Raw genomic sequence first — 72089 nt, forward strand, 5'->3', positions numbered from 1 at the left:
CCACAAAATTTGGGAATTAAGTGATGGAAATGAGTACACCAAACACAGCCTAATTTCTTTACTTTGAATCTCAATCCTTCGTTTATACTTTATACGCATGGTGCAGGGCCCAATTAAATAATGCAGTACAATAACAGAGCCATGAGCCCAAATACAGAGCCAACTTAAGCCCATAATCAAAGCCCACTGGACTCTCTTCACATCGGTAGAAATCAAATACAGGACTTTAACGAGGGCATTTCAGTAGCAACCTCATCTACAAAAATCTCCAACACTATAGCTTTATCGTCAACAAGCAGCGAAAAACACTTCCTCTCATTTCTCTCACTCTCTCAAAACTGTAAGAACAGAAAATTTCTTTGCTCGCGTACTCTTCGATTTTCTCAATCTTCTATGAACCAAAAGGACTAAAAGCTTAACTTCCATTACTCAATGATGGCGGTTAGAGCCGTTAACAGCTGCTCCATCTTTCGCTCCGCTTCGCCTCCTCCTTTCTCCGCGGCGGTTCGGTGCCGATTGTACCATTACAGGAACTTGCAGTTTCGCCGATGCTCCAAATTAGGGTTTCGGTTCCATGCATTCCGGTCCGAGAAGAAGCTTTTCGGCCATGGCGGTGTTCGGAGCTGTTCGGTTCACAGTCTCGTCGATAGCGTCATGGAAGAGCTCGAATTCATGCGCAAAAGGAAGAGAGTTTACGCTGCCTCCAAGTAGGTTTTTTATAACTAAATCCTCTTGCTTAATTGTAATTTCGTTGTATATGGAATTTTGATTACGAACTGTTTGGTTTCTGAGAAATTGTAGGAAATTAAGAGGAAAATGTTTGTAATAACTTTTATTTGCTTTATTTTCAGAGCATTTACTTGAAAATCATATAGAAGGAATTTTATCTTTGCTATTTATAATTATTTAGTTACTAGGTTACGCCCTGAAACATTCAACAATAGTGGTGATGAGTTGTCTTATGTGACTGGGGTGAAGCTCCGAGTAGCAAAATTAGAAAACAATTAGAAACTAATTTGGATTTCGATTGTGCTGCGTCTTTAATATAATACATATGATTATCCAGAATGGGATTAACAAGCAGTGGAGAGCTTCTTGAAGATAAGCTTGCGAACCGAGTGCTAGAGAAAGGGTTGCTGTTGGAGTTCAAGAAGGATTCTGATAGGGTCTTATTGGCAGTTGCTCAGAAACCAGACGGCAAAAAGAACTGGATGGTGTCCGATCAGGTTCTAGTAGAAACAACTAAATGCGGCATGTTGAATAGGTTGCTAGGTGTTGTAACTCATTGTTTATTCAATCAATCAAATGCATCACAATAAGTAAGCTTTTTATTAGTTTAACAATTTTTTTTTGGGTGTTTTCCCATTGGCAGAATGGTGTCACATCCTCCATTAAACCTCAACAAATTACATATATTGTTCCGGGCATTGAGAATTTTGATCATACTGGGATTTCAGATTTTATTCAGAAAGCACAGGATAACTTGGTTGGTTCTTGCTTGTGGAATAATTCTATCAAATTTGTCATTTTCTATTTGGTGGTTTTTGTAAAAGATAAAAGTCAGTATTTACTGATTTGATGCAGGATCCAGCACTTCTGGAGTTTGCTTGGGTTGAACTTCTTGAAAACAATAAGTCAGTGACAACCGAAGAATTAGCAGAGGTATTAAATTTTTATTTAGGGATCCAATTTCTAAACCATTGCTCTACAATGACCATTGATTATACTGCAGATGATTTTTGGTAGTGCAGAGCCCCTTGAAAGCTATTGTGCCCACCTTTTGCTATCAAAAGATGAAACGTATTTCAGTGTGCTGGAGACAAAAGGTTCACGTTCTATATATGGACCTCGACCTACTGTGCAGGTACACATTATATTTGGTTTTGACAGTGTTCTCTATCTGTGGACTTTCTTAATTGAATTATTTGGCTTAACTGTCAGAATAATTTTCATGGCCATAGTTTGGAAATTTTATTTAATATATTTGCTAATGCACAGGTATCTTTGAAAATCAGTGCAGTTTGTGTGTGACATTAACAACTACCCTTTATTTTGAATGATCTTTCTGTTAGATGTTTTGAGATTGTTTAGGACTTGTTGTATTTTGGTTTGGTAATTTTAATTGCTTTGAAGAATGGAATAGATCAAAGCAAGAAACTTCACTGGAGGATATCACAATTCTTAAGTGGTGGTTTTTCAATAGGTGTTAGGAGGGATGATTGACAAACCATCAGGCCAGTTTTGAAAAGCCACCAATCAAGGATCTTAATTGTGAGTGCGTAACAGCTCTGTATCTCGTGCATATTGATGGTGGTCATGCTCTACATAATTTTTGGTAATTGTTGTCGTGGTCAATGTCATCTTGCAAAAGTGAAATAAATTGGTTACAATGTTGTATGACTGGAGTTACATTCCAAACCACCCCCCCCCCCCCCCCCCCACACACCCTTTTTTCTGTGCCACTTCTCAAGGTTGCTCCCTGCTGAGCAGCTGGACACAATCTGCATCGCTGGCAGATTAGGAAGACTAATTTTCTGAATGTGATTATCTTAGCCTAAGAGGTGTTCAGCTTGGCCACCCTTATATAGAATTGCCTGTTGGTGGGCCAGGGAGTGGATGAGAATTGGTTCAACTAAAAGTCTAAAACAGAACAATTTGTACACGAGACATTTGTTAGGATTTTAGTTTGATTAGTGTCTCTCAGCCAATCTAAATATACTGAATCATATTAAATTTTAAGATCATGCTACATGTTCAAATTTAAATTAAGCATACTGGGTTTGATTTTGGCTACCTGAAACCAGCTCATCTAAATTGAAACCTAGCTGATCTTGATTAACTCAGATTTTTTGGGGTGGTTGGCAAATACATAATTGGACTTGCTAGGAAAAGTGGGCAACCTACTAAGTAGCAAGTATTATGATATTATAATCCTGATTACGGCTAATTTAATTTTAGGCTAATCTAACAATTAAGTCCAATTATGTAAGTGATTAACCAATTAACCTAAGCATGGATAAAAGCATATAAAACACAATTGAAAACCCACACACACAATCAAAACTCAGCCACTACACATGAATGTGTTATCAAAGAGGAAAACCCGAGAACCAGGCGGAAAAACCTCTTTGCAGCCTCACCACTGAAAATAATCTACTAGAATAGATAGCTGCAGTACAATTTACTAACAAAACCCTCCCAGTAATGTAGCAAAGATGTACTCAAGCCCTCACTGCCCTCCAAGTTCTTGCTAGCAATTGACTCCGCAAGTCATTTCTCCACTCTAGCTCTGGACCAATGCTTCCCAAAGCTTCAAACAACATAAATTCTCTGAAGGATACTTTATGTGTGAAGGATGCAATCTCCTCTCATGGATTTGGCAGTTTTGAGAGGAAGAAGATAAAGAGAAAACTATGGATTTAGCTCTAGGAGGTATGGGTTTTCTCTAGATCTTCAGGTGGGAATTAGGTTTACAAATTCGTGGGAATTGGGGCCTATATAAATAGGCAAAGGGGCTGGTACAGCAGGGAATTTTGTAACTGAATTCCCTACTGTGCTGAAGAGTTTGTAGAACAAATAGGAGGTGAGCTGGGTACGAACTCACTGATCAGCTGCTTTCAAATTCGATTTCTGTGCCATCATCACTTCATACCATTGCAGTTCGTAGGGATGAAAAACACTTAAGCCAACTTTCTCTTTTGCACTTGTACCATTTCAAACCACAAAATTACATAGAAACAATGAAATTTGAAACCCAAAAATACAAACAAATTTGTCATGGCATTAGCCAGCCTACATTACAACACTTAACACTTGCCAACTTTCAAGTTGAAAATATTTCTCCCTTATCCTGTTTAACTGATGTTCTTCTCTCTGTCTTCTGCTTTTCATTGTGGTCTTTACTATTATACATTGTACTGAAACCAAGTCTATATTTAATTAGTGATGCTTCACTCTCTGTAATATCTTTTGTTTTATAAATTCTGTAATGATATTTTGACATGTATCTGAAATTGTGGCACTTTAATTAGTTAGCAGAGTAATACATTATACAATGCTTGGTTGCCTTCTTTTAATTCAATAGTTCTAATAACATGGAACCCCTTTTGTTTGAAAAACTAGGTACAAGAACTTTTACGCTGGAAGCTTGCAAAGGAGGCGGCTGAGCAAGAACTTCAGGAGTTTGTACAATTACTGAAATCTGCTAAGAACATGCCTTCAAAATCTAAACCCCCCAAATCATCTTGGTTGGCTGAAGAGAAAACTAGACACAAAATTGAATCTCTTGAATCTTATGCCATTGATGCCTGCAAAAATGATGACCAAAAGAAGACAGCTGGGATGGTAACTTTTCTAAGTTCGCTGAGTTTGTTTTGGTTTGACATGTAAATTTAGTTTTCTATTGATCTAGAAGGTTTTAGTTGGAAGCAATGATCTTATGATGGTGTTTCTTAAGTGTTGATTTTTTTTATCCTTTTTTTACTTAAAAAATATAAATATAAAATGTTTGTGACCCATGTATATCCAATTTCTTGTTTTTTTTTTTTTTTTTTTTTTTTTCATTTCAGATCCTTAAGGCAATGGGACTGGTGAAAACAGCATCATCAGCTGTAAATCTCCTCATAGATATCGGTTATTTTCCCGTACATGTCAATCTTGAGCTCTTAAAGTTAAATATTCCTACTGATCATTCAGATGAGATATTAACGGCCGCTGAAAGTCTTTTGTCTGAGTCATCTGATCCAGATGAGGTAGGCCTGCGTACTGGGCTGGAAATAAATTTAAAATATTTATGCAGGGGATAGATCATTAAATATTAGAGAAAATTTCATTTTAAACCTTATAATTTAGGGGTTTTTTTTTTTTTTTTTTTTTTTTCTGTAGCTCTTTTTCCTTGTATTCCCCTGTGTACTTGATCTGAGCTTTTTCAATAAATTTAATATTTACTCATCCAAAAAAAATAATAAATTAGGAAGGGTTTCAGATGAAAACCTATAGTTTCACACGTTACAGATTAAACCCTATAGTTTAGGGAGTTTCAAATTAGACCTTATAGTTTCATAAATTACAACTTAAACCCTAAACTTTTCAATTTGTTTCAATTTGAAACCTCTTGTCTCTCTCTATCACCGACTGCAGGGCTCAGGATTTGAATTGAAACAGATTTAAAAGTTCAAGGTTTAATTTGAAACCCCCATTAAACTTTAGGGTTTAAAATCATTTTTGGAATGTCTGCCTGTAGTACAATCATTCTAGGAAAACCATGAGAAAAAACTTTCAGAATCCATTTTCAACTCCCCAAATTGTTATGACTGTAGTTAATCAATCCTTCTATGTAGTGAAGAAACTTTTCTACTTGCTTTTTCCAAACTAAACCTTATGGGAAAAAGCTCAAGGATTGGGCGAAACATGAATTCTTTTATTAGACTTTCAGGGTCTCTTGTTGCTAAGCTTATTTGATGTTCCCTGTCTTTAGATTTACAGAAAAGATCTCACTCATTTGAAGGTTTATGCCATTGATGTTGATGAGGCTGACGAGGTAATTCACATTTTGACTGCTTTCTGTGAAGTAGCGTCAAAATACAGCGTCTAAATGCTAACCAAACAGTTTTATGTAGCTTGATGATGCCCTGAGTGCAACAAGGTTGCAAGATGGCCGGATTAAAGTTTGGATACATGTTGCAGATGCAGCTAGATTTGTACAACCTGGGAGCATGGTAGACAGGTAGGTTTTGAGATATTATTAGAGATATTAGTTATTATTGTGCTATACTTGTATTTGATAATGGCTTTGTAGGGAGGCAATGAGAAGAGGAACTTCTATATTCTTGCCAACTGCCACTTATCCTATGTTTCCGGAGAACCTTGCCATGGAAGGAATGAGTTTGAAACAAGGAGAGATCTGCAATGCTGTTACGGCATCTGTTGTGCTGCGTTCTGATGGCAGGTAAACTGCTAGTTTATTGGATTGTTTTCTTTAGAAATTATTGTAATCAGATGATATATTAGTATGTTAATTGAACTTTTGAAGATATGGACTCACTTGTGTGTATCTGTAGGCCATAAAATCCCATGCAGAAATATGCTATGCTGAGTTTTTAAGGGGGATGTGTTCTGGAACTTGAACAAGCCATCTGTTTGACATAGTATCTGAAATGAGTTTTTTAGTTTTTGATAAGTGATGATACCTATTCATAGAATACTTCTGCTCACGATGATGAGCATACTGTAACCTTAAAGATTTATAAAAGAATTATGCACAAAAATTAAGTGATTCTGTGAAATCTAGAAGGGAGTAGCTATTTGTAAAACCTCACACACAGGACCAACCAAACAGAGTTTGAATCAGCAATGATTCCAACTCAGGCTTTGATCTTTTTGTTTCTTGCAAAATCATCTCTTGATCATATTATCACATATAATAATCTTCCCCCAGGTTTCTGTCCAAACAAATAATGAGACCCTTTTAGGGGCCTTAATACTCCAAGCACTCTTCCAATAGAAAGTAGTTGGTGTACATTGGATAGCCTCATAATAGGAGCGAACATTAAGACTCCACTTCCTTTCAATCTCCATCTCAATTTATCACACCTCTTTTCCTATGGATATTGGAGTATATAAGATCTAGGGAAGAGACTTAACTGACTCTAATTCCCAATCATGAAAATCTCTATGAGACCTCATATTCCAGATTTTCCCTTCCCCGTCTAATTGGCTATCCATGACAGAATGGACTGAAGTATTCTTACCAATTGAGCAAGCGTAAAGGTCAGGGTACAACTATTTTAAAGAATGACGCCCACCCCATGTATTATGCCCAAACCTTATTCATGTGCGTCCCCCACCTCAATATCCACATATTGACCCTGCCCTAGTACTCCTTCAGAGGCAACACCCATGAGTTAAGAAGAGTTAATTATGTTTGTGATGTTATTTATTCCATAGTTACTGGCAATTGTTTAAAATTAAGGCAATTTAGGAATTCAGAAGATCACCTCGTCGCTACATTTCTTTGATGAAACTTGTGTTTAAATTGCTCTTTGGAACACTAAAGTTAAGTGCTATTGGGATGTCTGAATATGATGTTAAGAGTTTTTAGGTTGTTAGCCTGATATGTGGTGCAGTTAAACAAATTTAGAGTATGTTTGGCCAACACAATTATTCAATTTTCTTATTATCATTACCATTAATGTATCTTACTGATGCAGGAGGCACAAAAAGATTGACATGTCCTGCGTCACTTACACTTCTTGAAACTGTACATATACATGGGATTTACATGCTTCTTTATTTATTTATTTTTCTTTTTTCATTGTTGTTTTATGTGACGTCTATTTGACGCCCTAGATGCTTTTGTAGCATTGCAGAATTCTCAGTGGACAACTCAGTCATCAAACCCACCTATATGTTGACATACGAGAGTGCATCTGAACTACTTCATTTGAACCTGGAAGAGGAGATTGAACTGAAAATTCTATCTGAGGCGGCGACTTTACGGTTACAATGGCGGCAACAACAGGTTATACTAAGAATAATCAACTCTAAAGAATCTAGAGTTCTTTGATTTATCAAAAAAAGAATCTAGAGTTCTTTGAAGTCCTAATAAATCTGTTGGTGGTTCCAAATATCCATGTCCATAGACACTTATCAAAAAAATATTCATGTCCATAGACCTTGAGGAGGCATGTTATGGTTGGTATGAATTAAATTCATGTAGAATCTAAAGATGTTCATGAATGATCAAAAGAAAAGGGTAAATTACATTTTAAACACTATATGCTAAGGGTGGTTTCAAATTAAACCCTATAGTTCCAAAAGTTTTAAATTAAACCCTGAAGTTTAAAACTATTATAAACTAGTCGATTACTAGTGCGATGCACATAAAAGTTTAACATAATATGATTTTGTTTATTTATTATTTATTATATAAATATGAAATTCAATAATTATGATAGTCATTAATCGATATTTTTTTATGATTGTGTTTTTACGTAGAATTATATTTTCTAGCATTGGACATTTATTATAATTGTGTTTGTATATGAAGCTAGATATGCTATTATTTAAAGAAAATATGATGTGCTAAGATTCTAATGGAGGGTTTAAATATAGAATAGGATTTAAATTTTATTAAAAATATATATTAGATTAATGACTTGTAAATTTGTAAGGCTCAAAAGCTTATGCTATAGGGAATTTTAGATTGTTATTCTTTAGTAGTTTTGATACACTTCCTGTGTATTGGAGCCCTCTCCACTTTTGAGTAAGGATTTAATTTTTTTTAAAGACATTTTATGCATTTTCAGGGTGCAGTTGACACAGCCACGTTAGAAGCACGCATCAAGGTGGCTAACCCAGAGGATCCAGAGCCTGTTATTAATCTTTACGTTGAAAACCAAGCGGACCCTGCAATGCGACTGGTCACTGAGATGATGCTACTCTGTGGGGAAGTTATAGCCACATATGGTTCCCGCAACAACATTCCTTTACCCTACAGAGGACAGCCCCAGTCAAATATTGATGTGTCTTTATTTCAACATCTTCCAGAAGGACCCATTAGGAGTTCTGCTATTGTTAGATTAATGCGGGCTGCTGAAATTGATTTCAGGAAGCCTATACGCCATGGGATTTTGGGACTCCCTGGTTATGTTCAGTTTACATCTCCTATTCGTAGATATATGGATCTTCTAGCTCATTATCAGGTTCATTTCTTTCATTCCTGTTGTTACATATGAATTCCCTATATATGTACACTGACATTCCTGTTTGTTTTTAACATTTTTATGTGTATGTAGGTCAAAGCATATCTTAGAGGTGAATCTCCTCCTTTCTCAGCTGGCCAACTAGAAGGAATGGCATCAATTTTAAACATGCATTCTAGATTAGCAAAGAGGCTGTTCAGTAGCAGTCTTCGGTATTGGATCTTAGAATACCTAAGGAGTCAACCAAAAGAAAGAAAATATCGTGCATTGATCCTTAAGTTTATTAAAGATCGGACTGCAGCCTTATTGTTAGTTGAGGTATGCTGTAATTAGCTATTTGTAATTTTATAATGCAGCAATCTGTCTCATAAATTATGTCAAGTAGTGCAAACTGTCCAGGACTTGTTGGAGATAGGGGTGTGCATGGGATAGGTTGAGGAGTTTTTTTGATCCAACCCACCATGGTGGGTTAAAAAATCCAACCCAACCCAACTTATTACAGGGGTCCAACCCAACCCACGTGGATCGGGTTGGGTTGGGTTTGGATCCATGGGTTGGACAGTTTTTTTTTTTTTAATTACTATCATTATTATTAAATTGAAAATTAGAACAACACCACTACAGATAAGAACAAATTTATAACCAAATAATCATGAGCATAACACCAAACAAACACAAACTATATGAGGAAGAGGGGCAAAAAAGTAAATAAAAAATTGTATAATATATATTTTAAATATATATATTTTTAAATTTAAATATATATTAAATATAGGTAGGTCGGAATGGGTTAGGCGGATTTGTAAATCTTATGACTTGAACCCAACCCGACTCATTGTTAAAAAAATTTCATAGCCCAACCCAACCTGGCGGGTTGGCGGTTCGTTGCACACCCCTAGTTGGAGAGATTGAACTGTAAGAGTATCGGCCATGGTAACACTTTGGCCATTGATGGAATAAAGATGTGCTAAGTTGATCTGAAGGTGGCATATATAAAAAATATAAATGCCCTCCTATGGGCATGCTAGAGAAATAGGACTGAGGTTTACAAGTTGAAGCTGAGAAAGATATTTGGTGATGATATGAAGTGTGAACAATAGAAATCTGCGATGGTAGCTTCCGAACAAATTTTGTCACTCAATGATGAGAGATGTTAATTTTAACACTTTTTAGGATTTTTTTTTTTTTACTTGCTCCTTACTGGTTTCATAAAATTTTTGTTTCCTTCACATGTCAACATGCAACCTTCAATTAGATGGTCTCCAATTGGTTTTTCCCTAGCCCTACCAGCTGATTGTGCTCATCTTTGATGCTCTATATGGATACACACAATTTCTGTAGAGAGGAACAATTATCTTTACTAGTATGTTTAGTTTGAGGCAATCGTTTAGGATTCTCAGAAATCATCACTGGATTCTTAAGTGTTTTCATGTTTGGGGAATCCTGTGGGTACTCTTTTAGGTTTCTTGGGAATCCTGAGAGGATTCTTGAGCATTCTCATGTTCATGTTTGGTTGCAAATATCTCAGGGGAATCTTGATGTTCCAATTGCCATCATAACTTTATTTTCCTCTCCTTCTCAATTTCACTCCTGCTGTTCCACATTTCCTCTCTATGAGCCATCCATATTGAACAAGTATATTCCAATTTTTTTCTCAATGTAATGGCATCTCAAGCCACTAGTATCAAATGCTTATATAATGCATTTTATCAATGTACCAGTTGCCCCTGCCCATGGTTTGAGCTTTAAATGTAATGGTAGAAATTGGGAAGATAAGGTAAAAATTTCATTTGTATTAAGCCAAAAAGAAGCAGAATATGCAACAAGAAGATAGGCCATCATACTATATGTAGCGTTCATGAGGTTTATGGCTTTTGTCTCTGGCGGATCTATCATAGTTTGTTGTTTATCCCTTCCCACCTCAACCTATTTTTTTTTTTTTTAAATAATATTTTTAATAATTTATTCTTTGATTTGAAATTCTAAAACCCTTGTGGTTTCCATAACTGCAGATTGTTGATTGCTTTCCTTGTGACTATATTGATTGAAGTGCTTAATCGATGTTTAAATTTTTCAGGTGGGATTTCAAGCTTCTGCATGGGTATCTGTTGGAGCACAGATTGGAGATGAAGTAGAAGTTCGGGTGGATGAAGCTCATCCACGTGATGATTTTATTTCTCTTAAGGAGGTTATTTGAGGGCTAGAAAGAGATTCTTTTGACTGGATCTTATCATCATAAAAGTATTTTCTCTGATATTGCTGTGGTTTGTATTGGTTACATTCACACCAATACTAAAGTTGGCCTTTCTTGTGATTTTGGGAGAATGAGAATTAACTTGCTTCAGAGTCTTTGTTTTGACAGAATGATTATCAAGGCATCATAGCTTCTGCAATCTTTGAAAGTGATCAGAATCTCGTACCGCAAAACAGATACAAACATCACTTTTCAAGATGAATGTTTATGAAAATCACCACCTGTAGAAGTGACTGCCCATGTTGCATCGCATGACAAACATACTCTGCTTCAAATTATTTTCTGCAGGAATAGCTTCAAAGCGTGCTCCAATTCAAATTGACTAATGGCATATTGAGCTCTGGAGATTTTGGTCAATACGTGCGTAAGATTGGTTGGTCATTCATTTTTCAGGGCCAGCATTTCTGTGTGTTCATTTTGTTCTTCAAAGTTGTTCCTATGAGGAGGCATGACAAACTAAAGTCATGTATACCGTTATAGCTGATCTATTTTTGTGTAAGTAATTTTGTAACATGTGGTATAGTTTCCAGTCACACTCTTCCCTTTTAACCAAAAGCAGTGAAAGCAAAGATCTTTTCAGTCACGAATTGCATACAAATTACATTGTAGATGAACAGATTTGTACTAGTTAGCCAACTGAATAATTTTACTAGGGGAAGTTAACAATGTTGTATCATGTAAAATTGTCAGTCACTTCGATCGAAGTTTTGCTGGGCCTTCAGTCGAAGTTGTGGAATATGGTGAAAACTGTTCAGAGAAATCCATACGATATAAGCGAATATAATAATAGAAGTGGGAACCAAAGGAAACCATGATATCTAGTCATGTTTCTTGTGGCCTTAATGATTAATGCATTGTAATGCGCTATTTCTTCAAATTCTAGTAGCCTCAATCGGATCGACTCATTCGTCTTCAGTTGCAACGCAATCTACTTTTTTCCTTGGCATTGGAGATCTTAATTTTTATTCCCGTCAAGTTGTAGCTATCCCAATGGTGAAGATCTCAGTAGCAAGTTTTGAGAATTCAAGCTGACGGCGTGCATGGCGATAGGCCGCATTCATATTCAAACAACAGAACCATAACAAAAATAATTGTGACTGGCCATATTCATGGTCCTTGGTCCATAATTATTAATCCAATAAAGCTAAAATAACCAATAAGAAAAAGAACCAGTAGTTAGTTTCCAAGGTGGAACCCTTATCTGGCTGTCAGTATGGATAACACTTAAGCTGCTTTGGTACTGGGAATTGGCCGTGGTCCATGGAAGTTAAGATACACAGAAGATTAAAAAAAAAAGGTGCCAATTCAAGGAGAGTAGGGGCACTTATTATGATGCATGACGAGCTTTATTGTTTTTATGTGTCATACTATACGAGGTAAAGCCATGTGATACGTGGAATTTAGTTCTGTACCAAACGGTGTCTTGCAGATTTACAGGAACACCAAACTTTTTTGAACATGGGCTTTACATTTCATGTATAACGTAGCACATCACCATTCGTCACCATAATGCAACTAAGTCTGAGCAGCTGATAGCGTTTGATATTTTATATTGTTGGTGGCTTCATTTCCATATGGCAACAGACAAAGCTGTTGATACAGTTGAACTCAGCTGCATAGGCTCTCGGAATTCTGTGCTGCAGATTGTATAAGAGAATTTACATTGGGAAATTGCGGGCCCACATTTAGTATCTCCGGAATATTCACAAGACTAATTAGATCTTATCACGAGGATTTAGCGGTTGCATCAAAAGGTGTAATAGATGTTGTCTTGGGTTTGGTTTTGTGTTCATCATGCATAATGCATGCGAGTGTGCTTGCAATATAAACTCAGCAATTAGTGTAGTAACACGGGGTGGCCACCAAGTTCAGTAATTCTGTCCCCATTTTGTCAGGCTAACTGCTTCAGGCTCCTATTAGGAATCATGAAAGGTAGGTAGTTTGGTAATTGTGTTTGTTGGTCCTCAAATAAGAGTGGCTAGCTACCTTCTGAGAGTGCAGAGAGGAACCTCCTAAAGATTGCATTATGGGATGGGGGGCGGCTGGAATTTGTTTGGGGTCGTCTTTCGTTATCGTGACATGTGTTGTATTTTGATAAGTTAGTAAATAGGCACAGGTTCGTTTGGAGATAATTGATACTTATACCGATGGGTTATTCGTTGACCGCTATTACTGCGTTTTCTTCTCTTAAGCAAAAATATAATATAACCGAGTGATGAAAATAATAAATTAATAAGAAAAAGAGTTTTCTCGTATTAAAGTAATTTAGGCTAGAAATAGAGGTGAAGAAATTTGTTAGGCTATTGTTCAAGAATAAACAAATTTATCTAGCAAATGAATATATTCATTGACGCCAAGTGCTATTGGTAGCAGCTACACGTGGGTCATGGGTCCCTTATCAGATTAGTGATGTAAAAAATGAAGACGATTCAAGAAAGATTATATACAGAAAATTGCTTTTAATGAGAAATTAAGTGAATAAAGAAGATGGCAGGAGTTGTTGAGAGAGTGGGAGAAATGGCACTTGGAGAGTGCTACTGAGCCAGAGACAATCGCCTTAGTACCTGTTGAATTAGAGGAAATGGGTGTTTGGACTTCTCCAAGTGAAGCAGGTGTAAACTATTTTTGTGCAAACCACCCCCACTCCCTCCCCCCCCCCCAACTCCCCTTTTTCCAGGTGTTGGGCAGTAAAATGTGCAAGTGGCTATGGGTTTTTGAGAAATTCAACGAATTTGGTTTTCCACCAAACAAGGTAGTCTGGTTGATCTGGTTTAGTTTGTTTTTGTTGTGCAACAGTGGGAGCTCTATCACTAATTATTATGATTTGGGGCTAGCTGAAGCGCATTCACATGAACAAGAAAATAAAACATCTACACAAGACAATAATGTTTAATGTGATTCAACCAACTCTATACCTATATCCACGCAAACTAAAATATCCACTATTAACGATATGAATTACAACAACATTAATCAACACTTATCACACAAACAACACTCACAAACCCAAAGCCCCAATACACCCAATAACTCTCTCACACTCACAAAACAAACAACTCTCAACACACAACCATGGGGTAATCTTTCAACCCAAATAATCTACCAACTACTCTTCAGAGAAACTAATCATGTTGTTCTAGGAATTTTTCATCTCTCCCCACATGGTAGGAACCTTGGGTAAAAGCCACCAAATTACTACTCTTTGAAGAAACTCACTCATGTTCTTCTAACAGTCTCTCACCTCTCCTCACCTAGGAGGAACTTTGGGCAAAAGCCCTTCAAACCTTTTGCAATAATGCATATTTATAAAGTTTTAATTTTATTTCTTGATGGAGAAGGAACACTCATTATTTCTTCAATAAGTAATATTTTTCTTTCTATGACAAGGAAAATCCTTGTCTTCCACAACAAGAAAATACTTTAATACCTTTCCTTCTATGTCAAGAAAACTCAAACCAAAACTTATTAGGAATTTGAGGCAATATTCAACAGTTTCTTTAAGAGAAACAACAACTTCCGGATTTGAGAGATCACAAAAATAAGGAACAATTGAGATCTTTTGGTGAAACTAGGAATGGCCAAAAACATGGTTTATTCAATGTGTTATTCATGGGCTCTTGGGTTCTATAGGTTCCTTAAACCCATTTGGAAGATTTTCAAATAGCAATTAATGATTTTTCCATAAGAATGTGAATTCATGTAATATAATAAGAGTATTAAGTGGGAGAATAAGAAAATGTACTTGGTTATAAAGTAGTCTTTGCATGTCCTCATTAGTCATCACGTTTGTTCATATTTCAAAAACAAAGAATTCCGTAAATAAGTAGTACTTTATTAAGTTTATTTTAACTTCATTAAACTGCTAGTGGTGACTGAAATTTCAAGGGAAAAATCTTCACTCTCCTTTTTAGACAAGTTGCTTTTCGTTTCTCACTATTTCCGCTTAGATGCCCATAAAATATTGGAAAGAAAGGAATAAAAAATCAAATTATTTTATTTTATATAGATATGAAACTAATCTTACACCAAAGAATGAGGGAATCCTTCAAGACTATGAAACTGATCGCAAGAAAAATCTTCCAAGACCTCGAGGCAAACCCGAAGGAAATAAAAAAGTGAGTGAAGTAGATACAGGACAAGGAGGCAAAATATGAAAATCCATAAAAATACGAGTCAATGTAAAAGAGATCAGACTTAGAGAATTGAGAAGACAACCTGACCGAAGTCATTAGCCATTATGTTTATGGAAGATGGCTGAGTAGAAGAATCCCCCTTTATAGGACTAGGGGAAAGACGAGTTTGCTTAAGCAATAGTCAAGTTATCTCTCTGCATAAGAATCCATAGATCAATTTGATTATCAAGTAGCTTGGGATAGCGATCCAAAAGTTTGCTCATCTTGTTGTAATCATCCAAATCGCAATATGCTCAAAATTCGACTAGGGAAGTTGATATTCCAATAATCAATAGGGACAAATAATTCATGGATATTATCATCATATCATGTCGAGTCAAGAGATTAACCTGGAAGTACGTAAAATTTCAAAACAACTGAAAGCATCGAAAAGGCAGGAATACAAAGCAACGCAATAAAGTGTGTTCTCAAGTTTATTGGATTTTTAGGTTTCTTTGGATACAATTTATTTTACTAAAAACTGAAAATACGGTAACAAAATAATTTTTAAATGTGTGAATAGTACTGTAGGATCCATGAACAATGCATTTTGTCTCCTGCAAAGTGAATCCATGTGCATGAACAGTGCAAGTTACTGTTCATACACGCTAAAAAAAAACGCAAACGATGATCCAAACACACACTTAGTACTTGTTTGGCAAATATTATTTTTGTCAATTTATTTTACTATTCAGCTTATTTTTGCTATTATTTATAGACCCTACTGTACTTTTTGGTAATATTAATGAGTCCCACTATACTATTTCAGCTAACTTTTACATTTATCTACAGTATATTCAACAAAAAAATTTTAATTTTATTAAAATAAACGGATTCCAAACAAACTCTTAATATCTAATCATGACCCTTAATATCCAATCATGACCGACTAGTCTAATTAGGGAATGAAGGACAACTGATATGACAAGAATTAAATAAATTAGATTTATAGGGAAATATAAGATTTAATAACATCCCACCCAAATTCAAATTCTACTCAATAAGGAATATGATAATTGGTAGTCAAATTAGAGTAAAACTAATGAGGCACTTAATTGGGAGCTCATCACAAAAAGGTGGGTAGACGATGTTAACCGAGAAATCTCTCCATGATATTAGAATGAGTCCAATTCTTTGCTAACCTATGCATCGAAGACTTCTTTTTAGGGCACACCTCGACAGGGTTTTTTTTTGGTTCTCTTCTTTCTTTTTGTAGGTGTTTGGTGTTCGAATTGGTTGTGCAAAATTAAACATAATCATCATCCATGCACTAAATCACAGTCCATTGTAACAAATTTAATGAGTGAGCAAACTTCCATTTCTCATATAATAATGTTCAGTCTCTGTTTTAATAATGAGGTTAATATTAAAATCAATTTGAAAATATGAGGATCAAATTCACTAGTAAAAATACAGGAATAGAATTGAAACTTTAAACTTCAAACCGTCCCAAATTTTGGCGGATCAAAAGTGTGAAGCTCTGATTCTCTAAAAAAAAAAAAAAGTGTAAAGCTTTTTTTTTCCCTTCCCTTTTTGGTCAGTAGAATCATTTTGAGTAATTTAATTGGCTGTATGCTTTCCTCATTAACTTTCTTTATTCGTTTTTTTTAATGCATGGCATCTAATTCTATTTCTTCTATGATGCATTTACCACAAATTCAATACACTTGTGCTGCCTAATTTTTCAATACACTTGTGCTGCCTAATTTTGCAATTCAATATGATGAAAATGAACCTCAAGAATAATATATTCCGAAAATTGTTATAAACGTGTCCAATTTGGTTGGAGGTTGCGTCGTTTTTATATCTCTATAACTGGTCCCAAAAAGACCAAAAATTTGTACAAAAAGGAGTGATGCAGAGAAGTGAGAGAGATCACATGGATGTAGAAATCTAAATTGTATTTTGGATGATGGGTCATGTGGAAAACAAAGTCTCATTTCAGTGTCACTTGTCCCTATTGATAAGGTTTATCCCCACATGCAATTATATGATCTTTCTTATCAGCCCCATGCACTCTTGCTCCAAAATATTCATAACATCTCTCGCTCTCTCTATGTATGTATATCTCATGCGGCATGATTTCTTCAAGCTTTACGAACAATTTTTAACCATGTCTGTAATGATTTACAGGCTCTTTAACTTAGCGACATATATGCTTGGACAAAAGTTTGGTAATCAACGGGTTTTGGAAGTTGGAAGTGCTTTCATTAAGCTTGTGCGTGACTTAAAGTTTTACAATATTGAAGAGCAAGATTATTACTTTGGACAAGTTGAATGGAGACAGTGACGGGATATGCTGTGGAAAGCAGGCCAAAATCATTTAGATGCCTAACATGGGAATTTGATTTGTAATGATTTCAAATTGAAAAAATCATTTCGAAATTGAAATTTGTAGGCACCAAGATCTTATTTTGAAGCATGTATATACTACGATTAGTGTTGGGAAATCATTTTCTGAATACTCAAAAATTGCAAAGCTTTACTGTACGTTTATTAAGCTGTACGCTGACGAATGTGACTCGTCATTCATCACCACCATACTGATTAAAAGCAAAATACCCCCAACCACCTCCTAGTGTCCTATAAAGAATTGAACAGGAGGAAAAGTGTATTTCATTATGTAGTTCAAATGCTTTTGGAAAATGCAAGCAAGAGAATAAGTGATACATAAGAAAGGTTACTTCCTAAACTAAACTTTCTTTTCCTTTCTATCTTAAAATAAATATTAAAAAAATAAAAAATGGCGCTACCTAACAAATTCATCCTCCAAAATAAAATGGTGCCAAGTATTTGTTTGAGAGAGTTTGTTTTTATTTTTATTAACTTATTAGACTTAAAAAAATAAATGATCAAAAGTACAATTTTATCTAAGTTGAATAAAAAAAATTTAATTTCATTATTATACCATTCATCCAAACCAAGGTTAAATAAACTATGAGGAAATTTAATGAATATTTCGAAAATATTGATTCATAAAATATTTTTAGAGGAGAAAAAAAAAAATCATTAACCGACACGTAAACTATCTGTAAAGTTCAAGTGCCCAATATAGGAGGGAATATAGGACACATACTTAATTATAGAGAAGTAAATCACATGCACATTGACGTTATCACAAAGTCAAATGACTCAAATCGAACCCTTCTCTACCCTTCTTATCATCAAGATCAGAATGCATGTGAGTATATTCTATTCCATGATCGTAATTGTTTAGTACATTTTGTTTAAGCAAAAAAAAAAAAAATGTCACCGACAAGTCCAACAACGGATAGCTAAATGAGAACACAATTTGGTACGTACGGAACAGTTGGGTACTTAAAAGGTACAGTCCCTTGGAAAAAAGTTAAACACAAGCATACCAAATTCATAAATCCTTTTAATCTAACATGAATTGTATAATGTTCTGTTTGGCAACTCACAGCCGTATAGAAAAAGAAACTATCATGTGAGAAACTTCATTTTTAAACTCTGAATAAGAAGGATATTAATTAACCACATATTCAAACAAAGAGAGAGAACCTGGTCCATCTAATAAGATACGCTACTTTTTGTTGTGTTATGAAATAATCTACTACATTATCTTGTAATTTGTGTGTAGAATCTTCTTTATCCCTATTTTTAATACATCTTGACATTTTATAATTTAAAATAGAAATATTATGTCCATAACATTTTTACAATAATTTTATAATAAATTTTAAATTACAAGTTGGGCCAAAAAGGGTAATTTCAGTAGTAGATTTAAGTTAGAATCAATAACAACTTAACACTTAAAATTTGTTGTGGAAATATTCTGAACGTAGCTCTTTTTATTTTAAAATTAGATTATCCAATTTCAAGCCCAATTTGTCAAGCAAAATTGTTTTAATCCCAATTGAAAGAGATAGTTGGAGTAGTAAAAGCTATTATCTTACAGGTGCAGCATAGTCACCAACTTTTAAGAACATTGCAGCTCATGATTAGGGGCTATCTTTTTTTTTTTTTTTGGATGGGAGATTAGGGGCTATCTTAGTGCGGTGCATCATCCAAGAGTCGTTTAAGTCCACACCTTACATTATTGTTAACAAAAGATAATCATAGAATCCCATGTGAAATTTGGATCCAAATAGGCGCTTTTATTTAACACTATACACCACCATACACATAACACATGCAAAGTCAAACCCTTCAAGATGAAATCACTATCCAAGATGACACACACACACACACAAAATTTTAGAAAACCCATATATGTTGTTTTGGATTTATTAGCTTTTATCTTCCTCGAGTTCATTGCCGTGACCAAATTAATTTTTGTTTTCTTTCTTCCTTCGTTTATTTTTAGCCATCATGCATGTGCAATGCAACAGTGAGTAAAAATGAAAAGTATATAAAAATAATAATTATATATATATGAGAGAGAGAATTCTGTTCTAGAAAGTTTCTCATTTTGTTTTTTAATTCATATAATTTGTTAATTTCACTATCATGCTTTGTCACATCTTCCTATTTTTAAAATGCTCCATTATTATGAAGTATGAACTCATAAAAAAGAATAAAATTAAAGAGAAATTCCAACTTCAAAAAGTTAAATAAAATGTAGCCCATCAAGGGATTAGGGATACAATAAACTTTGATGAATCAGAAATTTCATACACTTTCCTTGACCCATATACAAATTTTACTCTGAGTGTGTAATTAGGTACGTAAATGAATAAAAAGAGGAATCACATGCCTATCGGTCTATCACCAACGTGGACATTTTTTTCTGGTGGCAATCTTGGTGGCATGTTCACATGTCTTGGCATGCATGGTTGGTGTTGTGTGGTTGAAGTACACTCCATTGCTTTTGCTGATGTGGCCGATTTGCTAGATCTGGTTGGAAGGTGTGTGGACACCCTTTTTAACTTTTTAGGCCTTACGTGTCACAGACACCTTACCTTACCTAACTATATCAACCTTCATTACCAAGGATTGACTCTTTAACACAAGATCTACACCATTGGAAAGACCCTTTTTTTTTTTTTTTTTTTAGTTAAAAGTTTTTTTTTTAATTTGATAATTGGAAAATCGGATGTGAACTTTACATTTTTATTTTATTTAAAATATTAGGAAGTTCTATAAAAAATATATATTAGAGCATTCACATCTGACTATTCCATCTTATTCTATTTTACCATTTTAAAAAACTATTTTATTAATTATACAATATCATTTTACAATACACTCAACATCTAAACTTTTTTTTACCATACTACACATTAAAATAATATATCTAAATAATAAAATAATAAATACCGAAGAGAGAGAGAGAGAGAGAGAGAGAATGAGATAGTGGAGAAAGGAGACAGATTTTTGTAGGTAGAATAAAATAATAATTTTTGGATTTAGAATGTTGCTATAATACCATTGCAAATTTGAGATGGTGCTGTAGCAGAATTGCAAATTTTTTTAGCTTTAGCAGACCAGTTGTTGACCTTTTTTTGTTCTGAAATGGTAAATCTTGGCAAGATATGGCATATACCATGCCAGTTGCAAATGTTCTTAAGAAGTATTAGTTAAGTTACAAAACTCTTGACAACAAGAAATTGACTAAGTGATTTTTAAGATCTCATAATATATATTATGAGATTATGGATTTAAAATATTTTGTCAGGCCACTCCAATGAATTTCTTTTTGTAATAATCTAGTGTGTATGAGATGGTGGGATTGCACATGCCCAAGCCCAAGAAAATGGCCAGAGACTTGAAAATGTCTGTATATTCTTGTTTACAAATTTTTTTAAAATAAAAGTTTGATTAATGATCATTGTCAAAGAGAATATTAGCAAAGAGTGTTGAAAGTGAAAGCAAAACTTGCGCTCCCTATGTGTCTACGTGACACTTGGTCAAATCTTGCATCAAACACATTTTGCCGATTAAAATTTAAAATGAAAAGGGAATACAAAAACTTTTAATTGATTGGTTTTTGTTTCTTTTATTTTATTGGAAGAGAATTAGCTTACTGGATGAAACTAGAGCCATTATAGTTGCATGTTGAGACGGCCTCTAATTGAGAATTTTAAAAGAGAGAATAGACAGCATTAAAAACCGTTCTTGGTAATTAAGAGATTTTTTTTTTTATCGCTGGTAATTAAGAATTTAGATATGGATAAGAAAATGGCAAAATAATATCTCCGTAAGTAAAGAAAGATACCAAATGCACTTCGTGCAACATATGATACTTTTTTTTCGTTTGGGAATAATTTCTAATTCCTTTGACTCTGTAATATCATATTTTTAATGAATACATTTTAAATTATAAATACTGACTTAAGGGCCAAATTAGATCATATAAAAAATATATTTCAGCAGAACTAGAAAGTCTTAGGAAATTAAAATAGGGAAAGACATGTGGAGGCATTCGGTGCTGGGTTTTACCATATAGAAATGAACAAAAGATCAACCAAAACAATAATTCTTCAAGTGCGAGTTGGGCCGTTTTGGATGGACAAATCACAGATGAGAATGTGAACTAAAGGTCTAAAACTAGCAAAAAAATGAGTATGAACTTTGAATCAAGAGGCACTCTCAAGTCTTAAGTTCTCACTGGGCCACTGACTCGAACTCGAAGCAATGGGATTTAGCGAAAGGCACAAGGTATTAGAGGTCATTGATGTGACACCACCTGTAAACACTGCGGTGGACATTACATCCCCAACCTAAAATATAATAAGGGGGAGTGAGTATTATATTATTATATGTTGTGTTTTTTTTATCTTGGGCGAACAGCATCATAGAATTCGGTAAGACTCCAGTTTAGGGGAAAAAAAATTTAAAAACACACACACAAACTATTTACCGATCATATCGGCAATGCTAACGGTTCTCTCACTTAATAATATCTACATGTGATCATTTAATGAGTCAAATCCTACTCACCAACTCAATTATAAATTTAAAAACCCAAAAATAAATAAATAAATCACTTTTACCTTCACTGTCGATGGCTACACCACCACCACCATCTACAACTCATTGGAGTCTATTTGTCGACAAGTTGATGTCCATACTGAAGCCATTGACTTCCACTCGTACCACAACCAACTCACCTATAGTTCCGTAACCGTTATCAGCTATCGCATCTCCTTTCTCCACTCACCCATTTCCCCTAAACTGGTGGCTTGGTGATTATTCTAATCAAGAACATAAAAGTTGGAATCTTGAAGCACTTCACAAATGAGATCAGGGTCACCCATCATCACACTTGGGATTGCTCAATGTGTTTGCGGAGCAAATCCAACACCAAATTCACTTGGTTCTTGATGCTTGAAGAGGTTAGCAACGTTGGAAATTGAATCAATATCCGAAAAATAGTGCTCCGTCCATAACAATTTCACAATAAATCCTAAGTAGCAGATTGTTATTGGTAGGTAAAAAAGTGGTGTTGGTAGTGCATTCATGTTATAACCAATAACAACCTAATACTTATAATTTGTTTTGAAAATGTTGTGAACGTAGCATTATTCATATTTGAAAATTCGTTGTTTTCTTCATCGTCTAAGTCTCGAATTCGGATAGTCAATTGATGGGGTAAATAGAGATTATAATATCAATTTTCGAAACTGTCTCCATCCTTGACTTGGCGACAAATCGACTCTTAATGAGTTGCAGATGGTGGTGGTGGTGGAGCCATTGGCAACAAGGGTGAAGGTGAATTTTTTGTTTTCAATTTATGACTAGATTAGTGATTAGGATTCGACTCAATATAGTGTCACACATTGCACAATATTATTGAGTGGGAGGACTACTGAGCATTGCTGATGTGGTCCTTTTCGTGGAGTGAATAATTTCTCTTTAAGCCTTTGCAAAAATACAATTAAATTTGTATATGAAATTAATCAATTATAATTACACATATTATAAAAATATAAATATCTCTTGATTTTTTTAATATTGCAAGTTGAACTCTGTTTAAGGTTAAAGCTATTTAATTACTCTATATTTTTAAAGACTTCCTACAAGTGCAAATCATATGAGGTCATGAGACTCAAACATGTGGATAAATATTTTTGAAAAGAATAAAGGATGCCATATTGAAGAACAACCACCAAATCAATAACACCAATGCTGGTGTTTCAATTCCAGCGAGTTAAGGAGAAAAAATGAAATATCACATCAAAACGTGTTGATAAAACAAATATCATATTTTGGGGTGATGCGTAGAGGGCACTTGTATATTTACCTTTTAAGGCAAATTTTTGTGCTTTCAATTAATGATTTTATTATCACAATTTTCATGCTTCCGAAAATTTCATATAATTTGATGCATTAGCATTTTCAATAGTAGAGTTAAGATTAGAATGATAAGCTTCACATCTCAAAATAATTTATGGATGGAGATAAATGACATATCCCTTTTTTTTTTTTTTAATAAAAAGACATAACATTTTTCTTTTCTTTATTTTTGTTTTTCCCTTGTGTCACAAACACGTACACATATTTAGGGTTAGGTTGAAGTTATACTTGCACATGATATAATGCTAAGTAATATTACATCAATTAATATTTTTTATTAAATGTCAATTTTGAAAAATTCACTGATGGATTACATTTCTTTCTTATACTCTATGTGCTTTAAATTTTTTTCAAATGATATAAGATTAATAACTACCTCATCTATAAATTGTAGAAATTTCAAGTAAAATTATGCATAATATATGACTTTATAGATCAAACGGTAAATGACAATCGATTAGCATGAAATTTAGTATGCGTATTAAAAATATAGAAAACATGTAATCCAACCATTAAAATTTTAAAATATTAATTCGATAAAAAGTTATTAGTTAGTATATAAATTGCTTAAGATTATACCAAAAGTAACTTGATCCTACTCCATATATTTGTGAGCGGATAAGTGGATTCAATAGAAAGTCACAAATAGATTCCCATCTCCCTTGAGTTATCAACTATTGCTTGATCAACGATAAACAACTTAAGGTGAGAAAAAGGGGGAAATGACTAATAACTATACCCCGAATAAACCAGGAAGGTTCATTTTAGGGTAATTTGATGGCAAAGTTAGTAGATTTTTAATGAAAAGTTGGCAGATGAGATTTTCTCCCCTCCTTCAAATCTTTAGGCCATGCTGCCCTACATATACCTCTAGGAACCTTCAAGATGGACGGAATAAGCGACAACCATACCCCCTTAAGAATCATGAGCACAGTTGGGGGACGTTCTCAAATAGCATCTTATGAGATTTAACAGTAATTAGGGTGAAATAAATGCAATGATAAATGGGTGACTAACATTGTTGTATGAAAACCTAGTGATATGAAAGCTTACCAAATTTGCATTGAACTATTGACTGATCTGAGATGCCACTAATGCTCCCATTAGTCCAGCATTTGGGGTATTCTCTTTACATCTCACTCGTTCATATCGTTCAGGTCAACATTGATCACCCCCCCCTCCCCCACCCCCAATATAACTTGTATGAAGAATGCTCAAATCAATAGTTGCAATAGTCTTTTTAGGTGAACACTTTTCACCTTCAGGTCTTAGCAGGTTCCTTAAGAATCTTCTCTCTCTCCCATACTAGGGGCAGGGCCGGCTCAATGAATTTAGGGACCCTAGGCGAAATCTTTAAATGAGGCCTTTTATTATATTTTTAATTATAAATTCATATATTTTTTTCAATTAAAATTTATTTTTCTTGCTTTTTGAGAGGCAAAATTACTAATTAAATTTTTGCATTCAAGTTTCGCTAACATTTCCTTTTTAATTGGTAATATGGTTAATCCACTTAATCTTTCTTGTGACATAATTGATCTTAAATATGATTTTATTAATTTTAATTTTGAAAAACTTATTTATGCAGAAGCAACTGTAACAGGTATAGTTAGTAATATTCTAAAAGCAATACATGCATTTGGAAAAGATTCTAGCCTCTTTATATAATTTAGTACATTAATTAGAGAGTTTTCATTTATTTGCAAAACTTCTTTTAAAACTTGTAGTTCTGAAAATAAATCTAAGCCATCAATATCGGAATAAGTTTCATGTGTGAGAAAATATTCAAGATTAAGACAATTTTTTTTTCAAACTATACAATTTTTTGATGGGATATTATATAATATTATATAATATATTATTACTATTTGGGGGCTTCTTTATCAATGGGGGCCTTAGGCCACTGCCTAAGTGGCCTATAACTTCAACCGGCCCTGACTAGGGGCAAGGTAACAATATTGTTCATGCTTTAACAAAGAGAGCTAAGTGTTTTTTTCTTTTACAAGTTTGGATGGAGAATGTTTCACCAAACATTTTACATTATGTTGTTAAAGATTTTTCGTTGATTCTCAAAAAAAAAAAAAAAAAGAATGAGATCAATTAAAAATTGCCGATTTAACTATTATGAAAATTGTTGTGTACGTAACATTGCTCATGTTATATAATGTGGAATTGGTAAGGCCTCGTGCAAGTCAGATAAAGCAGTTGGAATTGGAGGAGAAGGAGGGGGGGGGGGGGGTGGGGAATTGTGGTGGTGGGTGTGGTAATTGGCATTGCCCAATAATTGTCAAAATAGTAAAAAGACAAAGCACACAATGGACCCCGAAAACGCTGTTTTTGTAACCGTAGGCGCCGAACAGTCACAGAGGTGAGAGAGCGGAAAAGAGGAAGAGAGTGCGCGAGGCTCGAGATGGGTCCCAATATACGGTTAAAATCCATAGCCCATGAGCCTCTCTATATACGGACAATCAACAATGGTCCCACTGTTTGGTGTTTACGCGTTTATTTCCCATTTTGTTTTATTGTCCTCTCTTTTTTTAGCTGAGCCCCTATTTCTTCTTCGTTCAATTGGCTACCTTTTACTTTTTCATTGTGTTTAATAGGCAATAGGCCAATAGCAGTGGCTTTGGTACCTGGATTCCCATTTTAATCTTAAATTTTTTTTTTTTTTTTCCTTTTAAAAGTTGTATTGAAGACAAATTTTATTAATATTTTTGGAAGAAGAAGATAAAACAATAAAAGGAAAAGATGCGGTCTCGATCAAATTACAGCCATTTGTAATGAGATTGCTTGTGATTGAAGCAAAGTGGCTTCAAGTTGGGTTTCTCATGAGTCGGAACAATTAAGCTAATTTGAGAAATGTGAATAGGACTCTTCACTGGAAATATGCATCTGTTCTTTTGTAGTTGATCGAATGAACTATGGACCTACTTAGTCTGTGAGTTACAATTTGAATTTATCCCATATCCAACAAGTTGAGAGCAAGTTCATGTGGTTGAGATTTGGAGAGAAAATACTATAATATAAGCAATAAATTTTGATAAAATTATTGAACTAGAGAGATAATGCACAATTGACCTCAATTACGTGGCTTATATTGGCTTTACTTTACACTTTCAAATTTTGAAATCGCCATTATAGTTAATCGATTTTAATAAAAAAAATGTAACGTTTTTTTTTTTTTTTTTTTTTTGCATAGGTAAAAGTGAGTATGATGTTATTTAATTTGCGGCAAATAGCAATCTTTTTCTTCAAAAGTATCCCATCAGTTAAATTAATTGCAACCAAGCTATTAAAAAAATATGGAAAAAATTGCAGCCAATAGTGCCTAAAGTTACGTCAAAGAATAATTTCTTATGAAAAATAAGTTGAGGTCTTCTTAATTAAAGTTAGTCCACTTAACATATGGGTGCAGTCCATCGAATCTGAATTCAAGTTGCCCTGCTCTTACCATCAAAAAAAAAAAAAAAAGTTGCCCTGCTCTGACCAGCCAAAATTAGCATGAAGCGCCATGTGTGATCCACATTAATTCTAATTCATGTTCATCAACTTAAAGAGTGATCCAAACATTTCTTGAAGTAGAAATGCTGTTTTGGCACCCATATTTGTCTTTTCTTATAATTAAAAAAATAATAATAATTTGTTGAAGAAAAAGAAAAATAAGACTGTTCCAATATAAAAATGATAAAATATTAGAGAGAGTATCGTGATTTTTTTTTTTCTTTTTCTTATGTAAAAATAAAAATTATGATTTAATCACAACTGTTTTCCCAAAAAAAAAAATCTCAACTTTCTAGTTTCTTCCTGTAAGGGCACAAACGGACTTACAACCCTAGAACAACTAGACAGTGGCCCAATGAACCCTCCACAATGAATTTTTTAGAGAATTGGTAGGATATTGACTACTTAATGAGCTAAAGTTAATCACCATGAGAAGAAATGTTAAGTAAAAGACTAGGAACAATTAATTATGAAGAAAAAGGGATCCTTGGTCCAACCTGAGAAAGATCTTTTATATATATGGTTTTGTTTTTTTTCTCTTTCACAAATCTCTCTCTTTTCTCTCTTTTTCTCTATCTCCCTCCATAAGGATCTTTATTTTCCTTTTATATTTACACACAGATTATCTTCATCCTACACTTGGAGGGTTGAGAGATTGCATCCTTAGGACTTATGTCCTATCCAGAACATACAGGTAAGTTTCTGCCTTGCAATCTGAGCTGTGCCACCACTGTTTATGGTCATTTCCTCATTAATGCGGTCAGAAGAGTAGTTGTTTTGTATTTAATGTGGAGGGGATAACTTCCACTCCCTTCTCCTTTCATCTCCTCGTAACCCATGCCAAATTTACCTTATTTCCTCTATGATATTTTAACTTTATGTGCCTTCTATGGTTACTGCTCGTCCCCCAGATCAACGGGTGCTCGTCCCCAAGATCCAAGGATCATCCTTGGAAATCATCTTAACAGTCCACTTAGATGAGATTAGGGATCTTCATCCACATACTACCTCTATGGTATTTAAAAAATAAAAATCCGAAAAAAGTTATGGTCCTTATAGCAGTACATTATAAAGGAAAGTTATTAGGTACTAAATAATAACTCACATTAGAAGATATTTACCCTTGATTGACTAAGTTTAATACTAAATAATAACAGTATACTTAGGATTATATATAATTATGAAAAAGTTTTAACGATCATGAATAGTTGATTACTTTACTATAATTTAGCCTGACAATTTATCTAGAGGACAATTTTGCTTTAAAACAACAAAAACTTTTTAACTACAGAAAATAGATATGATAGAGAGAGAAAGGCAAGCAAAGAGCATTAAATATGCAGTAATTATTCGACCCATAATTAAAAAATAAAATAAATAAAATTCAGATCCCTCTGACTCCGCTACTACTGAATTGATTCCCCAAACCCTCAGCCACTCCATCCATAAATACCCCCCATTCTCATTCCTCTTTCCATTCGCCTCAACCATACACAACACATTAACCTCTCTCTCTCTCTCTCTCTCTCTCTCAAAAGCATACAAATGGCTTCAGTGACCATGCTCTGCATTTCTTTTGCTTCGCTTCTCTCACTTTTTGCTCTGGCTAACGCTAGAATCCCAGGGATTTACAGCGGTGGAACATGGGAGAGTGCCCACGCTACATTCTATGGTGGCAGTGACGCCTCTGGAACTATGGGTACTCTGTCCAAAAATACACTCTGCATTTTACTTTTTACTTGCTACTACTTTTCATTTCTTCATTTTCTGCACAAATCCCACTTGCTCAAACATGCAAAACAAACCCCATTAATCCATTTTTACCACCAACATTTTCATTACTCTGTTTAGCAACTTTACAGTTACATGTGTATTTTCTCACCTACGTTAGAATGAAACAAAAACAGTAACGGTTTTTTATTTTTGTTATTAGGTGGTGCTTGTGGGTACGGAAATCTGTACAGCCAAGGCTACGGAGTGAACACGGCGGCACTGAGCACAGCACTCTTCAACAATGGGCTGAGCTGCGGTGCGTGCTTTGAGATCAAGTGCAACGAGGACCCAAGGTGGTGCAACCCTGGCAGCCCTTCCATCATAGTCACAGCCACCAACTTTTGCCCTCCCAACTTTGCTCTCCCAAGTGACAATGGCGGCTGGTGCAACCCTCCTAGGCCCCACTTCGACCTCGCCATGCCCATGTTCCTCAAGATCGCCGAGTACCGTGCCGGAATCGTCCCCGTCTCTTACCGCCGGTGAGTCAACCTCTCTCTATTTCTCTGCCTTTTTTACGTTTTGCTTTCAGGCCAAGTATACTGTTCTTTTGTCAAACGGTTCTTTATTATTTGAGCAGTTCTAGTGCACAAAAAATCTGCAACTCGCTGATGTGGCGAGTTGTGATTGGTGAATGGGTGACGATGGGCCGTTTCTACCGCATAAATTGTGCATTTTGTTGTGTACCCAGACTTTTTCTTATTTGAGTGGACTGATATGCCCCTTTTGTTTTCCTTAAATCCAATATTAATGTTCATTTTAGGTTTTTTTGCTTTGTTTTTTATAATTATAATTAATTGCAGGTTCATTTTTGGTAAATTGGTTTAGTTTAGTTTTTGTTTTGCCTTTTTGGGTATGGTTTTTTTATTTTTTATTATAATGGTAGGTTTATTTTTGGTAAATTTGGAATTTACGAGGCGGTGTTGGATTTCTCGTTCTCCTCGAAATCAAACACAGCTGAAAACGTTGAATAAATGTTTCTTTTAGTATTTTATTTTTTCCTGTTGGTTTTCTCGGGAAACAAACGAGAGCCTCTTACAGAATCTCGGCACTAGTGACACTGTTCGTTGAGAATCCATTCAGTTTTACGTCGTTTTACCTTTTTCCAACGGAAATCGAGTTTTAAAATTCCTCGAACATTTTGTGCACTTTCGGTGGCTTGACATGGCCTGTCCATACATAATGACGAAATTACCCACACTTTTTCATAAATCTTATCATGTCAAAAAGAGCAAATTACAAATATCCAAAGATAGGAGGGTATTTTCGGTAATTTGCAGAAGCCAGAATCAGGACCAATCCGTAATCTCACACTACCGTGGCGTAATGTCAGAAAGGTGATCTGATCGATGTGTCAAAACCCACTAGTGGCTATGGTTGGTAATTTTCACTTTAGTTCAAGGGTAATAGAGTAATAATAATAATATTTAATGGAATTTATTTTCCCGGCAAATCATGATAGGGCCGTGCTTTTAATTAAAGAGTCAGAAAATCCCTCGACATATTTCACGTTGTCCCATGCTTATGTGACCCATGCTTATGTGACTCGTGAATACGAAAAGTTCACTGCTTTTCCTTTTGGGACTGCGTACCAGTCCCTTCCTAGCTTTTTTTTTTTTTTTTTACTATTACCTGAAATCCCCAGTCAAACCTTGGGTTTTTAACCTTCCCAAAAGCGACCCTTCAATCATCCACACTAATCACAACTAGTAGTATTTTAATGGGTCCCTTTTATAGAATAAAACTGTTTGACTCTATTGGGAATTCTAGTTTAACAAATTTTGGCCCCAGAGACTAGAGTGTTGACCCATTTAATTATGAGAAATGTTAACAAATTATAAGCTTAAGATCTGTTGTATATGCACCCGCTCATATATCATATATTGAGTGATGTAGTATTATAATTTTAATGTATGAGTGTTTGTTTGTTTGTTATTTGGGATTACAGGGTCCCATGCAGGAAGCTAGGGGGAATCAGATTCACAATCAACGGTTTCCGATACTTCAACCTGGTATTGGTGACGAACGTGGCAGGAGCAGGGGACATAGTGCGGGTGAGCATAAAAGGAGCAAACACAGAATGGATGAGCATGAGCCGTAACTGGGGCCAGAACTGGCAATCCAACGCGGTTTTGGTGGGCCAGCCCCTTTCATTCAGGGTCACGGGAAGTGATAGGCGTACCTCTACCTCTCACAACGTGGCGCCAGCTAATTGGCAGTTCGGTCAGACTTTCACGGGAAAGAATTTCCGTGTCTAATTAATTAACTTTCATGGAATTCAAGTTTCCCGCCCTTCAATTTTTTTCCTTCTATTTTCCCGGGAAAATTTTTGAAGTGAATGGTGGGAGAGAGACTGAGCAAATTAATAGTAGGGACTTGTTTGTATTGGGCTTTTTGATAGGATATTAACGGAAAAAAGGGGGTGAAAACATGGTCAAATAGGTATGAAAGCCACTGTTATTCCTCACCATATAAAAAAAGTGAGTTAGTGGTGACTTTCTCTTTTTTATTTTACTTTATGTTTCTTTACTTTTTTTTTAATTGACTTAAAAGGTGGTGGTGTCTATGTTAGTGGAGCTGGTCCAGCATTTGGTAAAAGTTGTAAGGTCTGAAGTGGCTGCAATTGCAAAACATGTAGCCCGCAGCTCTAATTATATATGGTATAATATATATTCTTGTTATCATATATATAATCATATAATTGTGGTAATTTATGTGTTTTTTTATTGCTTGTTGCATTAACTATTTGATAACTTGGTTGTTTGAAAATTATGCCTAGCAAAATGTTTTGCAGAGAAATGAAAGTTAGAGTAGGCAAATATAAACCAACATGAATGTAATGCGGTAGTTGTGATAGCGGAGTAGTGGTTGTAGTCATATATTATATACAGCTACGTTGTAATTGTACATGTAAATAATGTTGATGTATTAAATTTAGTTTGTACCACAAAGAAAGTGAAATTATGAACTTTGCAATAACCATAATGTCGTGATTCATTATTTAATACGGGAATTCATGGTTATAAAAGCAAAGGTAAGGTAAGGTGCGGGTTCCAAGAGAAACGCGTAATATTTCATTTTCAACAACTTTTTTTTTAATCCCATTCAAGATGGCATTACCCAATTTGATGGAACAGGCGCAGCTACGAATTTTGTCTGCAAGCATAGATGTTCATTTCAAAACCTAGTTGAATAGCCCATGCTGGGTCAGGTTTGTACCAAAATTATTAAGATTTAATCGAATTGGTTTTTATTTTTTTTTTTAACTTTTCGTCCTTCTCTATGGGGTGATTTGATTTTGATAATCATAAATTCAATTGTACAAAAATCGTAAGATTTCTTTTGGTTTTGTTACATTGCTCCAAGTTTATCCTTCTCCGCATCTAATGGAGTTTAATGACATGTCAAACAGAATGCTGACATATGTATCACATTAAATGATTCAATTAACACCACTGTACACTCTTAGTGAGATGGTCGCTTTACAAGTATAAGCGATTGTAGGATTCACAGGGCAATGCCGAGGTTCAAGTTTTCTCGAAGGAGCTTTCACATATATAAACACTTAAGATTAAGTTAGCGTAGAATTTTTATTTTGTATTAAAAAAGAACAATGATCCAATTAACATAAAAATTAAGAGTATATTTGGTAAATTATAAATAATCCAAATATGCAAGCTTTTAATATGCATATAACAATTATAAAAAATAAAAATTTATTAGAAAATAAACCTTTCTATCAAATATTAAAATATTCTTAAGTTTTATTTTAAAAATATTTCTTAAATATTAATCTTTACGATTTATTACAACTAACAACTATAGGTTTAGTTATTTCATTATAACACATTTTATTCAATATAATAAATATTATCATTCATGTCGTAATCTTTATTCAATGTATCAAATTGAACCTGCCCTTATTTAAAATGACCACCTCTTAATAAATATTTTTAGGAACACCTCTCATCAATCACTTAGATGGCATTTCTTTTTCCTTTTTTTTTTTTTTCTCCTCCACTTTCATTTTCCTTAGCCACCAAGCTACACTTTTAACCACGTCTTCTTGTTTGTCTGTCTTAATATTTTCTTCTTCATTCGTGAATTTGATTTTGAATTCATGATTTTAGGGATTTTGAAATCCCAATTCAATTTACATGGACTTTTTTAAGTCTAGTTGGCTATTCATGTGGCAACCTAATGGTATAAGAATAATTTTTTTATTTCGACCATTAGCCACATCTGTATTTTCAATTTATTACTTAATGAAATAGACTATTATGACAGAACACTAAAGTGACATTTGAAATATTAGAAACAATTGACACATAGTATAAATGTTAGGGTCCAAAATAGTAATTTAGTCAAACCATATTGTAAGCCTATTTTCACACACAAATTTTTTTATAATTTTGAGTTGTTAAAACTTCAAATACGAATCATATTTATTATTATAATATTTTTTTTTTTTGTCACACTTTGTACAAAACTAACCATGCTCTATGCAAGGGAAAAAAATAGTAGTGATTTATCGTAAGTTTGAAACCGCTTTCAACTATTTAAGTCAAATAGATTTGTGGGGGTCAAAAAGAATCAATAATTAATTTATGGAAGGAAAAAGGTAAGAAATTACACAATGGGAGACCTAAACAATAGATTGTAAGATAATAAGCAAAAAAAAAAGGCTTTTATTGATATAAGAACAACTATCCTGAGGTTATGAATGATGGGATTAAAAGCTAAAAACTCTTAGTCCTATTTTGCCGGTACAACTCTCTCTTTTATTCTTCTTTAAATCTTTTCTCTCAAATTTTCCTGAATCCCCTTTCCTATTGTACCTCCCCTCTTTTTAAAGACCAGTTTCCCCTCTTTCTTTGTTTCCAACTGTCTTGTTCCTAGCTGAATTTGGGAGATACTTGTCTCATCACCCCTCAGTTCTGCTATTCTTTCATCATGAGATAGGACTTTGGGGAGGAGGGGAAAGGGGGGGGGGGGGGGGTTCACTATTCAAGCCGGTCAATTAGCATTTAATGTGGAAGAGGTTAGATGAAAATGTCTCATTAATGCAGAGGTGACTGCCCCAGTGGTTCTTATCTCTTTATGGTGTCTTCCGAGGTAAGCTTGATGGAAGGTGGCATCTTGGTCTAGAGGGGAATTGGTCGCCAATGGTTCCTTGCGTACTTGATATGGGAAAGGTTTTGCTTATTACCTCGGTAGTGGACTTTTGTAATGGTGGTTGGTCCGAACTTCCACAAGATCCATCTTGGGGAGTTATCTTTCATTCCACATGCCTCTTTACTCATATCCACACCCTTGGGCCGGACCGATCTTTTAAGAAATGATTTGTTGGGCTCTTGGCTCTCAGACAGAACTCATGTTCATCCCCCCGCTTATTACCTTGGTAGTGGACTTTGGTAATAGTGGTTGGTCCAAACCTCCACGAGATCTGCCTCGAGAAGTTATCTTTCATTTCCGCTCTTGGACCAGGCTCATCTTTTAAGAAATGATTTGTTGAGCCCTTGGCTCTAAGTCCGAGCTCATGTTCATCCTTCTACAAAATATAAATAGTAATAGAGTTTTTGCCAACTAATTTATGATCAATTTAGGAAAAATCTATGTTTTAACCAATTAAGTAAAACCAGTACCCAATCTCTTTTTTAACGAATTAGGTTTTGGACTGACACATTTTCTATGGGTCAGAATCACTCAATCCTTTTATCAAAATTTTTTCTTTGAATTCATACGGATTGACAGGTTTAAACAATTAAAGTTCAATTTTGATAGGACCAATCAACTATTCTTTCATTTGTTTTGAGCGTACTTTCTTTCTCCTTTTTAGATAAGAGCGTACTTTCTATTCTTCGTTCATATAGGGAGGTGATATATATATATATATATATATTTTTTTTTTTTTGCCGAAAGGGAAGTGATAAATTGATTAAGATGTATGTTTTTTAATAATTGACAAGAAACGCAGCAAAGGAGAGAAGAAAAAGGAAAAACATATACAGTGAGCATGTTTTATTTTATTTATTTATTTACTTTTTTTTAGAATACCACCGCATTTCTTAGGCAACGATGTTAGGACCACAATAAAATACATAATTTTTGCCGTAACTCACCACTTATAAATTATAAGTGATGGATGTGTAGATCCATATAGATTCATCACTCACAATTCACCACATGATGTATTGTGGCAAAAATTGTGTAATTTGTTGTGATCCTAACAATTTTCTTTCTAAGTTGGTACATTCTCTAGCACAAAATACTTATGGCCTTCAAGTCTTGAGAGGCAAGGATTTAAGCTGTGGGCAAAGTAACTGGTAATAATATTTCAAATCATTATAAAAAATTAAAATTAAAATAATCAAGAATTGGTGTATGATGTCTAGTACTTAAATTAATTGAATTTATATATTTTTAAAATAATATGGGGTTTTATTTTTTTTTTTCCTTACTACTAGAGCAAAATTAGTGATAATATTTTTTTTTAAAATAAATAGTCTTTGGGAAAAAAAAAAAAAAAAAGTATGATTTTCCAATCATAAAAGAAAGATGATGGGCAAAGATAGTAATAGCAGACATCAGGTACTGGTTGTACCGACCTCTCACTTGTCGGTGGGGATGTTCACCGCTGGCACTGAGTTGTCTTCCTCTCTCTTTTTTTTTGCTCTTCTTGTACTTGTTGTTGCCTGTTCATACTTTGTTTGGCTTGGTGCCACTTTGCACAGCATCACTACTGCCCTTATTTTTCTGGTACTTGACATTTCCCAATCAACAAGTTTCCGGAGTTTGGGAAGCTACCCCCACAAAAAGTTAAAAGGATTTTAAAGAAAATCTTATCCCTTCACACGTATTTGTTTTTACTGTTTTTTGGGTAGTAGAAAAACTTAACAAGATTAGGGTTTATCTTTGAGAATTAAATAAACTTGGTATCTTGAAAAATGTGCCTATCATATTCACCACATGGTTTTTTATGGTTAATTGGCTTAAATGCCTTCAACTTCACTCTCCAATGGCATTCAAGACTACTATTTTTTATCATTGTGGTGTTAGTTTTGCCGCTATAAATGAATTCCTAGGCATCCCGTTTTTGAAAAATGTATGCTTTTAGTGGATAGAAACCTTCTCTCTCTCTCTCTCTACACATCTAAACTTTATTCTCATAAGTCACATTTTAGATAAATAAATATATTTTAATATTAATTTGATTTTAGATAACCAAAAGTTTTGTAATTTAACTAGTTGGTACATTAAAGTATTTCTAATAGAAACATCCAAAATTCAAATCTCTATCATCCCCAACTATTTATGTATAGACAAAAAAAGAGTTAAAATTGTCTTTGCTTGTGAAAGTTGAAGTTATTAAGTTATTTTACTATTAAGTGGAGTTGCAAACTTGCAATAGTGTGTTTGATAGATCAAGTTCTATTGTTTTTTGCTTTAAATTTTATTTTATCCTAGTCATATTTAATTTTTATATTGTAGATATTGTTTCTTTTATTCATAAGTATTTCTAATTATAAATGTTTAATAGAAATATATGAATTTAAATATAAAAACTTTAAAAAAGAAAAAATAGCTAAATCTCAAGAAGAATCTCTTGATAAATTTGATACTAGCAACATATATATATATATATATATATATATTTAAAACAAAAACTTTAGGTGAAAATATTGATGCTTTATATTTATTTTGAAAGCTAAATATTATTTTGAAAGAAGTTTTACCCAAAAAAAAAAAAAAAAAAAACCCTCCAATTGACGAACTAATTATATAAACGGTTTTTCTCAACAAAAAAAAAAAAAAAAAAAAATATATATATATATATATATATATATATATATATATATATATATATAAAAGCGGTTTAGATTCTTTTCTAGTTTCTAAAAAAAAGAAGAAGAAAGATTCTTTTCTAAATGTTTTCATTGCATATGGAAGTAAACTAACACAACCTATTACAAACTTACTATTACTTTTATGTAAAGAAAATTTTCAAAATAAAATTGATAAAATTCCACCTAAGATCAATTATATCATCAAAAATATTAAGTGGATTAGCTACATTGTCAATAAAAAATGATATGTTTGCAAAACCTGATTAAAAAACTTAATTATTAATTCTGTATCTCAAAAAAATGGGAAAATTGGATTTTAAATTGTTAAAGATTATAATATAGAAAGTTGTATATAAATTCATTAATTGATATTTAAATAAATAATAAAACCACCCTTAAATTTATTGTCATTTTAGGCCTCAAATTGTATAAAGCCAACCTTGTCACCAATCAAGGAAAATGAGAGAGAGTTGCTCCAAATAGTTGTTAGGTTATGCAAAAAGGAAAGTGATTAATGTATCAATTAAGGAAGAATAACTCGATTTAAATAAATGGAATGAGTGAAAGGAGGTAGAGAAAAACCTAAAAAGCCACTATTAGAAATCATTAAAATGGCATGTCATTAGGGAGATAACAAAGAGTATAATCTTGGATATGATAAAGAGTAATGCTAGAATCACAACTTGCTCATGTGGCAAGTCGTGAGTGGCAAAGTTGTGGACTCACATGGATCCACTACTTTTATTCCACCACTCATGACTTATCACGTGAGCAAATTATGATAAAAGTTGTGGTTCTAGCATTTTTCTATGATAAAATGAAAAATAAAAATATATATGATCAATTACCCAAAAAAAAAAAATAATAATGGAGGTTGAAAAAAATGACATTAATTAAAAAGATAACAAAAGAGATGATTTTTGAATATGATATAATGACTAAAAATACATACATGGTCTATTTGGATTAATACGTGGAGAATTCATATTTTCATAATCCACCCTAAAGATTGGAGACAACAACTTTGTTATTGTCAATATAAGTTTGAAGTCAGAAGCCAAATATCCAAATCAATGACCATGCTTGGAAACATACTTCCCTCAATGTCTACACATTATAAAGGAACATTGATGCATGTCACGCTTATATGCACATTTGCTTTCCAATGCAACCAAAATTTATTTGTCTTGTCAAGCTGGCCACTGAAAGTTCTGTCTATTTCATAGTCTGGCACCCCAAAACAAACCGAGCTGCCACATCCAAAAGTAGTGTGCTATTCCGTTCATGAATTGGATCCAATAACAACAGGAATGCATCTTTGGGTTTATGGCCTTCACAAGGACATGGTGCTTGTCTTATGAGGAAATCTTAGGCCGGTGTTAGCTAGGTTCTATCTTCTAGCCCAAAAGAAGAAAAACTTATCTGGTCTGTAAGAAAAAAGAGTGGAATCTATACCTTATCTTAAAAGAAAAAACAATTAACTTTCGGAACGAAACAACAGAATTGGGGGACCTACTTCACCCTTGCTTTTATAAACCTAGTAGGATTGATGTAAGAAATTCACAAACTTTGTTATAATTTTTTTTCGTGGCAGATTGTGACAGGTTGTTTGTCACTTTTATATAGACACATCATTTTTTATTTTATTTTTCCATAATTTGTCAGGTGGAGAGTGATGGCAAAAATTGTGCATTTGTTAGAGGAGGATTAACTTGTAAAGAAATTTTTTTATAATTGAGATGATCTTTTTATGTTTCCACTTACAAGTAGTGTAAACGGATTTCATGAAGAGAGAATAAATAGTTAGAATCTTCTCCCTTTTCCTTTCCTTTAGACCAAAACTCACTTATAAAATTAAATAAAAAAAATTAATAGAATTTTTCACAAATGGGTTTTGAGCTTTATAGAGGTTGACAACGGAACCTGATAAATAACAGATCATTCATATCATCCTTGGAATGGGAATCTTTCTAAAGGATGCTATTAATTTGCAGGCACATTTATGTAATACACACCTTTAAAGTGGGGTAGTAATTGCAACAATGTCCCACTCCCAGTGGGGTTTTGCCTCTTGATTTTATCCCTGAAGAATAATAGTTGTAATAGTTGTTGAGTCTTACATTTAGTTGTAATAGTTGGTAAGTCTTACATTTGAGTAGTTGTTGTGAAATTACAACTTCAAGGAAAGCAAAAAAAATAGTAAGTCATAATTTCACAACAATATCAGGGAAAACAAAAAAATAGTAGTTAAAATATTGAACGTAAAACAGAGATGAAGGCGCCGTCTGTGGGAATCGAACCCACGACCACGTGGTTAAAAGCCACGCGCTCTACCGGCTGAGCTAAGACGGCGTATTTGTTTCTCTATTTCGAAATATATATGGTAAAGCTATGTTTCTCATCTTTTCCCAGCTTCATTTCAACTACTGGTAGTCGACTAGGCTTCTGTGAAGAAGCTTGTAGCCACTTTTTCTTTCCTTTGTAAAACAGAAAAACTTCTACATAATTATTTAAAAGGATGTGACTTGTGAGAGAAGGTCTCCCTCAATAAATTTAAAGTCTAAGTTGATAATTTTATATAATTTTTTAAATTAGTAGTATTGCATCTCAATATAAAATTTAAATACTTTTCATTACTTGAGATGTAAAATTATTACTTAATTTTTGTATTTAAATTTTATTAAACATGTCATTTTTTATTAATAATATGACTAATTCAATTAATCTAAAGTATGATGTTATCAATTAATTTAAAATAAATTATTTGTGTTTACACAATTATTGGGATGAGGATTTTATATACACATAGGTTTTAAATTGCACCTAGTGTAACTTTAAATAATATTACCCTACTCAATATTTTTCAATTGAATGCAAATTTTAACAAATTCACCGTTGGATTACATTATCTTCATACACTCTCCATGCTTGCAAAATTTCAAAGATGATTAAATATTAATAGTCATGTCATCAATCAATTGTTTAAATTCAAGTTTTTGTAATTTAAAATATTGAATAAAATATGATTTTATAAATCGAATAATAAATAACAACTAATTGACATAAATATTGGTATGCATGCGTGTTAAGAAAATATAATCCAACAGTGGAATTTTTAAAATATGAATTCAATAACAAGTTATTAGGTGGTGTAATATTACTTAAAGTTACAAAAGGTGTAACTTGAACCTAACCTTTATAAAGTTTTCCGACGAAGATTTACTTGAAATCCATCCAATCTGCTCGAGATCTCCACTAGATCTGGTAAGATATCACCGGATTTGGTGAGATCTCTGCCAGTTCTGATGGAGATCTTGCCGGATCTGGCAAGATCTCAACAAATCTAGTGAGGACTTGCCGTATTTGACTAAGATTTAGTCCGGATTCAGGCAGTTTCTACCGTTGCTCAACCTTGCTTTACGGATATCGATTTGGATCGACCCGACCGCCATCCAATTAGTTATCCGAATGAACTGACTACCTCACCGATCGGAGGCGGGTTTGAAAATCCACAACCCGAGTCTGTCGGGTCAATTGCTGGTTGAGCACAAACCTAACCTAGACCAACTTGTGGATGCCCCTAATTCACTCACAAGATATTCTTTTATAATATAATAATGGGTTTGGGCTTTTTATATTTTTTTATTTTTTTATTGAGGGCTAAGTCTTAAGTGGCCTACCCCTTAAGCCATCTAATGTGAGAAGTAAATAAAAATCCCTTTGATAAAGGGTTGGTGGTGAAGAAAATAGAGAGATAGAAAAAGATAAGAGATGAAGTCAATGCAATACTTTTTTTGCCTTCTCACCATTATAAAAAGTAAGAGAGTAAAGAAAGAAGAGTTTATTGGTCAATGTGGCAAGTGACCTAGTAGTCGAGGCGTTGGGCTAGCAAGACTTCACTTTGCGGGGTGTCTTGGGTTCAAGTTAACCCTCCCCCATTAGTAGGCCCATCTCTCTCTCTGCTGCCATGTGCATGTAGGGGTCACCCTATCCCCTTACACATCTTTTCTCTACTCAAAAAAAAAAAAGTTTATTGAAATCTGTTTTAAAAGTTTTAAACCAATCAATGATCAAACCTTATGCACCTAATCAACATTTGAAGTAGATTATTGTGGGCATCAATTACCACTTAAAAAAAAAAAAAAGACTCAAGAACTGTGTAGGGGATTGTGACGATTGACAAGCACAATTTATTTATTAAAAATATAAGGGGGAAGACTCCATAATGGGAAACTCAAACAACTGATTTATCAAACAAGACTTATATTCATATTGAAGCATGCTCATTACAATGGAAAAATCACTTTTTCCCGTGGTATTGAACTGTAATAGACAAGAATTTCTTTCTACTTTCTCTCTTCTTCTTTTTTTCTCTTTCTCTCTCTCTCTCTCTCTCCTTTTTCTTTCTATCCCTTTCCATTTGCCAGTCCCCCTCTTTTTATAGACATATTCTCTGCCCTTATCCTTCCAGTTGTCCTATTTCTAGCCAGATTCTAAGGGATATTTTTCCTCCTCTTTTTTGGGTTCCCTCCTTTCTTATCCTAAAACAGGACCATTTAGGGTGTATTCATTATTCAGGTTGTCTCATATGTATTTAATGTAGCAAAGGTTAGGTAGATAACCCCTCATTAATGCAGAGGTAAAAATCTCTGCTATCCTTATCTGTCTGGAGGGTTTCCCGAGGTTATATCTAGGCACACCATGGATTACTTATGTTCATTACCTCGGATAAGACTTTGTGAGATGTAGTGTATGGTCAATTTTGTGAGAACAATCCGCAAGGATTCCCTTTGCTTCCTAAATAGATGGTCTGATCCCATTCTACTCCACGGGATCTCCTAAGCATTTGGGCCTTACTTTAAGTAGATGGGTTTGGCCCATTCCACTCCACGGGATCCTCCAAACATTTGGGCCTTAGGCTTGGGTAAAAATTCTTCCACCCCCCCCCCCCCCCCAACCAATTATTATTATTATTATTATTGTTCCGGTGGTTTGTGTGGATGCCTTAAGAACTAGATCAAATTTATCCCAAAAAATAAAATTATATTGCAAGAAAAATTAGAAGGATTATATATATATATATATATATATATTTGTAACAATGCATTAAAGGGAAAAAGAAAGTATAAGTATTTTCTTTTCAAAGAGATAATAATATAGCTCTAACGAAGGAATGCTCAAATTTTGAGTCTCTCTAAACTATATATATAGTACATGACCGCTAGTAGCTCTAACCAAGAAGGAATGCTCAATTCATGTTAGCTTCATCTACTTTAGTAGACACTTTTACCCTATCATTTTAAATGAATTCCAAAATTTTTTACCTTTTTTCTAATGTAATGCCCGAACTAATTTATTCTGGATTTCAATTACTAGTTCAGAAGCTACTCATTTTTTTAGTTGGACCACGCAGTGGGAAAGCTAAAACTATAGGTACGTTCAAGCCCACCTTAACAGCCGGGCCCTCATTTGTGCAGGCAAGATACACTGATGGACTCTAAGCAATAAAGAAGCAAACCTGGAGTTTCTAATTGAACTGAGGGATTTCCAAGTCCCAGCCCATCTTGGTGACTAAATGAAAAATTATTTTTCATTTATTTTTATTTTTTATGATTAAATATATTTATTATTTTATTAAGGTGAAGAAGGGGAGGACATAGCCCATTTCCATCCTCGGGACAGATTACCAAGAGAAGAAGAGAGGAGATGGGAAGAGACTCGTACCAACCACAAAAAGTCTATCTAACAAGCTACATTATGAGTCAAAAAAATTAAGGGGACAATTTTTATTTGGGGCTTTAAAATGGGGCACTATTACCCAATTTTTATCAAACTCACTCATGAGCACAATAATAATCAACAATAACTAGTCTTAAAAAAAAAAAAAAAAAAAAAAAAAAGTAAGGAACAACGCATTGACACATTACATAAACAATAAGTTCAATGACAGTAATAAATTCCATAATATTCTTCATAACTATTAAGGTGACAGGTTATGATTGGTATACAATAATATTGATGATAGTAGAGGCCATCTTAATAAAAATAATATTGTGCCAATCAAAAAGTGTCTCCGCAATAAGTTTGCGCATGTAGCATTATCATAAATAAATTTAGTTAGACATTTGAAGTGAAATTTACTGCAACACAAATCTCTCCGGCATAAGTCTTGTCGGGAAGGACAACCCTATACTTGCCTCGACGAAGTTCAGCCTTTCCCGTTTCCATCCCTAGCGACACAACATCCTTAACATATATTCTGTACACATGAAGATTAGCCAAATTAAAACGACAAATAAGTTTTGAATCTTTAGCAATTTAATCAAGTCAAAGCACGTAATGGTAAACAATATTAATTAGCCAGAGAAGGTTTCAAAGATTTATATTTTATAGGGTTCTTTTTATTTAATTTTATTTATTTATGTTTTCTGTAAAAACATACTTTCTCCACAACCTCAATAAATTTTCTTTTGAGAGAGAGAAATTTACGTGGTTTCGCCAACAAAAACATCATCAGAGATCTTGTGCTTGTCCATGATATGAAAAGTAAGCTTATATTTGTGATCTTCACCACCCGGGTACTCAGCGTTGAACGTAAATTTCTCGTTCCATACTGGTTTCTTTCCTTCCCCTACAATTACTTAAACACCTTTTGTTATCAAAGAAATTTAAATGTTCCCAAAAAAGAAAGACACATGCATTGCAGTGTACATGCACATAATAAATGGATCATGTAGGCTAACCTCCAGCCACGCTGCTCTTACACTCTTGATTTCCATATCGAATCACAACGAATGGATTCATTTTCACTGTAAATTTCGGATCTTTTAGCCAACTTTAAATCAAACTTAGCAATAACTTAAAAAGAGAAAAAAAGAGATTCCAAGTAATCCCATGAAAGCAAAATGAAAAAAAATAATAATTACCCAAGAATTCTTTCTCTCGAATGCCTTTGCAATCAACCAGCACAACCTCCAGAATACCACTTGCCATCTCTCTATGATCTGTCTTACTAAGCTTGAGAAGAAGACTTTAAGGGATTGATTCTTGTGATCTTGCCTCCTGGAGTTATGTTGTTATGGGGTAGGCTTCGTCCTGTGATGGTTGCTTCTATTCACAACTTATTTATATTTGTTTTATTATTTTGAATCCTTCTTCTATGTGCATCCAGTTCCCTCCCATACAGTATGTTGAGGCTCCCAATCATAATGCGACACCTAAGCGAGAGTGCGGTTAAGTCCACAAGAAAACTTAACAAAGAAATTTTTAATGATTTTCAGTTGAAATGCTGTGATTGGAAAATTGGATGAACTGTACTGTATAATGTAACCTTACTACAGTTCAATTAAGTTTTCCCCCAGTCTTTCTTTAACAGGTTGATTTCTCTCTTCTTAGTACTAATAAGAATTTTTTTTGCTGAATTTCATAGTACTAACAAGTTATTGTTAATTTAGCAGTCAGCGAGATAAAAGATAAGATGTCTAAGCGTACGTGTACTATTTCAGACAATACGCAACAACCCCTTAATTTCCAACATTAAATAGGTAATACGTACGTTTTAATCTATTAAAACTAGAATTTGTTTACTAAGTCGTCTGATTGAATTACTATGACTGAGACTCGTAATTGCCTATTCACATTTACTTTTAGAAAATATTTTCTTTTGAATTTTGTATGTTACATTATTAATTAGTTAAAACATACGGTTCAGCTTAAAGACAAATTAATGGATTCAAAAACCTCATCAATTTTTTGGGCCACCTCACCTTATTCACATCCTGGATATGGTACAATGGTGTTGATACTTGAAAGTTAAAACAAACCCTAAAATGTAGACCTTGCATAACAGGCTGGCAGGTCGGGTTCAGTAAAAATAAGGGCCAATCTGGCTGCTGAATTGCAAGCCCCGAATGCCATTGTGCCTCTGATAATTGCTAAATTTGTGGCAAGAATTACAAGAAGGCTAAGAGAGTGGTGGATCAATCTAGGAGAATACAGACAAAGACAAGCAGCCCAGTGCAAAATGTTGGAAGATTTTTTCACAATTGTCCATAATGAATTTCTTGGCTCCGTAACTCATTACACAGAGGTAGCACGAGAAGAATTCCTTTTGATGAAATGTTGCTCATTTGAAAGGAAAGATTTGGAAAAGCATTTTGACAGAATGTCAAGGAGGTATTATTTTTTTAATGGTATGGATGATGTTAATGCCAAGCATACTTTTCTTAACTCCCTTCCAGAACCATTGGGAGATGAAACTCTTCGCATGATGAATCTCCAAAAAATAACTCTACAACAAGCTTCTTTGGGAGAAATTTATCAACATGTGCTTATTGCCTTGGAAAAACTCTGCAATCAGAGGAAATTTCTTTCCGAAATTGACAAGGTCCATAGCAAACTCAAAGACAATTGCAGGAGAAAAGATTTGCAAATAAAGTGCTATGAGAAAAATTGTGCCTATCCACAGAAAAAAAGATATCATTTCAAAAAATATTTTGGAAAGAAAAGACATTATGCAGGAAAAAAGAAAAACACTTTCAAAAAGAAGAAATGGAAGTTTCTTAAGAGGAAACAGTTTAAAGGAAAAACTTCGAAAGCTTGCTTTGTATGCAGGAGACCAGGCCATTTTGCTAAAAATTGCCCGAAAAAGGGAAAAGCAGCAAAGCTCCTTGAACAAGCCCAGATTCATGCTGAAGATATTCCTTTCTCAGATATAGAGTCACTCTTTTCCTTGGATGATGGATATTCCCCTCAAGCCTTGGCAATTGTGGCTTATTCTACCTCAGAAGAAGACTCAGAACCAAACAGTGAATATGATTCAGACCCAGAAATCCAAACCATCTACACATCCCAACCAATAATAGCTCCCTTGACCAACCCAACTCCTATAGTCCAAGTGCACCTTCTCCTTGATACATACTCTAGACCTATTCCGGTGATAGCCTTATTTGATACAGGAGCAACAGCAACAATCCTTCACCCGAGAATTTTACCTCAAGAATTTTGGCTACCCCATCACCAAATGTTTAGAGCAGCCAATGGAGAAACATTCCTTATAACCCTAAAAAGTAAGCCTATCCTCATCAGAATTTTTCCAACCTTAACTGTTAAATGCCAAGTCCTTAGATCCCCTCTTACAGGTAGAGACCTTCTCATCGGATTTGATCTCATTCATCAAATACCAAGTCTTAGATGGTCTTCAAAAGGGCTCATGCACAAACAACACCTTCTTACTTGGACCCAAGTACCCCACTTGTTTACCGTGGACCCCTTTGACTCCTTAAAACTCCAGATTATCAGTGACTGTTGTGCAAACAGCCATTCTTAATTCCTCCTTAAAAATCCAAATCCTCTGTGGAAAAATCCAAAATTTTTCATATACCTTCCATTCAAGAAAAATGAAGATGTCAACCCCACAAGAGCCAGTCACAGAGGAATGAATCCAGAACATTTAGCCCTGGCCACTCAGGAACTATCTACTCTCTTAGCTGAAGGCCTTATTGAACCCACAACTTCTCCTTGGGCATGTGAAGTTTTCTATGTCAATAAGCATGCTGAGCAAGTTCGAGGCAAACTCAGACTGGTAATCAATTACCAGGATCTTAATCACTTTCTCGCAGATGACAAATTTCCTTTGCCAAACAAGAGTGCCCTTTTCCAGCATCTTTCAAATGCAAAAGTATTTTCAAAGTTTGATCTTAAAGCAGGATTTTGGCAGCTGGGCATCCATCCAGGAGAAAGATACAAGACGATTTTTTGCACCCCAGACCACCATTACCAATGGATTGTTATGCCTTTTGGTCTTAAAAATGCCCCATCCCAATTCCAGAAAGCAATGGTAACGTTGTTCCAGCCACTTTTAGCCAATGCATTAATCTATGTGGATGATATCCTTTTGTTCTCAAAAGATGAAGAATGTCATGCCAAGTTGTTCACTAAATTTTATAATTTAGTGAAATCTCAAGCAATAATGCTTTCAGAAAAGAAAATGGTCATAGGACAGTCTTCTATAGACTTTTTGGGAGTAAATATTTCAGATGGAAAGTATACTCTACAGCCTCACATAGTGTCCTCTTTGGGTGAATTTCTAGACAAGCTCACAAACACTAAGCAAATACAACAGTTCCTTGGAATTGTAAATTACATGTTGGACTTCATTCCAAAAGTCTCCAGATACAGGAACTGTTTGGCTCAATTGTTGAAGAAATCTCCCCCAGAATGGAACTCTATTCACATAGAAGCGGTCCAACAATTGAAAAGGTTATCAGAAAAACTTCCTCCCTTACAGATTCCAAGACCAGGTAAACGGATCTTGCAGACAGATGCAAGTGATGAATATTGGGCAGCAGCTCTTTTTGAAGAAATTGATGGCAAAAGGAATATTTGTGGCTACAAAAGTGGTGCATTCAAACCCTCAGAACTTCATTACCATTCTACTTTCAAAGAAATTCTTGCAATCAAGCATGAAATTGAAAAATTCCAGTTCCATCTTCTTGGACATAATTTCTTAGTAGAAATGGACATGTCTTTCTTTCCCAAGATGCTCCAGTTCAAAAGGAAAATGCTCCCACATCCTCAGCTACTCAGATGGTCAAATTGGTTTTCACAATGGTCTTTTCAAGTCAAGCACATTAAAGGTAAGGATAACCTTATCACTGATTACCTTTCCAGGAAACCTCCAGCCCTTAACACCACAATTATCCCTCCACCTTTATGTGTATATCCTATTACAGACCCATCCTCATCCTCAGGCTCTTCCTCAGCAGACCCTAATGATATTCTTAATATGATAGAAAACCTTCCCTCAGAAATAAAAGACCAAATCAAAACCTTGACCTTTGAAGCCAGAACTAAAAGAATTATTAAAACCCTCTATGATTACCTTAAAAAACACCAATGCCATTTCCTTGCCATTTTCCCTGATATAGACCAACCATGGAAAACCCCTTTTGCATTTTGTATAACCAATTGGACGGTTGCACATTACCTCTATATGTGGTACTTGCTCAATGAATATTACTTGTGTCTTCATTTCGAACCAGAGTTTTACAACTATATTTTCCCTCAGGGAAATAAATATTTTCATAAATTCTGGTCTGAAATTTTGAAAATGATGCTCATGATGGTGAATGGATAAAGTATCCTAAAACAGAACACCCCAAATTTGGCTACAAAGTCACTTCAGCATGTTTGGTTGCCAAACTTCATTCTAAAAATAACATTCGAGCACAAGGAATTTTCCACCCTGCTGAGATGTATTGGGTCACCAATTCAGACGGAAGTCTCCACACACATTTGGATGTCTCTTGGGTATCTTGTTATCATGCTCTTACCATGGCAGAATCCCTTAATAAGGGTATTTTCCCTGAAATAATTCTAACTGGCCCAGATGTTTGTAAGTAACAATGGCCGCATGAAGATCATTGGGAAATGCCAAATCCTCTTATTAGATATGATGACCCGCATTATCATAATCATGATCTTGATGAAGATGTTGATGAAGAATGGTTTCAAGGAAGAGATGGATGGGACTAGATATCTTTAACAAAAAAAAAGGCAGTCAAAAGTCCTAGAAACGTCTTCAGACGTAATCCTCCCAACAGTTCCCAACAGTACCATATCTCCTCCCTATCAGAAAGATACTTCAACAAGATCACCAATGCAGTTATGCCCCCACCTCACTTGACACCTGTTCGCCAGCGCAGCACTCAAAGTCTCTATTATTGCTCTTATCCCATGGCAAGCTTATCCGGAGGAAGACAAAAATCCAGCCATGCCACTATGCTCTGGACACTTGTAAATCCATAAGGACAACCCCTACTTATCCTGATATGAATATTGTACATTATCAGCAAGCTCTAAGGTCTATAAAGAGGACTCTTGTAATTCTGAAGAGGCAAGAGTGAGTGAAGGAAAAGAAAAGAAAGCTCTTGTTGTAAAATGTATTTCAGTGTTTCTTATGTCTAATGTAAAAAAGTTGTTGAATCTAATAATATCCCTCAGTTTGTTGTGTCTAGTGTTGTGCTCTATTCCACATTTTCATATTGTCTTTTATATGTTCCTAGTAATCTACCTAATTAACCAGTTTCCATAATCCTCTTACAACCTCTATTTCAGTCATCCCTCTGTTTTCTGTCTTTTCCTTTCCCTTAGAATAATAGTTGGTATCAGAATTTATGAAAATATTTATTTCGCTGAGGGAAAATATAGAAATTTTTTGCTACTTACAGGTACAGCACCTCTTTGCCACTGTGAAACCTTCAGTTACCAATATTTTCTCTCTCTGTTTCGGCATTTCTTCTTGTCTTGTGTTCTAAAGAAAATGTTTACAGAGAAACTCAAGATTCTTCTCCACTGTTCACAATTCACTCCTACCCACATTTTATTTTATCAAAGTTACTGGGCGGATGCCACTTTTTAACTTTCTATTATTTTATTTTTTTAATTCCATGGAAAACCCCAAAGGCCGAAACCGTTTACTCTTCTTTTATTTTAGATTTTTTACCACTCTTATTTAGTTTTTATTTTTAATTAGGTAGTGAAGTGGACTAGGCATTAGCTATTTTATTTATTTATTTATTTATTTTTTATTTTTAAGTGTGTGTATATATATAAAATTGCAAAATTGCAGTAAACCCAAAAATATATCATTTCCTTGATCAAACCGAAATGCTTTCGGTTCGGTATTGAATCTATTGGCACAAACACAAAGAAGTCTAGACTACCATTTGAAAATTTAATTAAAATAAACTCACAAGTTTCACTACTACACAATATGAACATTCCAAAATATTAAAAAAAAAAAATATAAATGCTTAATGGGATAGTTAATTTGACAAAGAATAAAAATGTATAAAAAAATTTAAAATCTTTAAAACTAATTTCATAATCTAATATCTTGAAGAAAAAAAAAAAATCTAATAGTTATGTTTAATATCTTGAGATATTTTAAAGGGAAAAAATATAAATATTTTCTTTTCAGAAAGATATTAAGCTCTAACCAAGATGGAATGCTCAAATTTTGAGTTTCTAAACAATATATATATCGAAGATAAAAAAAATTAATGAATAGGTCAAATAGATGCATACAGTACGTGATCAATATTATTATTAGTATTAATTTTTAAATCTGAGAGTGCAATAGTAATAATTTAAAATTCTTAAAAAAAAGAAGTAATAATTTAAAATAGTTTTTTCCTTTACATCTTCTTTCTCTACCAATAAGAAAAAATTATATTTATTCTTTGTAATTATATTTTTCCATCATTTATCTTTTCCATTCTTCGTTAAACAAAGTCATCATTTATCTTTTCCATTCTTCAATTAAACAAAGCCTTTTCTAGTTTAAAATAAAGAGATGTTATGTCTACAACACTTTCACAACAAATTATAAATGGCAGGTTATTATTAGTTGTTGCGATTAGGCAACAAAATAAATTAAATTGTGAATTCAAATTAGAACCAATAATAACTTACCACCTATAATTTGTTGTGAAAATATTATATAAATATTGTCTTCTCTAAAATAAAATAATAATGAAAACTTAATGTAAGCTAAAGTAGACACTTTTACTCTATCATTTTTAATGAATTCCAAAAAAAATCACTTTTCCTCTCTCTTGTGGATACCAAATTTTTTGAAGTAGTCTAATGTAATGCCTAAACTAATTTATTCTCGATTTCAATTACTAGTTCAGAATGAGTTGCTCATTGGCAAGTATCATTTTTAGTTGGACCATGCAGTGGGAAAGTTAAAACTAGGTACGGTTCAAGCCCACCTTAATTGGACTTCCATTAAAGTTTTTAACAGCCGGAGTCAATTGTGTGCGAAAAACTGAAAAACCAAATGGACCGACTAAAACTGCCCAAACCAAATTTAATTTTTCAGTTTTTTTTGGGTTAAGTTCGGTTTCGGTTTAAATTTTAAAAAACTGAAATTTATCGATTCGGTCTTGATTTTAGTGAAAATTATATCGAACCAAACCGAAACCGACCGATATATATCATTATAGGTATATACATTTAGTAAATGTGTGTTACCTTAAGGGTTAAAGTGCGTGTTTTTGAAGTTCTTGTCCCACATTCTAACCTTTAGAATAGCTTTTTTTTTTTTCTTTTTTTTTTTCTTTTTTAAGCTTCTATTATCAAAACGACATCGTTTTGGGTTTTATTTAAAACTAAACTTCTAAAACCCTAGCATCTCTTTCTCATTTAGTCGCCCATCCTCATTTCTCCTCAATCGTTTTCCACTTTTCCTTCTCTCCTCTTCACTAATCCTCTCTTCTCAACCGCCCCTACCCCGCTTTCTCTCCCTCTTCACTTATCCCTTACCTATTTCTATAGCCACCATCTTCATCTTTTAGATGAGACGCCATTGGAGATCAGAAGAAGTGCTTCCACTCTTTTTGCTTGGATTTAGTTTGTTTGGTTTATATTTTGAGTTTGTTCTTTGTTTCTTTTTTTGGATCAATATCTTTGTTTGCTTTCTTAGAAAATAGATGAGATAAGGAAACCAAAAAAATAAACCGCATTGACTGTTGTTTTCATGGTTCGGTGTCTTGCGGTTTTGTTTTTGTCTCAGTTGGTATCGGTTTTGAATTTGGCAAAACCGGGGGTATTAGTTCGGGGCAACATGGAGCCTTCACACCGACTGAAACCAATTGATTACAGCCCTAAGCCGGACCTTCATTTGTGCAGGCAAGATACATTGATAGGCTTCAAGTAATAAAGAAACAACCTGGAGTATCTAATTTAATTGAAAATTTTCAAGTCCGAGCCCATCTTGGTGACTTTTTTTTTCATTTATTTATTTATTTTTTTTAATAAATATATTTTTTATTTCATTAAGGAGCAGAAAAGGAGGGATGTAGTCTATCCCCATCCTCCTGATAGAAAATGAAGGGAGGAAGAGAAGAGATGGAAAGAGACTCGTTTTCGTCCCCACCACAAAAGGCAATCTAACAAGCTACATTATGAAATCAAAAAATTGATAGGACAATTTTTATTTGGGGTTTTCAGATGAGACACTAGTAGTCTAGTACCCAATTTTTATCAAACTCGCTCTTGAGCACAATAATAATTAACAATAACAAGTCTTAAAAAAAAAATGAAGAAGAAGAAGAGCAAACAACACATTGGCGTAGTGTACCTAAACATTAAGTTTAATGACACTAACAAATTTCACAATATTTTTTACAACTATTAAGGTTGCGGATTATGATTGGTATACAATGATGGTGTAATAAAAATCCATATAAGTCTTGTCTCGTCCATAGGAGTCGTCCAAAGAAAGGAGAGGAAGAAGGAAGATCCTCGCCCGAGTTCAACCTCGTCCGTCCGTCCTTAAAGGACGGACGAGGTTACTGCACCATGAACATGTTTAGCCTTGGACGAACATATCTCCACCAAGTGTGAGAGAAATCGAACCATTGCTAGTCAAGTCTAACCGTTGTGGAACGCATACTCAAATAATGTAACTTCCATAGCAGTTATGGAAGTTACCTCTGAACCTTTTGGACTCCTCAACAATAGGAACGGTTACCAAACAAGTAACCACTCCCCACATGCTATATAAACACTCGCCAACGAAAGCGTAAAGGAGTCTGATTCTGAGACTTCCAATTTACTGGGAATCACAAAAAGGCTAACTTTACCATCGGAGGGTTTTTGGCCAGCTTCCACCAGTTTCCTCTGATTTTCTGTTTGTTTTCTCAAGACTCAGTCACAAACTCATCAACGTCCGAGACTTTCAGCCCACTAATATCATAGGATTCATCATACAATAATAGTGATGATGGTGGAGGTTTCGATAAAAATAATATTGCACCAATCAAAAAGTGCCACCACAATAAGTTTGTGTATGTAACATTATTGAACATAAATTTGTTTATACATTTAAAGTGAAATTTACTACAACACAGATCTCTCCAGCGGAGGTCTTGTCGGGAAGAACAACCCTATATTTGCCCTGTCGAAGTTCAACCTATCCCATCTCCACCCCAAAAGACACAACGTCCTCAACATATATTCTGCCCCCATGAAGATTAGCCATATTAAAATGATAAATAACTAAAGAATCTTTAGCAATTTAATCGAGTCAAAGTAACGGTAAACAATATTAGTCAGAGAAGGCTTCAGAGATTTATATTTTATTGGGTTCTTTTTATTTTATTTTGTTTTGTTTTGTTTTCTGTAAAAAAAAGTAAAAAGAAAAAACTTTTAGCACAACCTCAATATTTTTTTATTTTTTTGGAGAGAGAGAGATTTATATGGATTCGCCAACAAAACATCGTCAGAGAGATTTTGCTTGTCCATGATATGAAAAGTAAGCTTATATTTGTGATCTTCACCCCCCGGATACTTAGCGTTGAAAGTAAATTTCTCATTCCACACTAATTTATTTTATTACAAAAGGTACCTTTTGTAATAAAAGAAATTCAACATGTCAAAAAAAAAACACACACATGCATTGTAGTGTACATGCACATAATAAATAGATCAGGTTGACTGAACTTGAGCCATGTTGCTCCTGCACTCTTGATTTCCATATCGAATCACAACTTATAGATTCATTTTCACTGTATATTCAGATCTTTTAGCCAACTTTAAATCAAACTTAGCAATAAATAAATAAAAACAAGCTAGAGATAGGGGAAAAAAAAAAGAACTAAGTAATCCCATGAAAGAAAAAAAAAATTACCCATTAATTTCTTTGCAATCAACAAGCAAGACCTCCTAAATACCACTTGCCATCTGTGTGCGCGAGTGCACGTGTATGTGAGAGAGAGAGATTTCTAACTATATAAGCTCATGAAGAAGGCCTAAGTTGGGATGAGAAGAAAATTTAAGTTGGGATGCAAACACTTGCTACGTGTCAACATCGTAACATGTCATGGAAGTATTGGACTCAAGCCTTATGTAAGCATTATAATGTTCCAAGCAATTTGAATTTATTAATGGTAGTTGAATGTGGCCGTATTCTTTTCCTCACCTTATCATTCTACGTTTTAAATGACTATCTCAACTTATATCTGTATTCTTTTTCTCTATTATTTATTTCCATATGGACCACCACATCAATCCTAGTACAATGGAATTTAAATGTAGCCTCAAATTGGACAACTATTGTTATCAAATCCTTTATATCCAAACTAGTTTAAAGATAAACCTTGTCTATAAATAAAAGTGCCCCGACAATGAACTGTGCATGCTTACAATGATAAAATTATTATGTGGGCTTTTCTTTCAACCTTTCCTCACCAATAAGCAAACATAAAAAAGTTAAATTTACTTATACCTTGCAGTTGGTAAGGAGTGAGGTAAAAGATTTTTTTCGTCTATTTTGGGAGTTTAGTACGTAGGAATTGAATGATTATGGGGAATGCTCATTTCATTCCATTATATTCCTCCTAAAAATGTAAACAACATTTATTCCTTTGTTAAAATGGAGGTGAAATAAAAATTTTATTCTTATTTTAAAATAAGACAAATTAAAGATGAATGGTATATTAGGATAATATGTATTTCTTTCCGTTCCAATCGTTATGATATCATATTATATTCATATATGATCTATTAATTTGCTTCTTTTAATATTTGTACGCGTTTGGGATGATGTTGGATTGATAAGCCACCTTGCTTCTAAGTTCCAACACGAAATCTAACGCTCCATATGGTACATTGATGCTAGTATTTGATAATGTGCAATAAAGCTAAAGTGTAGTTATTTGTTGAATCTGCCCATCAACAACACTAGAGACACATCCCAACAATACCAATGAAATTCATCTTTCCCATCCAATTTTTCTATTTCAAGTTTCATTGCTAATGAAACGTTTGTCACCATCCCAAAATAAACAGATAATTACACAACCAAAATGATATTGTGGGCCCTGTGGCTATTAAAACAATCAATTACTTCAATAAATAACCCAAGAGCAAAACTAGAATACCCTAATACTAGCTTGTTGTGACTTGGTAGTAAAGCCCATAATAATGGGTTCATGTGAAATAAAAATAGAAAAATCAAACAAACAATCTCACAAGGAAAATAATGATTTATATGCATGTTCTTAGTGTGCTTGTAAATTTTGATGATATTTATTTTGAAAGTTCAAAATAAACATAAAATATTCTTATCAATAAATAAGGTAAACCTAAAGATATAAATTAATTAATTACTTATTGTCATATTATGTATCCTATTTTCTTAGATTTGTAGTGTTGTGTCCCATGTCCAGTTTGTGTCCATACTTCCTAAGCTATGTCCATGAACAAGGAGAAGAAAGTTTCACTAAAGAAATAGAGATTATAAAGGTAACACAAAGGTGCTCTCACAAAAATATGGCTGTTATATAACATTTTGGGCTAAATATCTCCGACTCCACAAGAACAAACATGATCACCTCAAGTCCCAAAGAGACATAAAGACTCAAATGAGCTAAATTACACATTTCAACGCTGGCTTCAATCATCACAAACACATTCTTTGAACCACATGCTAGATAGAGGGGCCTTCCAATGGTTCTTAGAGTAGAGGAGAAAACATTACAAGGCTGAAAGCAAAAACTGTACACTGGTTGAAGAAACATGGTAATGGTGCATGCCTGAACTCCTGAAACTCTGTTCTGCATCCTGCTAAAACTCATCCAAAACAGAAAAGATATATCAGCTGTATAAAAAACTTGTCCTCCATTAAGCATAGAGGGGAGAAGCAGAAGGCCTCGGGTAAACAGTCAATCTAGAAGCCTCTTCTGCAGTACTTCTGCATGACTTAGTCACACCATTGGAATGGCTATGAACATTTGCACGATGCTCCTTTTGAGTACTTCTTGTTGTGTCCTTCAAGTCCTGAAGCTCCTCCAATGCTGTTACCACCTCATCCATGTTGGGCCTGTTCTTAGGTTCTACATTGATGCATTGAAGTGCAAGGCTAGCTGCCTTTTGGGCCCGACCCAGTGAGTACTGGCCCTCGAGACGGGAATCCAGTACACGAAATATCCTGTGTTTACTGTTCAGGTAAGGTTTTGCCCACTCCACCAAGTTGTGTTGTCCAGATGGCCGATTCTTGTCTATAGCTCGACGACCAGATAACATTTCTAGAAGTACAACTCCAAAGCTATAAACATCACTTTTGGCAGTCAGATGACCTGCCCAATAAAACATGCAATTAATCACTGAGCAGCCTGGTAGCTTTGTAGAACCTGGCCAAGCTAATTCAACAAAACAAAAATGAAGAACAAAATGTACATGAACTTTCTACCAATACAAGGCATTGGAGAAGGCTGATCATTGATGCACTAGCATAAAAAAAGCACATATTTACACAGGCTTAAGCAGTTCTCTATAGTACCAATACAACTTTCTGACTCTCAAAGCCAGGGCCCTGAAAAGCCTTCTAATGGTAGACCAAAAATGTAGATTACCATTCATTTTAGACCAAAATTCATGTTTTTATAGAGTAAATCACATAAAAAAGTAAATCTGATCAAACCATTTCATCACCAAACGAGCAAAAGCATACAGAATGGAGCCAGAGTTTGAATAATCAAAAATTTTAAAGAAGAGACACACATACTGAAATTTGAAAGAATACCTGTGGCTAGATACTCTGGTGCAGCATATCCGTAAGTTCCCAAAACTCTAGTAGACACATGGCTCTTATCACCAGTTGGCCCATCCCTGGCCAGCCCAAAATCAGAGAGTTTTGCATTGTAATTCTGTAAAGTCAGAGCAAAAGGGTTGGCACAATGAAAAATAAGTCTGATTGAGTCCTAAAACTCAACAAGCTCAACCATATTACACAAATGTGATCAAGAGGCTAGCCAAACTACATACTGAATCAAGGAGGATATTTGAAGTCTTGAAGTCACGGTATATGACTTGTGTTTCAGCATTGTGAAGAAAAGCAAGTCCCTTTGCAGCACTAAGGGCAACTTTCATTCGGAGGCTCCAAGATAGTGGCTGGAAGTGAGACCCCCCTGCTTCAACAATAATAGCATGTTAATACCAATATACACCTCCAGAAAGAAATAACAGAACCACACTTAATCCTTTTCACTTCCTTCAAAACCATCGATTGATGAAAAGGATAAAAAGGACTCACTTCTAAACAGATGATTTTCCATGCTACCCTTAGGCATGAACTCATATACCAGAAGCCGATGCTCATCTTCTAAGCAGTAACCAATCAACTTCACAAGATGAGGATGATGCAGCTGCCCGAGATAATTGATTTCTGCCTGTATGTCCAACAATAAAACAGAAAATTAACTGCTTTGCTCTCTAAGACTTTTCTAAATGTTGTGGCACTTAACAAGTTGTAGTCTTTCCATATATATATATATATATATATATATATATATATAACCAATGACATTTGGATTGGCAGCTTGCACAAGTCAATCATAGCAAGCAACATGGCCAATTCCAAATAAGAACCACTTCAGAAAATATCCCTACATTACATAGCTCCTTTAAGTTGATTTTAAACTTAAAACTCTGGCCTATATTCATAACATACTATTTACAACAGCAAGAGAATGCACAAACCACAAAAGAGTTCATGAAGAACTGAGAAGGGAATTAATACTAACCAACCATTCCTTGTGACCCTGAAGCCCTTCTTGGTTGAGCCTCTTCACGGCAATCATCATGCCAGTCCCTGGCTTGGTAGCTGTCATCGAATGTTCATCAATCCACCCTTTAAAAACTGAACCAAACCCACCCTCTCCTACTACACTATCTGGGCGGAAGTTTCTTGTGGCCATTTTCAGCTCAGTGAAGGCAAAACTCTTCAAATTGGTTGCCTGCAAGATCTCACCCTCACTCCTAGGAGTCATTGGCATAGAAGCCGAATAGGAGAACTTGCTACTCGAATTGCTCATGCCACTCCCATCTCTGCTCACATTCTTTGAATTAAACCCTACACAAAAGCCACAGAGACATGTTAACAAAAGCTATTCTTTGACTTGGAGGTTTACTAGGCCCCAAAAGACACAAAATTCCCACCATTCATCCCTAAAACTAATTTCCAACACAAAAATTCAAGTCATCCTAATGTTTTTTTTACATAAAGCGCATCCTCCAGACTAATCTTGTCTGCAATTTCAAAGCATACAATGTTTAAGGGGATTCCTCTCGCAGCAAAACTATTAATTGAATTAATATCCAAAGGTCACAAGCAGAACAACTACCACAAAATTAAAACTTTTCATTTTACAACAAGATAGAATGATTGACATGAAGATTTTAGAGATACCCACCAGACTGTTTCTAACAACTTGAGACTCAATCAAGCATCTACATGCAGTTATAAACCAAAAAAAACTAAAACTATAAAAGAACAAATCGAAAGGTACCTGTGAGAGAAGGAGTCACAGCTTTAATCCCATTGCTCCAGCAAGCCCCCATCCAAAACAGAACCTCTCAAACCTCTTACTACCAACACTTTCAGGAACCTTAAAATACAAAAACCTGAACAAAATCGAACTGGGTCCTTAAAAAACGCAGCTCTTTAGTTAAAAATAGCTTTCTTTTTACTATTTTTTTGGTTGCTTTAAGATTGTTGCAAATTTGTGAACAAGCTGATCTTCTTTAAAAGACTGAGTTGAAGCAAGTAAACAAAAAAAAAAGTGAATAAAAATAGTAGAAAGAGAAAAACATAGAATGATAGAATGGGAATTGAACACGAAAAAGATCAACAAAGTGTCCTTTTGGGCAGATATGGTGGTGATTGGGCTCTGAGTTGAATGGATTTTGGTGCAACTTTTTGTTGCTTTTTTGATTGAGATGAGATTATTATATGATGAGAAGGCAGGCAAAAAGGCAGCCTTTACTATTGAAATCATATTATAATATTTTGTATTGGTAGCCTTTTTTTAGACCTTTTTTGTTAGTGAAACCAAACCAATAGGTAATAAGGCCAAGGTGGCTACACCCGGTTGACTTCCTCTTTAGCTTTATAGTCTTTGTTTTTTGTTTTAAACCCCAACAAGCAAGCAAAATGTGTGATGTGGGAAAACTTATTTTTATTATTGGTTTAATAAAATATTTATCGTATAAAAAATAATTGTAAGAAATAATTTTAAAAAATAGATACGTCTAGCTAACTTATTTGGTAAGAGTATAAGTACATTAGGTTTTTAAAGCAAACTAATCAGTAATTCATGTAATGTACATGAAAAATATAAAATAATACAATTTTTTCCTTTTATTTATTGTTTAAATATGAAATTTATAGTAGTTATTGATAAACATTAATTATGATTGTATTTGTATAAGAAATTATATAATATAGACTATGCATTTTTTCTAATTGTGTTTGTATATAAAATTATATACTCTACAATTAAAAAATATAAACTAAATTTTGATGCAGCGCTTTTGGATGGTTTCAACCAAGTTGGGTTAGGTGTGGTGTGTAGGGATTCTCAGGGTCATGTGTTTGCTGCCTTGAGTTAGAAAGTGGGGCCGGTCCAGTCTGTGGAGAAGGCAGAGGTGTTGGTTGCAAGACGAGCAGTTGTTTTTGCAAGGGAGCTGAGTTTTTTTGAAGTGCAAATTGAGGGTGACTGTCTTCGTATTATTCAGGCTTTGCAAGCTTCCAATCGATGCTATATTCTCTATGGCCACATTATAGATGAGACAAAACGGTTGAGAAGTCTGTTGCGGTGATGTCAATTTCAACATGTTAAACGGGATGGGAATAGGTTGGCCCATGGCCTTGCTAGACGAGCGGTTTTAGCTACAGATACTGATGTTTGGGTAGAAGATTTACCTAGTGATTTAGATGTTGTATTCCAATCGGATGTACCTTGATTTTCTTTGTTTTTTTAATAATATCTCGCTTACATTTTGCTCAAAAAAAAAATGATGTACCAAAATTCTAATGGAGAGTTGTTAGGGACCTTCTAACTGAATTGGCACTTTCCCTCACTCAAAGTATTTGGGGTTTTAACTTTAAGGGAAAAAAGGTTCGAAATGCGGGGTTATGGTTAAACAATTTCAAATTTTTTATATATTAATATTATTAACAAAAGTTAAACAGCTTCAATTATATATATATATATATATATATATATATATATATATATATATATATTTAAGAGAGTTTCAATATATGGTATTTGTTCCTGATAATAGTACTTTATCATCAGACCAAGATACCAATTGAATTTTTATATAGGCAATAATTGAATTTCAGATCTCTTATTAATATTACCAGTTAATAACTCGTGCAATTCACAAAAAAATTTAATGTAATAAGATTTTTCTCTCTTTTATTTTGTTGTCTAATTATAAAATTTGATCATTATAATAGTCAATAATAGACAATTATTATTGTGGGGCCCCAACATTCTATGGGCCCAGCTCGCAAGCTTATGGGGAATCCACAGGTCACCAAATCAAAGGAGGCCAAGGCCCAAGCCCAAAAATAGTGAGCCCAATGTGGTTCAAGGGTACGTCCGAGGACCGCTCAGTCCTCGGAAAGCCCAGAACCCCATTGACAAGAATGGGATACAGACAGACTTGAAAGATCAGAAAATATCTCACGAAAATAGTCTTTAAATATCCTTCATTGACATGACATCGCCCCAGACAGAGCCGGATTTTTAGGCTTTATGGATCATCTCCCACAATTCAGGGATTAGACTGATGGGACAGATATCTGCCCTGGAAAGATCGACCCTACACGTGGACGAAGAACAACGAACGTAGGCTAGTATAAAAGAGAATGATATGTGACCAAAGAGGGGGGCTCCAAAAAAGGGAACTTGATGAAAGGGAATGCCTGAAGAGTATACGCTGGACATCACCTAAAAAACCCGCCGACGGGCAAATCGGGGACAACTCCACCGCTCCTCGGACAGTATCCGAGGAGCCATATCCTCCTCAATACAAGGTCGGAGGGCCTGAATATTCAGCCCAAAGCTTTATCTCATGTTGGTTCATCTAAAGTCAGGCCCAAAATGCCATCCTGTGATCCAACGCTGGCTTTTTAACCCCACTCTCTACAAATATTATTGTGAGGGACCTTCCGTGTGCGAGCCCAACATCGTCGCTGGGCCGTTACAGATTTTGTGTCCTTACAATTGGCGCCGTCTGTGGGAAAGGCTTGTGCGTTGGCACGGGTGGTGCATGAGTCAGCTCTCCAATAACTGGAGATTCACGAGTTTTTCCCATCTCCAGCGACGTACAGTTACTGCTCCGCCATAAGCCTCTGCTGGGGGCTACGCCTTACACTGCCAACGGAGCGGACAGCTCTAGGGGCTTGTGGCCTCGAACCTGCTCCTCCCTCCCTGGCCTAGGGGCTGACCTTCGAAAGATAAATCAATATAGAGAAAAGACACCAAGGCCTTGCATGGTCCTCGGACCCAAGCCTATGGGGAAACCAAGTACAAAGATGAAGACATCTTAAAAGTAATGGACAGAACCAAGGCCTTGCATGGTCCTCGGACCCAAGCCTATGGGGAAACCAAGTACAAAGATGAAGACATCTTAAAAGTAATGGACAGAACCAAGGCCTTGCATGGTCCTCGGACCCAAGCCTATGGGGAAACCAAGTACAAAGATGAAGACATCTTAAAAGTAATGGACAGAACCAAGGCCTTGCATGGTCCTCGGACCCAAGCCTATGGGGAAACCAAGTACAAAGATGAAGACATCTTAAAAGTAATGGACAGAACCAAAGCCTTGCACGGTCCTCGGACCCAAGCCTATGGGGAAACCAAGTACAAAGATGAAGACATCTTAAAAGTAATGGACAGAACCAAGGCCTTGCACGGTCCTCGGACCCAAGCCTATGGGGAAACCAAGTACAAAGATGAAGACATCACCGGAACCCCCTATATCCCAGTCGATGGCTCAGATGGATTGCTTAGAAATCATCAGCCTTGGACGATATTCACGCGCTTATCACAGAATATCCAACTGATATCTCGGTTAGTTTTCTTAAGTTTCATTTATTATGAATCATCAATGTAATGCCTGGTATGGCCGATAAATTGGAGTTAGTTGAATTATGCTTCAAGTCATACGGCTCTAAGTACTCTTGAAGAAACGCACACATAGGGCACACCCATTCAAGAAACAGTATTGTCAAAGAAACAGTGCTCAAAACAAGTAAAGAAATTTCCATTCTTATCATGAAGAAGAGATAGTACAGTGTACAAGGAAAAGCTGGAATCAGCCTACGTCGAAGCCTACTACATAAGCAAGAAAAAGAAAAATACAAGAAAGCTGTAGAAAGCCGAGGAGGTGTGTCGGAGGAGAGGTTGGCTACAGCCCCGAGACCTTATTCTTCCCCCGCATCTTTGCCTGCCCATAACTCAGGCAGCCAAAGAGACCCAACTTGAACCTGACACCGTTGAAGAAAAGGTGTAGGGAGTTGGAGGTGGTGGGGCTTTCTCTAAATATACGCCTACCGCAAAGCAGAGGCGCTGATGGGGAAGAACCTTTCTTCTGCCGCACCAAAACTCTGGCAAGGACAGAACCTGCTTCGGATTTTGACTAAAAGAGGGGAAAGTTCCTTTCCCTCTCGGTGGAGATGGAGTACTCCCTTGAACTTATGCTTCCTGTGCCCATACCTTACTGTTATAAACCTCATGAAGACACGGCGCTTCTGCGGTGGAGGAAGTTCTTTCTTCCCAACCCTCGTTTTCAACATGTTATGCCAAGAAAGGAGGACTCCGGATATGGAAGGCGTGATGTAAGAGAAAACCAAAAGGAGGGGTGTATATATATAAAGCACCCTTTTCTTCCTCCTGTTTATTTAAAAAGACAAGATGATGGCAGTCAACTCACGCGGCGTCCCAAGGAGCACTACAGACAAAGTAGTCTTGGCTCAACTTCCAACGTCAACTGCAGCCAAAGAGATTCAAAGAGCCTCGTAAAGGCGCGCCTCGATCCTTGGGGCGTCAGAGAAGTACTGCATGGCCAGAGGTTGCAGAAATATCCCTTAATTTGCGGGTCCATTGAATTCGCGGCCCAGGCCCGCTTTGCGTGAAGGCCCAGGGACACCCTGTTCGGCACCTCGAGAAATGCTCAGGTTAAAAGGGAAAACCAAGTACTGACGCAGACATTGGTCTTGGACAGAACCTAAGGCTTGCATGGTCCTCGGACTCAAGCTAAAAAGGGAAAACCAAGTACTGACGCAGACATTGGTCTTGGACAGAACCTAAGGCTTGCATGGTCCTCGGACTCAAGCTAAAAAGGGAAAACCAAGTACTGACGCAGACATTGGTCTTGGACAGAACCTAAGGCTTGCATGGTCCTCGGACTCAAGTTAAAAGGGAAAACCAAGTACTGATGCAGACGTTGGTCCTGGACAGAACCTAAGGCTTGCAGGGTCCTCGGAATCAAGTTAAAAGGGAAAACCAAGTACTAATGCAGATATTGGTCTCGGACAGAACCTAAGGCTTGCATGGTCCTCGGACTCAAGCTAAAAAGGGAAAACCTAGTACCAATAAAGACCCAAGTCTCGGACTCAAGCCTAAGGGGAAAAGTCAAGTACATAGGATAAAACGCATAAGTCTAGAACAAAACCCAGGTTTTACAAAGTCCTCGGACTCAGGCTCATTGGGAGATCAACTGCCCGAATGAAGAAATTTCTCGCGCATCATGAAGATAGCAGAACAACCTAATGATCGTCAACCAAAGGAGGCCATTCATCCGATGGGTAACACGTCCTCGGATAGCTACTTCTTACATCTTATCGAAGCATTTAACACACATCACGGCCAATTTTAAGATAAGTCTCATTCCTTACTGGTCGGATTGCCATGTTGAATAATATTTTTGTTAGAGTTATCGTGACGTCTTTTTAGGAACGATTACTTTGACCTTAGTTATTATTGATTCAAATGCTATACTACTGTGCCGAACAGCGCTTTCACATTTGTTAAAACATATAGCCAAGACATACGAAATAGAATAACAATCATTTTTATTAATATGAAAAACTGTTACAACATACAAGGAAGGGCTTAAACAAGCCTATACAAAAAATTGAACTACTAAAACAGTAACAACAACCGTAACATAACTAAGTAAACCACCAAGTGTCTTCTGAATTCGCCTTCAAAGTCTCTCTGAAATCTCTGCCTCGGTACTGCTCATATCAGGAGAAGAACCTTATACAAAAATAATGAAGGACAAGGAAGAAGAATTGGAACACATGGAAGCACTTCAGCAAGCTCTTGTTGCTGAAAAAAGCAAGGGAAAAAGAAGATGGAGGACATGAGCGGGAAGGAGGAGAAGAAGAGGGAAGCAATGAAAAGAAAGTAAAAGGAGCAAAAGAGGGAGAAGGGGAGCCTTATTAGGTATGCTCATGAGAGAGCGGATGGAGATGACAAGGGATGTTTTCGACTCAGTCACATCAGAAATGGGGTGTGACGAGTCCCTGCTTCGGATTTTGGCTAAAAGAATGGGGAGGCAAATCTTAAGCCTCCGCCACCCTTGCCCCGACCGAGCCATCTCGAGTTTTGTAGGGACATGGCGTTTCTGGGAAAGGAAGGGTTTGTTCATGGTGGATGATTATGAGATAAGTATTATTGAATAGGGAGTAACCGGATGGAGGAAATGGATTCTGGGAAGAACGTAAAGGATTCGGATATGAAAGGGTCACCCTCTGTCTTCTCTCTTTATATAGGGGACGAGGAAGAGGGTATAAGACACATTCAAATCCTCAAGGAAATCCAGAGTAGGACGCGCCGTTTCGTTCTCCCACACCATCAGTAACCGTTGCATCTGGAAGGTCTCGTAAATGGTAAGAGATTAAAGGCACGTTGCAGATAACCACGCGGCATAACGGCCACGTACGTAAATCCAGGAAAAACGGCTCGTAGACCGGCGCATCCCTCGTGGAGGTGAAGAGTCATCAACGTTGATCAAGGGCCAAATTAAATGAGCCGCAGTCAAGGCTCGGTATTACCAAAACCCACCTCTCCAACCCAGACGTTGGACAGCAGGGTTTTGAGGGGCTATTGTGGGGCCCCAACATTCTATGGGCCCAGCTCGCAAGCTTATGGGGAATCCACAGGTCATCAAATCAAAGGAGGCCAAGGCCCAAGCCCAAAAATAGTGAGCCCAATGTGGTTCAAGGGTACGTCCGAGGACCGCTCAGTCCTCGGAAAGCCCAGAACCCCATTGACAAGAATGGGATACAGACAGACTTGAAAGATCAGAAAATATCTCACGAAAATAGTCTTTAAATATCCTTCATTGACATGACATCGCCCCAGACAGAGCCGGATTTTTAGGCTTTATGGATCATCTCCCACAATTCAGGGATTAGACTGATGGGACAGATATCTGCCCTGGAAAGATCGACCCTACACGTGGACGAAGGACAACGAACGTAGGCTAGTATAAAAGAGAATGATATGTGACCAAAGAGGGGGGCTCCAAAAAAGGGAACTTGATGAAAGGGAATGCCTGAAGAGTATACGCTGGACATCACCTAAAAAACCCGCCGACGGGCAAATCGGGGACAACTCCACCGCTCCTCGGACAGTATCCGAGGAGCCATATCCTCCTCAATACAAGGTCGGAGGGCCTGAATATTCAGCCCAAAGCTTTATCTCATGTTGGTTCATCTAAAGTCAGGCCCAAAATGCCATCCTGTGATCCAACGCTGGCTTTTTAACCCCACTCTCTACAAATATTATTGTGAGGGACCTTCCGTGTGCGAGCCCAACATCGTCGCTGGGCCGTTACAGATTTTGTGTCCTTACAATTATAATTGGTTTTTATATGCAATTATATATTTTAGTGTTAAACATTTATTATGATTGTATTTGTATGTGAAATTAAATATTTTATTATTTAAAGAAAATATGATGTACTAAAGTTTTGATGATAAAAAACACAATCATTATAAACAGACGCCATACATTGAAACTCTGTAAATAAATAAATAAAAGTTCTAATGGGTTCAACATATATATGAGAATAATGATATGTAAAATTCGATGGCATTATCAAAAGCTTATGTGGCACAATATTAATTATATATTATAAATTATAGATAAATGAATTAGTTTTAAGCAAATAAATTAACTTATTTGTTATGTCATGTTTAAACAAATAAGTTATCATGTAGTCTAAAATTAACAAAAAGCTGAATTGGTAAATCGTTTATTTCATAAAAGATAAGAATTAGGTTTAATTTTAGTTCATAGATTACAATACTAAATACTAGACTAGAAGCTTGGATTTGGCTCCACTGCCAATGTGTCTAGATTTTGTTTATTTATTTTATTTTTATTGGTTGAGTAAGATTTGTGCCTAGAATTGAACCGGTAATTGGTTTGGCCAATTCATGAACGTCGATGTCAAAAGTAAAGATAAGAAGATAGGGTCTCGTGTCTATCACGCATAAAGACTTGTTTGTTTGCCCATCAAAAAAAAAAGACTTGTTTGTTTTTTGCCTAAATTTTCTTTCACCGGTAATTGAGATTTTTTTTTTTTTTTTTTTTTTTTCATTGCTAGATACACTATTATTAGTCAAATTCACGCCTCTTCAATATCAGTAAAGGTCATCTCATTGGGATTTAAATGATCACACGGTTGTTATTGGAGAACTCGTAATAATTCATATACATGTAGCTCAATTTTCCAAATAATAGTCTCTTTCTTTTATAATAAAGATGCATGAATATGCTTTATTTCTATTTTTTGGGGGGAGAGGAATAAAACACGAATATGCTGTTGTTGGTTGGTTGTCGGCTTTTTAAAACCGTAGGATTCTAATGAATGATTAGACACTTTTCCTTTGTTTTTTTATTTATTTATTTTATAATTAGATTAATTAGGCACTTTTCCTAACCATGCTTTGTTGTTGTTAGTGCAAACAAACAATGATTAAGTCGAAATTGAATTGGATTTCTATGCAGTGTGAGACAGATTGTTTTACCCCACAGCGGCGGCTATCTCTCTCTCAAAAAAAGAAAACAGAACTACAATACGGTGGGGCTTACCCTCCATGGAACAAGTATGTACATTGTAAAAACTTTTTACATTTTTAAATTAAGCAAGTTTAATATAACTTTTGCCTTTTTGGTTTGTTTAAAGCTCATCCAAATGCACAACGTGTTCACTAAAATTCATAAATGAATCATGGTTCATATTATATTTAGAAGGAATTTACTAACGTGTGTTCTTAGAACATATATTAATAATCATTTTTAAGAAATTTTTTATGAAAAAATAATTCATTATTTTGACAACTTTTTAATTTTTTATAAAAACTTTCAAAAAACTGTTTTAACCGGACTATTTAGAAACAGACAAACTCTTCAAAGATTTGTAGTGTAAGTCTGTAACAGTTTGTAGATACCGATGTTCTTGCTACTACAATACTTGAGAAATGGAAACAAATAAAATAAAATGAAAAGGAAAGAAAACTAAAGTTTTTTAATAAAGCAATTTTTTTACTTTTTAAAATAAAATAGTTTAATAGTTAGAGAAGAATATTTTTAATTTTTTTTTTTGATAAGAAGAATATTTTTAATTTTAAACATTTTTGTTGCAAACACAAGATATTAAGTACAAATGTATATTTACTTGTTCAATTATAATTTGAACAGAGCCCATCATTTCCGCCCCACTCTAAAAGAAAAAAGTGTAATATTTTTTTTGAAAGCGTATAAAAGTGTAATATTGAAAAACTAGTTTACCAAAATATTGAAAAGCTAGATCGGTATAGAGACATGTATTTTGGAATAATTGAGTGTCAGTATCATAGGCTTCATAGCCCAGTATCGTGTCACAGAAGCCTTAACCTAAAGGAACATTAGGTTAGACACGAGTCACGAGAATTTAAAGAAGCAGCAGAATTCTTCTGAAAGGTATAGAGTTGTTCCATAAAGGTAGGTGCAAAGGAAAAATAATTGAGGATAACATGCAAGGATTGAGGATTCTTTACTGCTATTCAGCAAAAAAAAAAAAAAAAAGGATTCTTTACTGCTAGTCACAAGTTATAAATATGCCTCGTACCTAGCATTAGCAATGGGTTTCTGAAAGGAAATCCATTTACTGAGTAATTCTAACGGATGATGGAATCCTCCACAAAATGATACGACAATTCAAGCTTTAAGAGCATTTCCACGTAGTTCTAATCAAAATTTTACAAAGAAATATAAAACTATATGTAGTGTAAATTTTTTTTTTTTTTTTTTTTTTTTCATTTTGTAAACCACTTCACATTAGATTATTTATTTTACACTACATTTCATTAAAATATCAATTTTTAAAATTTTTTTTTTTAAAGGTTTTGATTAACGTATATCCTTAGGATATTTGTTAACCGGTTATGTTAATGGGTGCCCATAGAACAATTGTTAATAAATCATTTTAGAAAAATTTTAATATCATTTTTATGGAAAATATAAAAAATTGTAACAAAATATAAAAAAATTAGTTATTTTTTTATTTTCCTATAAAAAAATATTTTAAAAATTTTCTAAACAAATGCTCTCAGAACATTTATTAACTTTTCCCATTTTATAATTGTAGGGACACGATTTCTTTAACGGCCCAATAATGATGTTGGGCTCATACATGAAAGATCCCTCACAATATGATTTGTAGAGAGTGGGCTTGAAAGGCTTGTCTTTGATCACGGGGCGATGGTCCGGTCCTGTTTTTAGAGGAATTCATGTGGAAAATAAGAGTTGGATTTGAACATTTAAGCCCTATAGCATTACATCCTAAGGGGTTGGACTCCTCGGACTTAGTCCGAGTATCATTAAGGTCTTCCTCCGGTTATCCGGCGGTGATTTTTTGTGGTATGCATACATCTTTAAGTGGTTTTCACCCATGGAGTCTTTCTCCTCGAGGTAGGATGGGAGTCCCTGGTTTTTTGTCCATTGTTCCCAGCCCCCTTATCCAGATTACTTACTTTCTCTTTTATACTAGCCTACGTTTGCTGTCATTCGTCCACGTGTAGGGTCAACTTTTACAAGACTGATATTTGTCCCGTCAGTCTAATCCCAGAATTTATTGGGGATGGTTGATAAAGCCGAAGAATCCGGCTCTGCTGGATGCAGAGTCTTATCTGGGAAGGGTAATGAGGGCAGCTTTCCCGAGATATTTTAGATCTCCTTTCCAGTCTGGTCCTATACCGTTTTTGCCCCTCTTCTTCGGTGGAATTTTGGGTCTACCGAGGACTGAATTGTCCTCGGCAACATCTCCGGGCCATTTGGGTTTTATGTTATTGAGCTTGGGCTGTAGCTTTCTTTGGCTTGGGCCTTTGGACTTCTCACGAGCAAATGGACCTGACCCATAAATTATTGGGCCCCACAATAATTATTTATCTTTTTTCACACACAACAACCATCATTCACTATCTTCTTTGACCCTCGAAATACGTAAAGGAATAATAAAAAACTAAATGCAAAAATTAATAGAGTAAGAGCAACTGCATTAGTTATTCAAAAATAGAAATATGTTAGTTTTACACATTTTACCCAAAAAATACACCCACATCAGTGTTTTTATAACTTTTTATATATCCAAAAGTGCTACTATAACTTTCTATATATTGTTTTAATATTCTCTCTCTCTCTCTCTCTCTCTCTCTCTCTCTCTCTCTCTCTCTCTCTCTCACCCATAATCTCTACAATCGATCAACGCAACCCAGCACCGCCAACCACGCATAGACGTAGCACCGCAACCCAGTACCACCAACCGCACATAGACCCACAATTGCAAACAAACCCACCACCGCAAATAGACCCACCATCACAACATTACAATGCATAAAAACTTGACCACAAAATCAATCAAAAATCAAACACACCTACACATGGACACACCAATAGAGACAGAGAAAGCATTGTTGCGAACTTGTGGCTATGAGTTGGTGCTTGGAAGTCGATTGGAATGAGTCTCGATGCCTATGGAGGAGATCGGAGTTTTTGGGTCGACTAAAACAAATCTCTGTGCTTGTGGATTGGTGCTTGTGGCGGTTTAAGGGTTTGAGTAGAAGGAGAGATGTCTAACCGTGAGGGAGAGAAGGAGAGGTGATTTCAACCAAGAGGGAGAGAGGGAGAGGCAAGTTTTCATTCATAGAGGCTACGGTGTCTTCAAGAATGGAGAGAGAGAGTTTTTAAATTAGTTAAAAGGGTGTTGAGAGAAATAATAATAATAAAAAAAGTGAGGAAAATGATTATTTAAATAAAATGGATAGTAGAATAGACAAACTAATGTACGAATTTTGGATAAATGGATATGTAAAATAGAAAAAGTGGGTTCTTATGCTATAAATGATAGAAAGATTTACATGGTTACTGTAGCAACCATGTATTTTTACACAATTTTACATAGTTTGACGTGGGTGAATTTTTTAATTGGTTAATTAAAATAAATTTTGCATAGTTTGGTGTGGGTAAATTTTTAAATTTTTTATTTTTTTTTTAGAAACAAACACACACACACACAAGGGAGAGGGAAAGGGGTTCTAACACAAAAGTACACCACAACTCCACTCAAAAGCCATAGTAGCTTTTAAAGTAAGATGGGACAAGTTATACTACACACAACACACTCTCTTAAACAATGTGAGACAATTACCCATTCTTTTTTTTTAGAAACAAATACACACACAAGGGAGAGGGAAAGGGAGGTAAATTTTTTAATTGGTTAATTAAAATAGGGTACTTTTTTCTATTATACAAGCACTTATACAAGTGCTCTAAGGGACAAAGCTTCCCTCTAGTGCATGGTCCACCTTGTGGACATATAATCAATTTTGGACATGTGTTTAATTTATGTCGGGTACAATCTATTGGCTTACTATACTTAAAGCCAAACCCCTAACCAAGTAGGCATTTCACAAAAAAAAAAAAACCCTAAGTAGCTATGCCAAGCCTAGTATTTGTGTAGCTAACAATTTTACCATGATGAACATGGCTTATAGGTGCAATTTCAGGCTGCGTATCCTGTTGTCCTATTTAAGTGTTTGTATTAGGCATTTGAAACACTTTACCGTCTGTTTGGATAAGAAAAAAAAAAAATTAATTCCTTTGAAATTTTCGAAAGAAAGAATTTACATTCCTATCATTTCAAATCTCATCCATCACAAATTTCATTGTTGGATATAGCTCAAATATAACTAGAATTTGTAAATCTTTGCATATACATTGAGTTTGTTAAATATATTAGCAATGCGATGTGTTATATCTTGTTGTGTATGCTAGAATGGATGCGGAAGAGGAAGCATAGAGGAGGAACATTGAGAACACGAGGGTTACGTGGTTCAGCCTTACGGCCTACATCCACGGAGGAATCCCTTAAGGGCTACATCTTTATTGTATAAGAGTGTAGTACAATAACATCCTGTGTTACAATGAACCCTAACATGAGTATATATAGGCGACTAAACCCTAGACTACTAGTACAAGCAGGAATGGGCTTGAGCCAATTACATTGGGCTAATATGTCTAATATATATCTCTAACACCCTCCCTCAAACTCAAGGCGGAAGCTCGATGAAGGATTGAGGTTGGATAAATATAAGAAGATCACTTGGAGATGCCTTGAAGAATGCCTTTGAAGAAACCACAATGAAGAATGTGCCAATTGTCCAATTTCGAAGCTTCAAATGAAGAAACGGAGGCCAAAATTGGAATCTACGCGAAAAACTGAGCAAGATATGCCCTTTTTGGAAATTTTGACTTTTGGTCAAAGGTCAACGCAAAAAGTCAAAGTCAACTGGTCCAGGTCAAAGTCAACAATCAAAGTGCTCATGGGTCAGATCCGGGTGGTCCGGGTCGGGTCGGTCCGGGTCAACGGTCAGCTAGGTGACGTGGTGCTGACGAGACGACACTGCTGACGTGGCTGATGACGTGTCGATGACGTGGATTAGGGCTGATGTGGAGGGCTTGCATGGCTGCTGACGTGGAGTGATGACGTCATTGGATGACGTCAGACGTCATCAGCAGTAGTTTTCCGGCGAGTGGAAGGCGCGTGACATCGTTGCCGGCGTGTGGAGGAGAAGCCAGAAACTTGGGAGGCGCGTGGTAGCGCGTGTAAGCTCGGTTGAGGCCCATAATTTCACGTTTTGTAGATCGGCGGACGAGGAGGCCGACAGGGCGGCGCGTGCGCCCAGAAGACGATCTAGAAGTCAAGAATCTATGGCGGCGCGTGGCAGATTTTCCAGAGGCTACTGCGGCGCGTGGTGGCGCGTGAGAGCTCGTTTGATTACCAGATTCTCAGGCCAATTGGATCGATGGACGACAAGGCCGGCTTGGCGGCGCGTGTGACTGAGATTCGAGCTGGGAGTTGAGAATCTTCGACGGCGCGTGTGAGAGTTCCAGGAGCCATTGGTCGCGCGTGGTGGCGTGTGCGGCTGCCGTTGGAGGTCGGGTTTCTGGGTTTTGGTCGCGATATGCCGTGGAGCACGTATGTCTTGTTGGTTTCATCAGGCGAAGGCTTGATGTGCATAGATCTGATATTGATGTCACGGGTTTGCTTGAGTTTGTTGGATTTTGACACAGCACAGAGCCATGGTGGCTGCGAGATGCCGTGGATTCTAGATCCGGCAGAGAAATATGTGTGACTTCAGATGGTGGTATGCACGTGTGAA

General features: G+C 35.3%; 4 protein-coding genes and 1 non-coding gene across 7 annotated transcripts; 2 read left to right on the plus strand and 3 right to left on the minus strand.

Annotated features, from left to right (window-relative positions):
• The first annotated feature begins 255 nt into the window (after positions 1–255).
• On the plus strand, positions 256–11539 carry LOC126691593 (ribonuclease II, chloroplastic/mitochondrial). Of its 3 annotated transcripts, none has more exons than XR_007644806.1 (15): positions 256–707; positions 1067–1226; positions 1373–1486; positions 1585–1662; positions 1733–1864; positions 4123–4344; positions 4569–4751; positions 5477–5539; positions 5619–5725; positions 5798–5947; positions 7360–7519; positions 8307–8702; positions 8796–9020; positions 10780–10966; positions 11065–11539. XR_007644806.1 is itself a non-coding variant. In XM_050386626.1 (15 exons), the coding sequence occupies exons 1-14, from the start codon at positions 433–435 to the stop codon at positions 10897–10899; spliced, it is 2385 nt and encodes a 794-aa protein (XP_050242583.1). In that variant the 5' UTR covers positions 256–432; the 3' UTR covers positions 10900–10943; positions 11065–11539. The 3 variants fall into 3 exon arrangements, 2 of the variants coding, with proteins under 2 accessions (XP_050242583.1, XP_050242582.1); XM_050386626.1 differs by having other exon boundaries at positions 10780–10943; XM_050386625.1 differs by having other exon boundaries at positions 10780–11539.
• Positions 11540–28345: 16806 nt separating this feature from the next.
• LOC126691594 (expansin-A6) lies at positions 28346–31368 on the plus strand. The gene is made up of 3 exons (XM_050386628.1): positions 28346–28587; positions 28822–29140; positions 30607–31368. The coding sequence occupies exons 1-3, from the start codon at positions 28434–28436 to the stop codon at positions 30914–30916; spliced, it is 783 nt and encodes a 260-aa protein (XP_050242585.1). The 5' UTR covers positions 28346–28433; the 3' UTR covers positions 30917–31368.
• A 7416-nt stretch (positions 31369–38784) lies between these two features.
• On the minus strand, positions 38785–38857 carry TRNAK-UUU (transfer RNA lysine (anticodon UUU)). Its single transcript has one exon. It is a non-coding gene; the product is annotated as a tRNA-Lys (tRNA).
• A 3576-nt stretch (positions 38858–42433) lies between these two features.
• LOC126690770 (elicitor-responsive protein 1-like) lies at positions 42434–43603 on the minus strand. The gene is made up of 4 exons (XM_050385898.1): positions 43432–43603; positions 43249–43314; positions 42995–43136; positions 42434–42764 (listed from the first exon to the last, which is right to left on the minus strand). The coding sequence occupies exons 1-4, from the start codon at positions 43496–43498 to the stop codon at positions 42623–42625; spliced, it is 417 nt and encodes a 138-aa protein (XP_050241855.1). The 5' UTR covers positions 43499–43603; the 3' UTR covers positions 42434–42622.
• An 11229-nt stretch (positions 43604–54832) lies between these two features.
• LOC126691595 (receptor-like cytoplasmic kinase 176) lies at positions 54833–58383 on the minus strand. The gene is made up of 6 exons (XM_050386629.1): positions 57865–58383; positions 57100–57428; positions 56610–56745; positions 56342–56484; positions 56100–56223; positions 54833–55653 (listed from the first exon to the last, which is right to left on the minus strand). The coding sequence occupies exons 1-6, from the start codon at positions 57914–57916 to the stop codon at positions 55199–55201; spliced, it is 1239 nt and encodes a 412-aa protein (XP_050242586.1). The 5' UTR covers positions 57917–58383; the 3' UTR covers positions 54833–55198.
• Between the last annotated feature and the right edge of the window lie 13706 nt (positions 58384–72089).

Source organism: Quercus robur, chromosome 7, assembly GCF_932294415.1.
Source record: "Quercus robur chromosome 7, dhQueRobu3.1, whole genome shotgun sequence".
Lineage (NCBI taxonomy): Eukaryota > Viridiplantae > Streptophyta > Magnoliopsida > Fagales > Fagaceae > Quercus > Quercus robur.

Coding starts and splice junctions, on each gene's coding strand:
- LOC126690770 (XM_050385898.1), bottom strand. CDS start 43,498: ATGGCAAGTGGTATTCTGGAGGTTGTGCTGGTTGATTGCAAAGGCATT. Junction 43,315..43,431: donor TCGAGAGAAAGAATTCTTGG/GTAATTATTATT, acceptor CGAAATTTACAG/TGAAAATGAATCCATTCGTT. Junction 42,765..42,994: donor GTTTTTGTTGGCGAAACCAC/GTAAATTTCTCT, acceptor TCATGTGTACAG/AATATATGTTAAGGATGTTG.
- LOC126691593 (XM_050386625.1), top strand. CDS start 433: ATGATGGCGGTTAGAGCCGTTAACAGCTGCTCCATCTTTCGCTCCGCT. Junction 4,345..4,568: donor AAAAGAAGACAGCTGGGATG/GTAACTTTTCTA, acceptor TTTTCATTTCAG/ATCCTTAAGGCAATGGGACT. Junction 5,948..7,359: donor GTGCTGCGTTCTGATGGCAG/GTAAACTGCTAG, acceptor ATGCTTTTGTAG/CATTGCAGAATTCTCAGTGG.
- LOC126691594 (XM_050386628.1), top strand. CDS start 28,434: ATGGCTTCAGTGACCATGCTCTGCATTTCTTTTGCTTCGCTTCTCTCA. Junction 28,588..28,821: donor TGACGCCTCTGGAACTATGG/GTACTCTGTCCA, acceptor TTTTGTTATTAG/GTGGTGCTTGTGGGTACGGA. Junction 29,141..30,606: donor GTCCCCGTCTCTTACCGCCG/GTGAGTCAACCT, acceptor TTGGGATTACAG/GGTCCCATGCAGGAAGCTAG.
- LOC126691595 (XM_050386629.1), bottom strand. CDS start 57,916: ATGGGGGCTTGCTGGAGCAATGGGATTAAAGCTGTGACTCCTTCTCTC. Junction 57,429..57,864: donor TGTGACTCCTTCTCTCACAG/GTACCTTTCGAT, acceptor GCTTTTGTGTAG/GGTTTAATTCAAAGAATGTG. Junction 56,224..56,341: donor CAAATATCCTCCTTGATTCA/GTATGTAGTTTG, acceptor CTGACTTTACAG/AATTACAATGCAAAACTCTC.